Source organism: Rutidosis leptorrhynchoides, chromosome 11 (assembly GCF_046630445.1).
Source record: "Rutidosis leptorrhynchoides isolate AG116_Rl617_1_P2 chromosome 11, CSIRO_AGI_Rlap_v1, whole genome shotgun sequence".
Lineage (NCBI taxonomy): Eukaryota > Viridiplantae > Streptophyta > Magnoliopsida > Asterales > Asteraceae > Rutidosis > Rutidosis leptorrhynchoides.
This window is the reverse complement of record NC_092343.1, coordinates 337,525,430-337,597,518: the sequence shown is the minus strand read 5'-3', so window position 1 is coordinate 337,597,518 and position 72,089 is coordinate 337,525,430. Positions and strand designations below refer to the sequence as shown.

Genomic DNA, 72,089 nt, shown 5'->3' with positions numbered 1-72,089 from the left:
TTCGTACAAATAATTGACAGCATCATTATATCCAAACCAGGCAGCCGCAATCAACGGCATCTTAATTCCGCTAGGGATTGTCATCAAGGCCTTGTTCTTTTTCATCATTATTTTTAAGGCTGTAATGTTTCCGGCTGCTGCTGCTACATAGAAGGCAGTGCTGTCATCTACATTTTTCAGTGCCAAATCTTCGTCTGTCATAATATGCACCAGATATTGCACGACCTCATGTGTTTTTTTGTCACTTGTGGATGCAGAGAGGTGAAGTGCAGTATCCCAATTTTCAGTGATGGCATAACTTACCAACTCTGGTCGCTTATCAAGAACGAATTTAACCAATTTCAAATCACCTTTGACGGATGCTTTGTAAAGAGGGACACCGAATTCGAGGTATTCCAATCTAGGTCCTTTAATATAATTCCAACGCAAATAGTTACTTGTGGAAAATGGTTTATTTAAGCTGTTTTATTTATATTTTAAATGCTAAGGGTAACATTTATTTGAATATTTAATTTAAGTTGAGATTTAAATGATAAATCTTAGCTTTTGGATTAATATAATCAATGACTATGATTAAAATCAGCGGGACAATCACATGTGGTTCTTACGACAATCACATGTGATTGTAACACCTCAACTTAAATTAAGGATTAAAATGATTCTTTTTAAACAATATGAATATGATTGATTAAAAATTAAAAAGTAGACTATTATGAAGAGAAGAAATTACCATCTATTAGATCTGTGTATGGTAGCTTTGTTGGCCGGGAACTCATCTGCACAAAAACACCAGTAATTCGCTACAGCAAGTGACTAATGTGTATATGAATAGAAGGTATTGCTGAAAATATAATAGTGCAAATGGTAGTGCAAATGTGATGGTGCAAATGGTATTGAAATGAGATTTCTTATATATACTAAGTAGTAATGACTAGTAATGAATTATTATTGTAATTTTTTTTTTTTTTTTTTTTTTTTTTTTGCGAACTATAGATATGAATGATAAAGTACGGGGTAATAAGTTTTGGCACCTAACGTCTCTAACGTGAACCTTATTCATTTGATATCCACCACACAAAATTAATTAAGAGATAACGGAGTAGGTAGCAGGAGTAAATTTTCTAGTCAACCCCATTTGTTGTATGCCTATGTTTTTTTGGTTGATTTTTTTTTTTTTTTTTTTTTTGAAAAGCAATAAATTTATTAATATGAAAGGTAGTAACGGAAACTTTATTTTGTTTATAGGATTTCGTCAAGTTTATCTTTGTAATTTTATTTTCCTCGCTTGTAATCATAACCGTTTATCTTCATTGCTTTGATGAAGTAATCGGTTTTTTAATAAAATTCACCTTCGCCTTAAACGGAAACTTGTTTACTTATTACTCCGTACTATCTGTTTACATTGAGTTTATTTTATTTTCTTGAAACATAGGAGTAGTAAACAATCTTGGAAAACCATATTTATGTATCTTTTGTTTAAAGATTGAATAGATCTATGCATAATTCATAAATATGATTTTCAATCATTGATTTAGAAGCCGACGTTATAATTGTAGGATTAATTAATACACAAGATACAACACATAAATATATGACCAAATTTATATGAGTATTCAGAATGACACACTAATTATAATATATGATATATATTTCATTTCATATCATTTCATTTCATTTCTCAACATACGAAACCCCAAAAAATGTGAACAGCACCAACGGGTACTATTCACAATTTTGTCTTCTTCCATTTTTATAAACTACAAGTTTTTACTCACTTTAATTTGTTCCTTTCGCTTCTATTTCCCCCCTCCCCCCCCCCCCCCCCCCCCCCCCCCCCCCCCCTCTTTTGTTTATCATTTCACAATACAGTACACTCTAAAAATTGTCAATAGCACCAACGAGTATTACTCACAACGGGGAAGGCCACGGGTGTGGTTGCTTTTTTTTATTTTTTATTAATTTAAAAATATTATTTTTATCCTCTTCTGATACTTAACCCAATTGTATTTTAACACATCATCACAATACTCCTATCTCACACCATAAACCCACACCACCACTGCTCCACACAAACAACTCACACGTCCTAGTCATCAAAAAGTAACTCACGACCCCAACACACGCCCCTAACCGTTACGAATGGTCACTATGAGTTTTTTACCCACTTTAATTTATTTTTTTCACTTCTATTTTTCCCCCTTTTTATTTATCACATGAAACTCGAACTTTTTTACCCACTTTAATTTGGTTTTTGCTTTTATTTCTCTCTCTCTCTCTCTCTCTCTCTCTCTCTTGTCTATCGAACTTAATAACCGTTTGTCCGCCGCATCGTGTAAGAACTCCAACTAGTTATTATTGAAGTAATAAAGAAAATCAATTAATTATATATATATATATATATATATATATATATATATATATATATATATATATATATATATATATATAGTGGTAGGATCAAGAGGGAAGTAACCAATCGGGGGGAAGCGGGGGAAGCAAAATGTTTTTTTTTTCATTTTTTGAAAAAACTTTGTTCACGAACGTTATAGATTGGATGAAAATATGAACATTTAATAAAGACACTATATGATAAATGTTTTTATTTTGGCGGAAAAACGCTCGAAGAAGTAATATATAACAATTATCGTGTTTTTCGAGCGTATGTTCAGGTTTTAGATATTAGGGTTTATAGGGTTTAGATATTAGGGTTTAGAAATTTAGGATTTAGGGTTTAGATTGAGTTTTTTTTTTTTTTTTTTTTTTTTTTTTTAACACGAACGGTTTAGAGGTTAGGGTTTAGGGTTTAGGGTTTAGGGTTTTGGGTTTATGGAATAAACCCAAAACAACAAACCCTAAACCCTAAACTCTAAATCGGGCTAAATTTTACTTCGCAAAACATGAAGAAAAAAAACGTTTACATTATTCAGGAATAATATTATCTTGAATGTTATTTTTGTCGATCGTTTTTCTGCCTAAATAACAACATTCATCACGAAGTTTTTCTTCTACATATTTTTGTGTGATCTTGATGCCGGAAAACAAAATTCCAAAAAAAACGAAAAAAATTTTTTTTGCTTCCCTCCGATTGGTTACTTCCCCATTGATCCTGCCCCTATATATATATATATATATATATATATATATATATATATATATATATATATTAGTTTTATGAGACTGTGCGTTGCACGACATTTATATAAATTAATACTCCCTCCGTCCCATATTAATAGTCCACCTTTCGTTTTTCGTTCGTCCCAAATTAATAGTCCACTTCCATAAATATTAAAAAGAATAATTGGTTAAAGTACTTATATATCCTTGCTTTATTTAAGTAAGACAAAAGTATAGGTAAAATGTAATGGGTAAAACTAAAAAGTAGGGAAAAAGTAGACAAAAAGTACATGTGACAGTCACTTTTTCTTAAACTGTGTGTTTTTTGTCTGTGGACTATTAAATTGGGACGGAGGGAGTCGTCGATAACGTTAATATTGATAATTATCAACTGTATAATACAATTACAATAAAAAAACTCTTTATTACTGATAAGATTTGTATCGAAAACAAGTATTGAATACTAACGCATAGATTATGAGCTCCTCCATTGAAATCATTTTAACTTCAATTGACAAATAATCAATAAAACACCAAACATGAAATCTCTATTTTATATTATAACACCGATCATTGTTAATATTAAAATAATATTATATTGTAATATAATATACTCCGTAATATTTTAGGTACGGAAATCTGTATATTATTGTAATATAATATACTCCGTAATATTTTAGGTAATAAAATCTGTATATTAAATTAAATTAGAAAATCTAGTAATTCAGTTAATAGATGGACTAAATGATAGACTAACACATGGCAGGAATAAAGGGGGAGTTGACACGTGATAGAAATTAATCAGAAGTTGACACGTAAGATTATTGTCACGCTCTTTATTATATATATATATATATATATATATATATATATATATATATATATATATATATATATATATATATATATATATATATAATCAAGAGGGAAACACTTTTTTGGGAGAAGTGGGGGAAGTAAATTTTTTTGGTTTTTTTCAAAAAAAAAAATTCAGGCATCAAGATCAAATTAAAATATGAACATTTAAAAAAGATACTTTGTAATGAATGTTATTATTTTTGCCGGAAAATGCTCGAAGAAAAAAATGAAAATATGCATCATGTGTAATATTATTCTTCTGAGTTTTTTTCAGGGTTTGGAAATTAGGGTTTAGTAATTAGGGTTTAGAAATTAGGGTTCAAAAATTAGGGTTTAGAAATTATAGTTTAGAAATTAGGGTTTAGATTGAATTTTTAACACGAACGGTTTAGAGTTTAGGTTTAGGGTTTTGGGTTTAGGGACTAAACCTAAAACACTAAACCCTAAACTCTAAATCGGGTTAAATTTTGAAAAAAAAACCTTCATATAAGATGAAAGAAAACAACGTTCCAAAAATATTATTAGGAATAACATTACTCATGATGAATGTTATCAATTATTTCTTCGATCGTTTTTTCGCCTAAATAATAACGTTCATCACAAAATGTCTTTTTTAAATGTTCATATTTTCACCTAAACTTGATGTCTGGAAAAAAACAAAAAAACAAAGAAAAAATTTACTTCCCTCCAAAAAAGTGCTTCCCTCTTGATGATGAAAGAGGGAAGCACTTTTTTGATGGGGAGTGGGGGTAGTAATTTTTTTTCATTTTTTTTCGAATTTTTTTCAGACATCAAGTTTAGGTGAAAATATTAACATTTAAAAAAGACACTTTGTGATGAATCTTAATATTTAGGCGGAAAAATGATCGAAGAAAAAAATGAAAATATGCAACATGTTTAATGTTATTCCTAATAATATTTTTGGAACGTCGTTTTCTTTCATCTTATATGAATTTCTTTTTTCAAAATTTAGCCTGATTTAGAGTTTAGGGTTTAGAGTTTAGGGTTTAGTGTTTTGGGTTTAGTCCCTAAACCCAAAACCCTAAACCCTAAACTATAAACCGTTCGTGTTAAAAATTCAATCTAAACCCTAATTCTAAACTCTAAACCCTAATAGCTAAACCCTAATAGCTAAACTCTAATTTTTGAACCCTAATTTCTAAACCCTAATTACTAAACCATAATTTTTAAACCAAAAAAAAAAACTCAACAAAAAAACATTACACATGTTGCATGTTTTCATTTTTTCATTTTTTTTCTTCGAGCATTTTTCCACCAAAATAATAACATTCATCACAAATTATCTTTTTTAAATGTTCATATTTTCATGTAATCTTGATGTCTGAAAAAAAAGAAAAAAATGAAAAAAAATTACTTCCCCCCAAAAAAGTGCTTCTCTCTTGATTATATATATATATATATATATATATATATATATATATATATATATATATATGATTTTGCTAACAAATGCCCTAAGGGCAATAAATAAGAGCTACTTATTACATTAAATATTCTTATCCTAACCATAATTTTAATAAATGGATATTGTTTTCTCCCTCTTCCATGTTTACCCTTTCTGTTTAATATTTTTATTTTTTTTATTAATAATCCGTAACAAAACGTGCTTATTATTACTCGATGAGTATTTCATATCAAATATATGCATCATTAATTCACTCTTTATCATAATTTTGCCTCATTCATCCTTATTTACTACAGATATGTTAAATGAAAAAAAAACCCAATAAGAATTAAATCAAAAATGTTTGCCTGTTGTGATTGTAGTTGTCGTTAACAACTATTATGGCATATACTTTTGCAAGCAAGACTTATGATTATTAATATACATGAACAAAGAGTATGAGAATGAGTATAAAATTTTGACTATGAAAATATTGGTACATCATACAAGCTTACACTAATGGAGTATTTATATTAAAAAATTTGATCATTCATTTTTGACATTTATACATCCATTTATGACTTTGTGTGAAATGTCCCGTTCTTATTGATTAAAAACGTTCCATATTAATTGATTTCGTTGCGAGATTTTGACCTCTATATGAGACGTTTTTCAAAGACTGCATTCATTTTTAAAACAAACCATAACCTTTATTTCATAGATAAAGGTTTTAAAAAGCTTTACGTAGATTATCAAATAATGATAATCTAAAATATCCTGTTTACACACGACCATTACATAATGGTTTACAATACAAATATGTTACAACAAAATAAGTTTCTTGAATGCAGTTTTTACACAATATCATACAAGCATGGACTCCAAATCTCGTCCTTATTTAAGTATGCGACAGCGGAAGCTCTTAATAATCACCTGAGAATAAACATGCTTAAAACGTCAACAAAAATGTTGGTGATTTATAGGTTTAACCTATATATATCAAATCATAATAATAGACCACAAGATTTCATATTTCAATACACATCCCATACATAGAGATAAAAATCATTCATATGGTGAACACCTGGTAACCGACATTAACAAAATGCATATATAAGAATATCCCCATCATTCCGGGACACCCTTCGGATATGATATAAATTTCGAAGTACTAAAGCATCCGGTTCTTTGGATGGGGTTTGTTAGGCCCAATAGATCTATCTTTAGGATTCGCGTCAATTAGGGTGTCTGTTCCCTAATTCTTAGATTACCAGACTTAATAAAAAGGGGCATATTCGATTTCGATAATTCAACCATAGAATGTAGTTTCACGTACTTGTGTCTATTTTGTAAATCATTTATAAAACCTGCATGTATTCTCATCCCAAAAATATTAGATTTTAAAAGTGGGACTATAACTCACTTTCACAGATTTTTACTTCGTCGGGAAGTAAGACTTGGCCACTGGTTGATTCACGAACCTATAACAATATATACATATATATCAAAGTATGTTCAAAATATATTTACAACACTTTTAATATATTTTGATGTTTTAAGTTTATTAAGTCAGCTGTCCTCGTTAGTAACCTACAACTAGTTGTCCACAGTTAGATGTACAGAAATAAATTGATAAATATTATCTTGAATCAATCCACGACCCAGTGTATACGTATCTCAGTATTGATCACAACTCAAACTATATATATTTTGGAATCAACCTCAACCCTGTATAGCTAACTCCAACATTCACATATAGAGTGTCTATGGTTGTTCCGAAATATATATAGATGTGTCGACATGATAGGTCGAAACATTGTATACGTGTCTATGGTATCTCAAGATTACATAATATACAATACAAGTTGATTAAGTTATGGTTGGAATAGATTTGTAACCAATTTTCACGTAGCTAAAATGAGAAAAATTATCCAATCTTGTTTTACCCATAACTTCTTCATTTTAAATCCGTTTTGAGTGAATCAAATTGCTATGGTTTCATATTGAACTCTATTTTATGAATCTAAACAGAAAAATATAGGTTTATAGTCAGAAAAATAAGTTACAAGTCGTTTTTGTAAAGGTAGTCATTTCAGTCGAAAGAACGACGTCTAGATGACCATTTTAGAAAACATACTTCCACTTTGAGTTTAACCATAATTTTTGGATATAGTTTCATGTTCATAATAAAAATCATTTTCTCAGAATAACAACTTTTAAATCAAAGTTTATCATAGTTTTTAATTAACTAACCCAAAACAGCCCGCGGTGTTACTACGACGGCGTAAATCCGGTTTTACGGTGTTTTTCGTGTTTTCAGGTTTTAAATCATTAAGTTAGCATATCATATAGATATAGAACATGTGTTTAGTTGATTTTAAAATTCAAGTTAGAAGGATTAACTTTTGTTTGCGAAGATAGCTTTATATTTATGAATCGAATGATGTTATGAACATCATTACTACCTTCAGTTCCTTGGATAAACCTACTGGAAAAGAGAAAAATGGATCTAGCTTCAACGGATCCTTGGATGGCTCGAAGTTCTTGAAGCAGAATCATGACACGAAAACAAGTTCAAGTAAGATCATCACTTGAAATAAGATTGTTATAGTTATAGAAATTGAACCAAAGTTTGAATATGATTATTACCTTGTATTAGAATGATAACCTACTGTAAGAAATAAATATTTCTTGAGGTTGGATGATCACCTTACAAGATTGGAAGTGAGCTAGCAAACTTGAAAGTATTCTTGATTTTATGTAACTAGAACTTGTAAAATATATGAAGAACACTTAGAACTTGAAGATAGAACTTGAGAGAGATCAATTAGATGAAGAAAATTGAAGAATGAAAGTGTTTGTAGGTGTTTTTGGTCGTTGGTGTATGGATTAGATATAAAGGATATGTAATTTTGTTTTCATGTAAATAAGTCATGAATGATTACTCATATTTTTGTAATTTTATGAGATATTTCATGCTAGTTGCCAAATGATGGTTCCCACATGTGTTAGGTGACTCACATGGGCTGCTAAGAGCTGATCATTGGAGTGTATATACCAATAGTACATACATCTAAAAGCTGTGTATTGTACGAGTACGAATACGGGTGCATACGAGTAGAATTGTTGATGAAACTGAACGAGGATGTAATTGTAAGCATTTTTGTTAAGTAGAAGTATTTTGATAAGTGTCTTGAAGTCTTTCAAAAGTGTATGAATACATATTAAAACACTACATGTATATACATTTTAACTGAGTCGTTAAGTCATCGTTAGTCGTTACATGTAAATGTTGTTTTGAAACCTTTAGGTTAATGATCTTGTTGAATGTTGTTAACCCATTGTTTATTATAACAAATGAGATGTTAAATTGTTATATTATCATGATATTATGATATATAATATATCTCAGTATGATGTATATACAGTTAAATGTCGTTACAACGATAATCGTTACATATATGTCTCGTTTCGAAATCATTAAGTTAGTAGTCTTATTTTTACATATGTATTTCATTGTTAATACACTTAATAATATATTTACTTATCATTTAACATAATTAACCAAGTGTATCAATATCTTAATATGATTCATATGTACCTAGTAAGACGTTGTTATAACGATAATCGTTATATATATCGTTTTCGAGTTTCTTAAATTAATAGTCTCATTTTTATGTATATAACTCATTGTTAAAATACCTAATGAGATACATACTTATAATAAAAACATGTTAACTATATATATAACCATATATATGTCATCGTATAGTTTTTACAAGTTTTAACGTTCGTGAATCACCGGTCAACTTGGGTGGTCAATTGTCTATATGAAACATATTTCAATTAATCAAGTCTTAACAAGTTTGATTGCTTAACATGTTGAAAACATTTAATCATGTAAATATCAATCTCAATTAACATATATAAACATGGAAAAGTTCGGGTCACTACAGTACCTACCCGTTAAATAAATTTCGTCCCGAAATTTTAAGCTGTTGAAGGTGTTGACGAATCTTTTGGAAATAGATGCGGGTATTTCTTCTTCATCTGATCTTCACGCTCCCAGGTGAACTCGGGTCCTCTACGAGCATTCCATCGAACCTTAACAATTGGTATCTTGTTTTGCTTAAGTCTTTTAACCTCACGATCCATTATTTTGACGGGTTCTTCGATGAATTGAAGTTTTTCGTTGATTTGGATTTCATGTAACGGAATAGTGAGATCTTCTTTAGCAAAACATTTCTTCAAATTCGAGACGTGGAAAGTGTTATGTACAGCTGCGAGTTGTTGAGGTAACTCAAGTCGGTAAGCTACTGGTCCGACACGATCAATAATCTTGAATGGTCCAATATACCTTGGATTTAATTTCCCTCGTTTACCAAATCGAACAACGCCTTTCCAAGGTGCAACTTTAAGCATGACCATCTCTCCAATTTCAAATTCTATATCTTTTCTTTTAATGTCAGCGTAGCTCTTTTGTCGACTTTGGGCGGTTTTCAACCGTTGTTGAATTTGGATGATCTTCTCGGTAGTTTCTTGTATAATCTCCGGACCCGTAATCTGTCTATCCCCCACTTCACTCCAACAAATCGGAGACCTGCACTTTCTACCATAAAGTGCTTCAAACGGCGCCATCTCAATGCTTGAATGGTAGCTGTTGTTGTAGGAAAATTCTGCTAACGGTAGATGTCGATCCCAACTGTTTCCGAAATCAATAACACATGCTCGTAGCACGTCTTCAAGCGTTTGTATCGTCCTTTTGCTCTGCCCATCAGTTTGTGGATGATAGGCAGTACTCATGTCTAGACGAGTTCCTAATGCTTGCTGTAATGTCTGCCAGAATCTTGAAATAAATCTGCCATCCCTATCAGAGATAATAGAGATTGGTATTCCATGTCTGGAGACGACTTCCTTCAAATACAGTCGTGCTAACTTCTCCATCTTGTCATCTTCTCTTATTGACAGGAAGTGTGCTGATTTGGTGAGACGATCAACTATTACCCAAATAGTATCAAAACCACTTGCAGTCCTTGGCAATTTAGTGATGAAATCCATGGTAATGTTTTCCCATTTCCATTCTGGGATTTCGGGTTGTTGAAGTAGACCTGATGGTTTCTGATGCTCAGCTTTGACCTTAGAACACGTCAAACATTCTCCTACGTATTTAGCAACATCGGCTTTCATACCCGGCCACCAAAAATGTTTCTTGAGATCCTTGTACATCTTCCCCGTTCCAGGATGTATTGAGTATCTGGTTTTATGAGCTTCTCTAAGTACCATTTCTCTCATATCTTCAAATTTTGGTACCCAAATCCTTTCAGCCCTATACCGGGTTCCGTCTTCCCGAATATTAAGATGCTTCTCCGATCCTTTGGGTATTTCATCCTTTAAATTTCCCTCTTTTAAAACTCCTTGTTGCGCCTCCTTTATTTGAGTAGTAAGGTTATTATGAATCATTATATTCATAGATTTTACTCGAATGGGTTCTCTGTCCTTCCTGCTCAAGGCATCGGCTACCACATTTGCCTTCCCCGGGTGGTAACGAATCTCAAAGTCGTAATCATTCAACAATTCAATCCACCTACGCTGCCTCATATTCAGTTGTTTCTGATTAAATATGTGTTGAAGACTTTTGTGGTCGGTATATATAATACTTTTGACCCCATATAAGTAGTGCCTCCAAGTCTTTAATGCAAAAACAACCGCGCCTAATTCCAAATCATGCGTCGTATAATTTTGTTCGTGAATCTTCAATTGTCTAGACGCATAAGCAATCACCTTCGTTCGTTGCATTAATACACAACCGAGACCTTGCTTTGATGCGTCACAATAAATCACAAAATCATCATTCCCTTCAGGCAATGACAATATAGGTGCCGTAGTTAGCTTTTTCTTCAATAACTGAAACGCTTTCTCTTGTTCATCATTCCATTCAAATTTCTTCCCTTTATGCGTTAATGCAGTCAAGGGTTTTGCTATTCTGGAAAAGTCTTGGATGAACCTTCTGTAGTAACCAGCTAGTCCTAAAAACTGGCATATGTGTTTCGGAGTTTTCGGGGTTTCCCACTTTTCAACAGTTTCTATCTTTGCCGGATCCACCTTAATACCTTCTTTGTTCACTATGTGACCGAGGAATTGAACTTCTTCCAACCAAAATGCACACTTTGAAAACTTAGCGTACAATTCTTCCTTCCTCAATACTTCTAACACCTTTCTCAAATGTTCACCGTGTTCTTGGTCATTCTTTGAGTAAATAAGTATGTCATCAATGAAAACAATGACAAACTTGTCAAGGTATGGTCCACACACTCGGTTCATAAGGTCCATGAACACAGCTGGTGCATTAGTTAAACCAAACGGCATGACCATAAACTCGTAATGACCGTAACGTGTTCTGAAAGCAGTCTTTGGAATATCATCTTCTTTCACCCGCATTTGATGATACCCGGAACGTAAGTCAATCTTTGAATAAACAGACGAGCCTTGTAGTTGATCAAATAAGTCGTCGATTCTCGGTAGTGGGTAGCGGTTCTTGATGGTAAGTTTGTTCAACTCTCGGTAGTCGATACACAACCTGAATGTACCATCTTTCTTCTTGACAAACAAAACAGGAGCTCCCCACGGTGATGTGCTTGGTCGAATGAAACCACGCTCTAAAAGTTCTTGTAATTGGCTTTGCAGTTCTTTCATCTCGCTGGGTGCGAGTCTGTAAGGAGCACGAGCTATTGGTGCAGCTCCTGGTACAAGATCTATTTGAAATTCAACGGATCGATGTGGGGGTAATCCCGGTAATTCTTTCGGAAATACATCGGGAAATTCTTTTGCAATGGGAACATCATTGATGCTCTTTTCTTCAGTTTGTACTTTCTCGACGTGTGCTAGAACAGCATAGCAATCTTTTCTTATTAGTTTTTGTGCCTTCAAATTACTAATAAGATGTAGCTTCGTGTTGCCCTTTTCTCCGTACACCATTAAGGGTTTTCCTTTTTCTCGTATAATGCGAATTGCATTTTTGTAACAGACGATCTCTGCTTTCACTTCTTTCAACCAGTCCATACCGATTATCACATCAAAACTCCCTAACTCTACTGGTATCAAATCAATCTTAAATGTTTCGCTAACCAGTTTAATTTCTCGATTCCGACATATATTATCTGCTGAAATTAATTTACCATTTGCTAATTCGAGTAAAAATTTACTATCCAAAGGCGTCAATGGACAACTTAATTTAGCACAAAAATCTCTACTCATATAGCTTCTATCCGCACCCGAATCAAATAAAACGTAAGCAGATTTATTGTCAATAAGAAACGTACCCGTAACAAGCTCCGGGTCTTCCTGTGCCTCTGCCGCATTAATATTGAAAACTCTTCCGCGGCCTTGTCCATTCGTGTTCTCCTGGTTCGGGCAATTTCTAATAATGTGGCCCGGTTTTCCACATTTATAACAAACTACATTGGCATAACTTGCTCCGACACTACTTGCTCCGCCATTACTCGTTCCGACACCATTTGTTCCTTTCGTTCTATTAACCCCTGGTCTGTAGACCTCACACTTCGCCGCGCTATGACCATTTCTTTTACACTTGTTGCAAAATTTGGTGCAGAACCCCGAGTGATACTTTTCACACCTTTGGCATAGCTGCTTCTGATTGTTGTTGTTGTTGTTGCGGTTATTATTGTTGTTGGGATGATTGTTGTAGTTGATGTTGTTGTTGTTGTTGTTGTTGTTGTTGTTGGGCCGTTTGTTGTAGTTGCGATTGTTGTTGCGATTGTTGAGATAATTGTTGCGATTATTGTTGTAATTGCTGTTGTTGTTGTATTGGTGATTCTTATCACCGTTTTCCTCCCACTTTCTTTTGACTTGCTTCGCATTGGCCTCTTCAGCAGTCTGTTCTTTAATTCTTTCTTCAATCTGATTCACTAGTTTGTGAGCCATTCTACATGCCTGTTGTATGGAGGCGGGCTCGTGTGAACTTATATCTTCTTGGATTCTTTCCGGTAATCCTTTCACAAACGCGTCGATCTTCTCTTCCTCATCTTCGAATGCTCCCGGACACAATAGGCACAATTCTGTGAATCGTCTTTTGTACGTGGTAATATCAAATCCTTGGGTTCGTAACCCTCTAAGTTCTGTCTTGAGCTTATTTACCTCGGTTCTGGGACGGTACTTCTCGTTCATCAAGTGCTTGAATGCTGACCACGGTAGTGCGTACGCATCATCTTGTCCCACTTGCTCTAGATAGGTATTCCACCATGTTAACGCAGAACCTGTGAAGGTATGCGTAGCGTACTTCACTTTGTCCTCTTCAGTACACTTACTTATGGCAAACACCGATTCGACCTTCTCGGTCCACCGTTTCAATCCGATCGGTCCTTCGGTTCCATCAAATTCCAAAGGTTTGCAGGCAGTGAATTCTTTGTAGGTGCATCCTACACGATTTCCTGTACTGCCAGATCCAAGGTTATTGTTGGTATGTAGCGCAGCCTGTACTGCGGCTATGTTTGAAGCTAGAAAAGTACGGAATTCCTCTTCATTCATATTCACGGTGTGTCGAGTAGTCGGTGCCATTTCCTTCAAAATAGTCAAATGGAACAAGTTAATCATACAGAATATTAAGAGTAGTTAATAGTATTTCGTAGCATAATATGAACTCATTTATAAAAGCTTTTTCTTCATATTAGCGTTTTATAAGTTTAAATTCGGGTAGTACCTACCCGTTAAGTTCATACTTAGTAGCTAATATACAATTCAACTACTACAATTCTATATGAAAAACTGATTATAATAATATTTCGCGTTCAAACTTTTATACAATATTTTACAAACTTACAATACCGCTTATTTTACATAAAGCATGAAATATAGCACACAATAACTTTGATACAAGATAGTTGTGAAGATAATTCTAGCTAGTACACAAGTCGTTCAGCAAAGGCAATAAAGACACGTAATTCATACGTCCAGAAACAAGTCATGCATTCTGGTTTTACTAGGACTACTTCCCATCCTTGGTCATGTGGAACATAACCGTTATGGCCGTTGATAAGATAGCGTGTTGTAACGTCGTCAAAGGGACGAGGGTTACGTAATGTCCAACAGTCCCGTAACAATCTAAAAACCTCATTTCTTACCCCAATTACCGACTCCGTCACTTGTGGGAACGTTTTGTTTAATAGTTGTAGCCCGATGTTCTTGTTCTCACTTTGGTGAGAAGCGAACATTACTAATCCGTAAGCATAACATGCTTCTTTATGTTGCATGTTAGCCGCTTTTTCTAAATCACGAAGTCCTATATTCGGATACATTGAGTCGAAATAATTTCTTAACCCGTTGCGTAAAATAGCATTTGGGTTCCCCGCAATATATGTGTCAAAGTAAACACATCGTAACTTATGGGTTTCCCAATGTGATATCCCCCATCTTTCAAACGAAAGCCTTTTATAAACCAAGGCATTCTTGGAACGTTCTTCAAATGTCTTACAAACTGATCTCGCCTTAAATAGTTGTGCCGAAGAATTCTGACCGACTCTAGACAAGATTTCATCAATCATGTCTCCGGGTAGGTCTCTTAAAATATTGTGTTGTCTATCCATTTTGTGTTTTTATACTGTAAAATAGACAAGAGTTAGATTCATAAAATAAAAAAAAATACTTATTAATACAAGCAATTTTTACATATATCTTAAAGCATAAGCACACTATATTACATATATTACACCACACGAATACAACTATCTTATTCCGACTCGCTTGTTTCTTCTTCTTCGGTTTTGGTTCGTTTTGCAAAGTTTCTAGGGATATATGATGTTCCCCTAATACGAGCCGTCGTTTTCCACATTGGTTTAGAAAAACCTGGTGGTTTAGAGGTTCCCTGGTCATTGTTACAACTTAAGGACTTCGGGGGTTGACGATACATATAAAGTTCATCGGGGTTGGAATTAGATTTCTCTATTTTTATGCCCTTTCCCTTATTATTTTCTTTTGCCTTTTTAAATTCAGTTGGGGTAATTTCTATAACATCATCGGAATTCTCGTCGGAATCCGATTCATCGGAGAATTGGTAATCCTCCCAATATTTTGCTTCCTTGGCGGAAACACCATTGACCATAATTAACCTTGGTCGGTTGGTTGAGGATTTTCTTTTACTTAACCGTTTTATTATTTCCCCCACCGGTTCTATTTCTTCATCCGGTTTCGATTCTTCTTCCGGTTCCGATTCTTCTTCCGGTTCCGACTCTTCTTCCGGTTCCTCTTCGGGAACTTGTGAATCAGTTCACGAATCATTCCAATTTACATTTGACTCTTCATTATTATTAGGTGAGTCAATGGGACTTGTTCTAGAGGTAGACATCTATCACACAATATCAAACATGTTAAGAGATTAATATATCACATAATATATACATGTTAATAATATATCATTTCACCAACGAGCTTCTAGCTCAGTGGTACCCGATGCCTTTGATCCCTGGGCCCACAGTGGGGGAAGCTTGACCAAATAAAGGCGCAGGTTCGATTCTCAGTCTGGGCGCCCCGCATGGAATTATTCTCCCCTCCGGGGGGGGATATGTGAAGTGCTTCGGGGGACTAGCTAGTTGGGGTAAAGATCGTCTTGCCGTCACTGTGGTTCCCGGGAGGAGGTGCTTTTCCGGCACAGGTCCCTTTCGGGGTGGGATTGGTGGGTGCTACGGCACACAGAGTTAGCGTGTCTCTGCCAATATACACGTTTTGACCAAATAATATATAGTTTCCAACAAAAATGTTAAGCAATCATTTTTAAAGAAAACACGGTCGAAGTCCAGACTCACTAATGCATCCTAACAAACTCGATAAGACACACTAATGCAAATTTTCTGGTTCTCTAAGACCAACGCTCTGATACCAACTGAAATGTCCCGTTCTTATTAATTAAAAACGTTCCATATTAATTGATTTCGTTGCGAGGTTTTGACCTCTATATGAGACGTTTTTCAAAGACTGCATTCATTTATAAAACAAACCATAACCTTTATTTCATAGATAAAGGTTTTAAAAAAGCTTTACGTAGATTATCAAATAATGATAATCTAAAATATCCTGTTTACACACGACCATTACATAATGGTTTACAATACAAATATGTTACAACAAAATAAGTTTCTTGAATGCAGTTTTTACACAATATCATACAAGCATGGACTCCAAATCTCGTCCTTATTTAAGTATGCGACAGCGGAAGCTCTTAATAATCACCTGAGAATAAACATGCTTAAAACGTCAACAAAAATGTTGGTGAGTTATAGGTTTAACCTATATATATCAAATCATAATAATAGACCACAAGATTTCATATTTCAATACACATCCCATACATAGAGATAAAAATCATTCATATGGTGAACACCTGGTAATCGACATTAACATGATGCATATATAAGAATATCCCTATCATTCCGGGACACCCTTCGGATATGATATAAATTTCGAAGTACTAAAGCATCCGGTTCTTTGGATGGGGTTTGTTAGGCCCAATAGATCTATCTTTAGGATTCGCGTCAATTAGGGTGTCTGTTCCCTAATTCTTAGATTACCAGACTTAATAAAAAGGGGCATATTCGATTTCGATAATTCAACCATAGAATGTAGTTTCACGTACTTGTGTCTATTTTGTAAATCATTTATAAAACCTGCATGTATTCTCATCCCAAAAATATTAGATTTTAAAAGTGGGACTATAACTCACTTTCACAGATTTTTACTTCGTCGGAAAGTAAGACTTGGCCACTGGTTGATTCACGAACCTATAACAATATATACATATATATCAAAGTATGTTCAAAATATATTTACAACACTTTTAATATATTTTGATGTTTTAAGTTTATTAAGTCAGCTGTCCTCGTTAGTAACCTACAACTAGTTGTCCACAGTTAGATGTACAGAAATAAATTGATAAATATTATCTTGAATCAATCCACGACCCAGTGTATACGTATCTCAGTATTGATCACAACTCAAACTATATATATTTTGGAATCAACCTCAACCATGTATAGCTAACTCCAACATTCACATATAGAGTGTCTATGGTTGTTCCGAAATATATATAGATGTGTCGACATGATAGGTCGAAACATTGTATACGTGTCTATGGTATCTCAAGATTATATAATATAAAATACAAGTTGATTAAGTTATGGTTGGAATAGATTTGTTACCAATTTTCACGTAGCTAAAATGAGAAAAATTATCCAATCTTGTTTTACCCATAACTTCTTCATTTTAAATCCGTTTTGAGTGAATCAAATTGCTATGGTTTCATATTGAACTCTATTTTATGAATCTAAATAGAAAAAGTATAGGTTTATAGTCGGAAAAATAAGTTACAAGTCGTTTTTGTAAAGGTAGTCATTTCAGTCGAAAGAACGACGTCTAGATGACCATTTTAGAAAACATACTTCCAATTTGAGTTTAACCATAATTTTTGGATATAGTTTCATGTTCATAATAAAAATCATTTTCTCAGAATAACAACTTTGAAATCAAAGTTTATCATAGTTTTTAATTAACTAACCCAAAACAGCCCGCGGTGTTACTACGACGGCGTAAATCCGGTTTTACGGTGTTTTTCGTGTTTCCAGGTTTTAAATCATTAAGTTAGCATATCATATAGATATAGAACATGTGTTTAGTTGATTTTAAAATTCAAGTTAGAAGGATTAACTTTTGTTTGCGAACAAGTTTAGAATTAACTAAACTATGTTCTAGTGATTACAAGTTTAAACCTTCGAATAAGATAGCTTTATATGTATGAATCGAATGATGTTATGAACATCATTACTACCTTAAGTTACTTGGATAAACCTACTGGAAAATAGAAATATGGATCTAGCTTCAACGGATCCTTGGATGGCTCGAACTTCTTGAAGCAGAATCATGACACGAAAACAAGTTCAAGTAAGATCATCACTTGAAATAAGATTGTTATAGTTATAGAAATTGAACCAAAGTTTGAATATGATTATTACCTTGTATTAGAATGATAACCTACTGTAAGAAACAAAGATTTCTTGAGGTTGGATGATCACCTTACAAGATTGGAAGTTAGCTAGCAAACTTGAAAGTATTCTTGATTTTATGTAACTAGAACTTGTAAAATATATGAAGAACACTTAGAACTTGAAGATAGAACTTGAGAGAGATCAATTAGATGAAGAAAATTGAAGAATGAAAGTGTTTGTAGGTGTTTTTGGTCGTTGGTGTATGGATTAGATATAAAGGATATGTAATTTTGTTTTCATGTAAATAAGTCATGAATGATTACTCATATTTTTGTAATTTTATGAGATATTTCATGCTAGTTGCCAAATGATGGTTCCCACATGTGTTAGGTGACTCACATGGGCTGCTAAGAGCTGATCATTGGAGTGTATATACCAATAGTACATACATCTAAAAGCTGTGTATTGTACGAGTACGAATACGGGTGCATACGAGTAGAATTGTTGATGAAACTGAACGAGGATGTAATTGTAAGCATTTTTGTTAAGTAGAAGTATTTTGATAAGTGTCTTGAAGTCTTTCAAAAGTGTATGAATACATATTAAAACACTACATGTATATACATTTTAACTGAGTCGTTAAGTCATCGTTAGTCGTTACATGTAAATGTTGTTTTGAAACCTTGAGGTTAATGATCTTGTTGAATGTTGTTAACCCATTGTTTATTATAACAAATGAGATGTTAAATTGTTATATTATCATGATATTATGATATATAATATATCTCAGTATGATGTATATACAGTTAAATGTCGTTACAACGATAATCGTTAAATATATGTCTCGTTTCGAAATCATTAAGTTAGTAGTCTTATTTTTACATATGTATTTCATTGTTAATACACTTAATAATATATTTACTTATCATTTAACATAATTAACCAAGTGTATCAATATCTTAATATGATTCATATGTACCTAGTAAGACGTTGTTATAACGATAATCGTTATATATATCGTTTTCGAGTTTCTTAAATTAATAGTCTCATTTTTATGTATATAACTCATTGTTAAAATACCTAATGAGATACATACTTATAATAAAAACATGTTAACTATATATATAACCATATATATGTCATCGTATAGTTTTTACAAGTTTTAACGTTCGTGAATCACCGGTCAACTTGGGTGGTCAATTGTCTATATGAAACATATTTCAATTAATCAAGTCTTAACAAGTTTGATTGCTTAAAATGTTGGAAACATTTAATCATGTAAATATCAATCTCAATTAATATATATAAACATGGAAAAGTTCGGGTCACTACAGTACCTACCCGTTAAATAAATTTCGTCCCGAAATTTTAAGCTGTTGAAGGTGTTGACGAATCTTCTGGAAATAGATGCGGGTATTTCTTCTTCATCTGATCTTCACGCTCCCAGGTGAACTCAGGTCCTCTACGAGCATTCCATCAAACCTTAACAATTGGTATCTTGTTTTGCTTAAGTCTTTTAACCTCACGATCCATTATTTCGACGGGTTCTTCGATGAGTTGAAGTTTTTCGTTGATTTGGATTTCATCTAACGGAATAGTGAGATCTTCTTTAGCAAAACATTTCTTCAAATTCGAGACGTGGAAAGTGTTATGTACAGCTGCGAGTTGTTGAGGTAACTCAAGTCGGTAAGCTACTGGTCCGACACGATCAATAATCTTGAATGGTCCAATATACCTTGGATTTAATTTCTCTCGTTTACCAAATCGAACAACGCCTTTCCAAGGTGCAACTTTAAGCATGACCATCTCTCCAATTTCAAATTCTATATCTTTTCTTTTAATGTCAGCGTAGCTCTTTTGTCGACTTTGGGCGGTTTTCAACCGTTGTTGAATTTGGATGATCTTCTCGGTAGTTTCTTGTATAATCTCCGGACCCGTAATCTGTCTATCCCCCACTTCACTCCAAAAAATCGGAGACCTGCACTTTCTACCACATGTGCAAATAAGATTATTTGTATACCCTTTGCTTAATGAAAACACATGTCCGGACATTATTTTCTTAATGAAAACACATGTGCAAATAAGATTATTTGTATACCCTTTGCTTATCAAGTAATCACTTAATCGGTTATATCACATATGTCCCGATTGTTTCAACCCATATAAAGATCTTTGTAATTTAATCGAATACATTTCTTTGGGTTTTGTATTGGATGTTTCTAATACCTTAAATAGTTCAATATATATATATATATATATATATATATATATATATATATATATATATATATATATATATATATATATATATATATATATATATATATATATCAAGTGATCCAAACAGATAAGCAGTAACAACATCCATGAGATGCATTTCTAAATTTTTAGAAACTGTCAGGTTGACTAAGTATCTAAAAGTAATTGCATCCATTACAGGAGGATAAGTTCTCTCATAATTCATTTCTGGTCTTTGAGAGAAATATTGAGTTACAAGTCTAGCTTTACCATGTAACTTCATTTTTCTCATTTCTTTGTTGAATAAAAATTCATTTGTATCCCAGACATTTCACATCTTTAGGAGTGTTAACGATTGATCCGAAAACTTTTCTTTTATTGAGCGATTCTAATTCAGCTCTTGTTATTTCTTTTCGTTGGGCCCAAACATGTCTATTTTGACATTCAATAACAGATTTTGGTACCAGTTCACCATTCTTTAATCATGATGTCATTGTAACATTATATGAATAATTCTCATCAATATTTGTCATCCGTTTCGGTACCATAATATTGCATAGTTTATTACAATTTCTGTATTGACATCATCAATATCCTCTGTATTAGGAGTATTGATTTGTGGTTCTTGAACACTTTCTTTTACCTTATTATCAGCTAATTTTCTTTTTCGAGGATTTTTACCTTTTAAACCAATTGGTCTCTCGCGTTCCATACATGCCAAAGACTCCTGAGTGACATTATTGTCAGCTTTTGGAATTTCAATTCGAGCTGGAGCATTTACTGCTGGTATATGATTTGATCACTTTTTTTGTGGCTGTAAATGCATCGGGTCATTTATTTGCAAGTTCTTACATATGCACTATTTTTTGAACTTCTATCTTGCATTCTTTTGTGCGAGAATCAAGATACCTTAATTAATGTTCACAACAAGAAACATAATTTTCTTAACTTCTCATTTCTCCCCTAATCTAGGGAACAATGTTTCATTAAAATGACAATCAGCAAAACGTGCTGTAAAAATATCACCCGTCATGGGTTCAATATATCTTATAATTAAAGATGTATCCAACATATATTCCCAGCCTCTTTTGAGGGCCCATCTTTGTACGTTGTGGTGGTGCAATTGGAACATATACTGCACAACCAAATGTTCTAAGGTGAGAAATATTTGGCTCTTAGCCAAAAGCAAGTTGTTGGGGAGAATATTTTTGACTTGCACTTGGTCTAATTCGAAATAATGTCGCAGCATGTAAATTTGCATGATCCCATATAAATATTAGGAGTTTTGTACTCATTTTTAATGGTCTAGCAATTAGGTGCAAGCGTTTAATTATTGATTCAGCTAAACCAATTTTTGTATGCACATGAGCAACAAGATGTTCAACAACAATTCCTATAGACATTTAATAATCATTAAATTCTTGAGATGTTAACTCACCAGCATTATCAAGTCTCACCATTTTAATGGTGTAATCAAGAAAATGTGCTCTCTATTTAAGAATTTATGCAAGAAGCTTTGCAAATGCCATATTACAGCTTGATAACAGATAAAAATGAGACCATCAGCTAGATGAGTCTATTAGAACCATTAAATATCGAAATGGTCCACATGATGGATTAATTGGTCCATATATATCATCTTGAATTCTTTCAAGAAATATTGGTGATTTTTTCTCAATTTACTTTTCATTAATCACCACATGTACTTTTCAGTAATAACCATAAGTGTTTTTCATTAATCACCATTTGTGTTTTTTAATTAATCACCATATGTGCTTTTTGTACATTTATATATGTATAATGTAAACCAGAACTAAGTCTTGGTATTTTTCAACCACATGATTCTTGTCGGTGATACTTAGATATTTCTCATTTTCTGTTATCACTTACTGATAATCATATCCATTTTGGAATATGTCAGAGTAGCTTAACAAAATTCTCTTTGACTTGGGAGAAAATAAGGGATTATTTATCAAAAAATTTGTACCATTTAGTAACATGAATTTTGCCTTTTCCATTCCTTTTATCAAATTTGCAGGACTTGATATGGTATGTATAATACCTTCAGTTGGTTTCAAATCAATGAAATATTTCTTAGATTTGAGTATAGTGTGTGTGATACCATTGTCTGCAATACACATGTCTCCACCTTTGATTAGCGAGATTCATACTAAAACTTCAAATAAGATGAGTAAATAATGAGTAAATATTTCAGCAAGATAATCAAATTATATTACATGTAAACATATTACTATCAGACAATACATATAAGATAACACCTAATAAACATATATGTTATGATCTAAAATCATTTATTTAGGAGTGACACATAATAAGGTAGAAGATTCAGATCATTTAAGTTTCAAGGTAGATAAGGGTTTATTTAATCAAGATTTTTCAAAAGATTCACTCTCGTTTTCTTTTCTTTTGTGAATTTTTTTAGAGCTAAACAAGATGTTCATGTATTAAAGAAATACTAGACTGATGATTCATGTTACCATGTCATTAATAAGAATCTCTAGAATTCTTATAAGAGTGTCTACTAACATCTTCAAATTTATTTGTCCATAGATCACGATTATTTCTGGATAATTAATATCATATCTATCTTTGAGCTCTTTCCATAATACACTTGGATCTTTGATCATATAATATGCAGATTTTAAGTATTCGTCAATATATTATTTCTTTCTTTTGTTCAGAGCAATGGTTATTTTCATTTAAGGTTTCTAAAATATCCATTGATTCAAAATGTTTTTTCACATTAACAACCCATGGCAAGTAGTTACTTCCACTAGATTCTAAAGGAGCAAATTTAAGATTTTTCAACTTCGACATTTTCTTATTTTCAGAAAAATGAATAACAACATAAATCATAATCATAATTATAATCATAATCAGTTTTTTTCATAGACAAATAACAACATGAAATTAGAACCAATTTATATTCATAAGTAGCAAACAACAGAATAATGACAGACTTACACATAATAAAACTCAAAGGGAATTGTAGAATAAATAAACTTCATCCGATGGTATACTAAAAACAAGGATGATGCTTAGCATGACCAATATACTAGGGAAAATCATCCTCTGGTGAATCATCTTTACAAAATTTTGAGAGTAGTAATCCGAGAAAATGAAGATTGATTTGTGAAAATGTGAAAACGATGATGTTTAATTTATATTTGAAAAATATAGTCGTTGTAACATCGTCAATTGACATTAACAACCGTTACGTATATATGACCGTTGTAACGTCGGTAATTGACGTCAACGACTGTTATGTTTCTTTTGTATTAAAAATGATTTTGGGAAACGATTTTTTATTTTATCTTTTATAAATGTATTTAGTATATAAAATATAGTATAAGTATATATACGTTTAGTATAAATATATTTAGTATAAATGTATTTAGTATATCAAATACGAGAATTAGCATAAGAATAATGATAAACGTAAAGAATAAATGTTTATATGCATAAAATAAATAATGATTAATGTAAGTAATCATAAATAAATGTTAGATAACATAAATATAAATGTTAGTGAAGTTAATAAAAGTTAGATAACAGAAATATAATGTTCGTAAACATAAATGATACTTAGGTGACAGTGTCGACCATATATCATTAAGGCGGTCTAACCGACCATATACTACTTAGCTGGCAGAGCCAAAGATATAATAAGAACAACACAAGTGCACTAAGAACTTAAAATTTAGTAGTCCAAAATGTTATTAGTTCAATATCCGATATGTTCGAGTCTAACATTACTAGCAGTCCAAGTAGTCTAATATTATTAATAATCCAATTTATATATTATTAGTAGTTAAGTCCACTATTATTAGTAGTTTTAGTAGTCACTTATTTCTTTTAAGTATATATGATAATATTGTTTATGATGATAATAATATTTAGTTTACTAATAAGTATTTCAAGATATCATTAAGGTTGAGTTGTGGGCGCTTGGATTACCTTGATTATACGAAGCTCTTCGTGCTGATAACGTGTTGTGATTGTAGTTGTCGTTAACAACTATTATGGCATATAATTTTGCAAGCAAGACTTATGTTTATTAATATACATGAACAAAGAGTATGAAAATAAGTATAAAATTTTGATTATGAATATATTGGTACATCATACAAGCTTACACTAATGGAGTATTTATACTAAAAAATTGATCATCCATTTTTGACATTTATACATCCATTTATGACTTTGTGTATGTTTATACATCCAATTATAGCTTTGTGTATATTTATATTATATTATAACATTGCCAACAACAATAAAGATACGCACAAATTATGAGGAAAACGATAATGTTCAAAAGAGAGATTTCTCTACTAACATTTTCTTAGATAATATTGGATTAATATCTTCACTATCCAAATCTGTTTTCTTTTTTTTTATTATAAACTTGTGTAGACGTATCGTTTAATTCATCACCTTATCTTTCCTTGTATGTGCTAATCTTGTGACCATAACCCCTACAACGTCCACAACGCCTTTTTTTGGCAATTCATTTCCACTTTTCATCCTCTTTTGTTTGGGTCGTCCTTGATTTTTGATTTGATAGGGCATTGAACCAAGTTAATCATATCATCTATAACCCCACCACTACAAGAAGCATTCGAATTGACAAGAATAACTTCTTGAGGTAATGAACGTATTTCATCACCATGAGTGTCCTTGCGACTCCATCGTGGATTCCAATACGTAGAAGGAACTTCAAAGCAACCCTTATGGATAACTACACTTAATATATGGCGACAAATAATCCCTACAAATTCAAAATTGCATGTGCACTTAGCTACCTTACCATCATAAACCACATTATGCATCTGTGTCGCTTTCTCATGCTTGACGCTAAAGTTGATAGTTTTTTCATCATGGCCCGGATGTTAACTTCGCTCAACTGAATATTGCATTGCGAGTTGTTCTAGAAACATTTTAAAAGCAAAGGGAGTTAAAAACCGGTAACATTGTTCTTCTAATGGTGAAAGTGACTGATATGGTAAAACCACACCTAATTTTATTGTAATATAATAACGAATTTGTTCACAGAGAGCGTGTGATTAAGATTTTGAAAAATGTTAATTATTCTAAAGATTATGTTGTAAAAGTGGGGTTTTGATTAAAACTAATCGCGAAATATAAAATAAAAGTGAAACCAAATGGACGAAGAAGTGTTCATTTTAAAGCTTAACAATTGACTAGGATTGCTCTTAACAATTAAATCGGTTATTGAATAGTTAAAAGTAATCATTTACTTCAATTTCACAATATCAATGAACTAGACCTAATGAATTTTGTAAACTCGCATAAACATCATTCATAGTTCCATTTACGTTGTTTAATCAATTAGACTCTTCATTGGTTAAATTCACATAAAACCTAGTTCATAAAGATCACTCAAGATAAACTACACTTCTATGTTGTCACAATACCATCCAACCACCATCTACACTCACATGTAAATGTCAAGATCATAAAATGTTGAAGTACAAGTTATTAAACGCCAGTTAACTCACATTAACTAGTAAACAACTTGTGTAGTTGAATTAAAGTCAATAGACAGGCATAATAGTGGATTTATGGATGAACAAACTCAATCAAATAATATAACTTGAATAACATCAAAATATAGAGCAGTACATCATCAAAAGTCTTACAATAAAGTGAACACTAAGAGATTTAGCTATTCATGTTCATAGACAAAGCATTCAAACAAAAGATAACAAAATAATCCATAATATTTTCACAAAGATTAAAGAAACTAGTGTACCAATGATCAAAACTTATTCCAATCTTCAATCCTAGATGTATTCTCCTCTTGATTCGGTAAAGATAGGCTTTTGTGTAACATCCTCAGATTGGGCATAGATGTAAAATGACCTTTTTACCCTTAGACATAATTGTGTGGTTAATTATGCTTTTATTTTAATTAAATGTTTAGTGTTATTTTATAAAATGGTTAAGACTAGTTTGTGACAAGGGTCACATAACATTTTAATTAAATGTTTAGTGTTGTGGATTGTTCTTATTTCTTTATTGTTATTGTTGGGCTGGGTGGCGGGAATTAGTGAGACCATAATTTTCCCAACAACTGGTATCAGAACGTCACGTTTGACTAGGGGGGTCTCGGTTATAGGAATCGGAGTATGCTCTGTGGTTGCCACGGGAGTGGATCATCCACATCAGAAATGAGTTCTATTGATCGTATAGGGTATCTGATAGACATATTTTTTCTGATTCGGAGTAAGTGGTGTCAAGAATTTGTAGTGGACTTGGTTGCTGGATTTTCCAATTTAACGGATCATGTGCTCCTCTCCACTACATCTGCCGGCCAGTTGAAACGTGGGAAAAATCAGAGAAAGTGTTGTTGTAAGATACGGATACGATGTCGAAGTTCAGTCCAATGAGATTTGATGCAGAGAAATTTGATGGGAGGATCAATTTTGGCTTATGGCAGGTTCAAGTCAAGGTTATGTTGATTCAGTCCAGGTTACACAAGGCATTGAAAGGTAAACCCACCTTTGTTTCTGGCAGTGATTCTAGCAATGATTCTAGCAGTAAGTTCGATGAAGAAGAATGGGATGATATGGATTTGAGGGCAGCAAGTGCGATTCGTTTGTGTCTTGCAAAGAACGTGCTTGCAAATGTGCACGGGTTATCAACGGCTAAGGAGCTTTGGGTTAAACTAGAGCAGTTGTACTAGAGAAAGGGCATCTCAAATCAGTTGTGTTCATTCCAATGAGGTTTGATGTAGAGAAATTTAATGGGAAGATGAATTTTGGCTTATGGCAGGTTCAAGTCAAGGATGTGTTGATTCAATCCGGGTTACACAAGGCATTGAAAGGTAAACCCACCTTTGTTTCTGGAAGTGGTTCTAGAAGTAAGTTCGATGAAGAAGATTGGGATGATATGGCTTTGAGGGCAGCAAGTGCGATTCGTTTGTGTCTTGCAAAGAACGTGGTTGTAAATGTGCATGGGTTATCAACGGCTAAGGAGCTTTGGGTTAAGCTAGAGCAGTTGTACCAGGGAAAGGGCATCTCAAATCGGTTGTGTCCTAAAGAACAATTCCATACTTTGCATATGGATGGGGGTTCAAAGATTTCAGATCATCTAGGTATTCTTAATGGTATTATTTCAGAACTTGATGCTATTGGAGTTAAAGTGGATGATGAAGACAAAGCTTTGAGGTTGATATTATCTTTATCATCGTCCTATGAGCACATGAAACCTATTTTGATTTACGGGAAGGAAACTTTAAAGTTTGAAAACGTTACTAACAAACTCCTATTCGAGGAGAAAAGATTGAAAGGTAATGGGGTCTCGTCATCAGAAAGTACAGTACTTGTACGGTACTGTTGTGTTCAGATAGGAAGAAGAGAAACTCTGGAAAGAATCTGGTATGCTGGAAGTGCGAAAAGACTGGACATGTAAGGGTTAATTTTTCCGGTGGAGTTAATCCGGCAAATGGCTCCAAAGACGCTAACATTGTCTCCGTTATTACGGAGAGTGATGAATTCTTCTGAAGTCACATCATTCTCATGGTGTGTCCGCGCCACCATGGAAAGGGATGTTGGTTAGCGGTTTCACAAATTGCACATGGGCATTGGTTTGGCGTTGATGCAGGTAGTGTGGTGGAAACAGATGTTGTAGCTGATGAAACTTTCAAGAAAAGCCAAACAGGAAGTTGCACCATAATAGTTCAGCTGGGTATACAACATGTGCCGATGTGAAATTCTTGGAATGTGATATTCTAAGCGCTATACTCTTTATGGCGAAGTATGATAATTCTGTTAAGAGTTATGATTGTTTGTGAAGACAATGATTGTCGGGTCTTGACAATGTTCGATGAAGATGCAAATTTTATCTCTTGGGTTAGAGATAATGTCAGCGGCATGAAGATGAGGATCTTGAAGTTGTCGTCGAGGAAGCGTTTACGTGGTTATCCTTGCAATGTTGAAGCATGGTTATCTTCTTCTATCCAAAAGGTGGAGATTTGTTGGTTATAGTTTTGGTTAGAAGAAATGAAAATGATTGCTTAGTATTTGTGAAGGATGTTATCCCACATAGGTGGGAGGAAGAAGTTGGGGGTGAGTGACTTGGTTATAAAAGGAGGGCTAAGTCTCAGTTACAAATCGCACCAAATCAATACATTTTAAGTATTTGATTATTTCTTTCTTTCATACTCTTGTTTGAGAGTTGTATTTAGTTAAATACTTTGGAGAGTGTAGTTGGCTTAAGAGAGCCGTCTATATCATTGTAATAATTTGTGATATAGTGTATTTCTCTCTTTGTGGGTCAATGTTTTTTCTCCTGTTTTGAAGTTTTCACGTTAAATCTTGTGTTGTGAATTGTTCATATTTCTTTACTGTTATTGTTGGGCTAGGTGGTGGGAATTAGTAAGACCATTATTTTCCTACATACTTGTTGTGGGAATGTTTTGTGTTCATTGTTTAGGCAGCTCAGGATGTTGAGTTGGCTGACACTAAAAACCTGCCAAGAAGCTATTAAAGTGTTCATGTATTTTCAATTACGACATACAGTTAATATTTGTAAATAGCTTTATGGTATGCTTCTTATTTTCCTGTCTTTGAAAAGTTGTTAACCTTAAAGTTTTGGACCATACCTATAAAATAAATCAAACACCAAAATTGATAGATCCATCATTCTTATGTATTAATGAGTTGTACATTACAACTCATCAATGAATATAAATTATGGATCTATCAATTTTGGTTGTGGATTAATCATTAGCCAAAATACATTGGTTTTATTTGAAGGAAACAATATTTCTTACTTGTTGACTTTGTTTGTAGCTTCGGGTGTACTTGAGAACTTCTGCGCTGGATCAAATGGTGCAAGCTGCAAGCTCATCAATAGGATTGCGAACTATTAAGCGTGTGCTTGAGGTTTCTACTCATATTTGTTTTATATTTAGAAAATGTGATTTTACTTTTGTTTTAAGATTATATTTGGAAGTGAATTGAGGTTGATTTGTTAGAACAATTTGGTGCTGCATAACTTGAAGCTTTAGAGAAACGTCTATTATATATTGATAGGCTTTTTTCTATTCATTATTAACAAGTATACTTGATATGAAGAGTGTTTATGATGCACTCCCTCATTTAAAAAAAAGTCATAATCACATTTTACTTTTTATTTTGTTTTTATCCCTTTTTTGTTTTGCATGCATAATTATTGGTATAAAATTTTTGTACATTATTAATTTTATTTATCTATTAGTGGACAATTAATTTGAAACAAACTAAAGATAAAGAGATCAATTTTTACCGTAGGTTATTAGGCCATTGTGTGGGATTTGTTAGGTACATTGTAAAGCATATACATGATTCCATTACATTACACAATTTAATACGTAATAAATAAAAATAAAAATTCAAGATAACATTAAAGGTGGGTGTTTATTTTGTTCAATTCACCTATATCTTCATGAACACTCACTAATACAACAAGATTTCATCAGCAGGCTTAATTTATTTGCTATGCAGACACACATGCCTCATACAGAGGCTCACAACAGAATTAGAATCTTTCAAGTTTTTCAGCATAAAACAACCATTTTTCCAGTATATGGACTAATCATTTGTCAATGTAATCAAATGATGATGTTTCTATATATCTCATCTACTGACACATATTCATTGATTTAAATGTAACTAGAGCTACGCAGGATTAGGAGCATAAAGAAATATTTGTATCACTCGAATAATACATAATCATCCAACATACAAAGTACATCATGAAATGTAACCATTTAGAATGGGACAAAAACAACATATGGTTAGACCTGAGGATTTTTATAGTACAAAACCGCTTTCTTGGGTTTAAAGAGGTGCCTAGAACCGTATTCCCATTGAATTATAGATTTTACCAACAAATTTTGCATCATGAATGATCGGAAGAATGGAATGAAAGCAATTACACCGATAAGAATTGGAATCCATAACGTACCATTCTGGTATAGGATGAAAAGGCTGGCACTGAAAGCAATCAACATGGATATCATAGATAAGGAGAGACATAATAGACCTTTTATTAACTTTCCCCTGGGAAAACATTTTAAGAAATCGAGCTCAGAGTAATTAGATGAGAAGAAGAGAGATACGAACATGTAGAGAATTGATGTAGTAGATGAGAGTAGAGATATGGCATCTGCCACAACAAAAATCTTGTAGACTATACTTGAATGAAAGATAGGGATACCGTCGTCTTGATTGTATCCACCAGGGATTGTATAAGCTGCGGTGAATCCAATTGTGGCAATAAGCGTTGCAACCAACATGGATTGCCCAGCTATATATGTCATCCATTTTTCATCTTCTTTAACTAAGCCTTTGTGTTCTCTGGCGAATAGCTCATGTGGTGTTAGATTGTCTGCATTCTTCCCTTGCCTGTAAGAAGGAGGAACCATTCTCTCTACCTCCTACAAGACACACAAACTAGAAGAGTTAGATATTAGTTTATGGTTGTACACCTAAACAATAAAAGAAAAATAATCCACGAATCATTGAAGCGTGTAAAGAAATATACATACCCGAAACCATAATGTTTCTCGTTGCATTTGCAAACCAACCCCTGATGCATTCTGGATTTGCTTTTGTTTCGAGCTCATCCCTGCTAGATGCAACAGATTGTTACCATGTTTATCTTTAAAACGAATTATGAAATCCTTCATCGAACCTATCTCATACAACAAGTTGTAGATATCCTCATTGCGATTCTTTACAGCAATGTGAAATATAGTTTGATATTCATCATCTACTTGCCAAACCAGATCAGGATATTGACGAATGAGCTCAACTATAAAGTTAGTGTTTCCCATTTTTGCCGCAATAAAAGGTATCCGAGAAGAAAATGTCGTTGTGGTACTATTATCGGCTTCTTCACTTATATATTTAATATTCTTTGAAATGACTTCTTTCAGAGCTAACTCAGTATCCCCTTGTGGAGTCTTGATTAAATTATCGGTTTCTTTATGCATTTTTTCAATATGTTTAAATATTAGCTTCTGTAGTATCACGGCTTGATATTCCTTACTGGCGAGTGACTTGTTGTCTTTGTCGATTGAAGTGTGGCCGCCTCTAATAATGCTATGGGTTTCATCGTGCATTTGAGCGAGGTGTTTATAAATAAGGCTTGCTAGCCTCAGAGCTTGATATCCCTTTTCAGAGACTGGTGTATAGTCTTTCGTTTGCCCAATATCGTTGGTTTCAACATTCATCTTGACAACATATTCAGATATGAGTAGAAGTAGTCGTGTAACTTGATCGGACCATCCACGATCAGCCGGCATGTTCTGTCTCTGAATCCGATCAGATGGACCTCTGAGTATATCGTCAATTTCATCTTTTTTCTTTTTTGCAATAGGTTTCCAAATGGTTCGTAACAATAATAGTGCACTATTTTCCTTTTCATGAGCTCCCTTCTTCAAACCAAGGAACACAAGAACTGACCAACAACCATTACCAAATAAAGGAAAGAAAAGGCCAAATTGATGATATTGAATAGGAATGAGTATAATAATACTGGGCAAAGTTGCATTTTATTGAGGTCTACGTAATTAATGCAAAATTAGAAAATGGGTCAACTTGACGAATCCCTTTTATATTAATGACGTAAATATGTTGTCTATTCTTGAAAGGATATCTATGTTAAATGTGTACCCGAATTGATGATTCCCTGGATGAAGGTATTTTTTCTTACAGAAAACTTCTCAGGCTTACTAGCCAAAATTCTCAGCGCATTCCCATTAGCAGCAACTTCTGGGTACTTTTCCGCTATATCTTGTGCAATATCTGAAAAGATTTGAAGAAACACTCTTACAAAAAACACAATCAAGAATGCGGAAGAAAAAATAAATAACAAGGCTTAAAAATACTAAGCAGGTAACGAAGAAGGATTAATTATTAGAATATGTATTTGGAGTAGCCTGCCCAAATGTATGTATGGGTTTAAGGTTCGTTCGAGTTTAATTAGGTTTAGGGTTTCATTGTCTTCTATATATAGTTGATTAACAATACGATACACCTCACGGGGTTTTCTATTATTCTATCATGGTATCAGAGCTCATGTGTGCGGTTTGTTCTACAAAGAGATCGAGTCAGGCCGCTGTCGTGCCTCCATCTCTACAACCGTTCCACGCCTCGATGTGAGGGGGCGTGTTGGGAAGTTATCTCACATCGGTCATGGGACAAAACACATGTATACATATAAGTCTAAGGGGAAGTTTCTCTATCACCAATTGGTTTTAGAAAAAGGATGGACTCTTGAACTTATATTAATAAGTTTGATACTGTACCCAGCTCTGGCCCGTACACACTAGCTTCAACATTATCACAATTGCTTCGTAGGAGTATGTTACACGAAGGTAAATATCAAGTACTAATAACGAGGTCCATGAAATACAGAGCAAGAACAGTGGTCTTGAAGTTCTACAACCTCGGTCAATTACAAGTCAAGCTAGCCAAACTGTTTCTAGCTCGGCTGCATTCGTTTACAACAAAGAAAAGGGACAACACCACTTTCCTCTGCAGAAATACATTTGAGGAAATGTCAACCATTATTCCAAATACATTGGGAATGAGCGGGCGGCATGGAAAGCTGGTCCAACCCGCTTACAAATGGAATGGAATGCAAGGCATGATCCTCATTCAACATTCAATCTCAATCCTAAAACACATGTCATATCAACTCACTCAGTGGTGTAAAGCAATCCTTTGATTGCTACCTTCGGGGAATCGACAGCGAAGAAACCAAAAACCTTAACCACCCCAATCTTATACTCTCGTGACTTGGATATCCATATATCATCATCTTAGCATTAAAGGATCGCCGGTTATTGTACAAACAAAGTTCATAGAAATAAAAATGTTTTTAAATCATTTTCAAATCTCCTAAACCCAAATCCCTAAAAAAACCAAGAAAATCTGGAATTACTGATAAAGTTGGATTGTTCTGAAGAATGTTGTTTCAAATAGATATACCATTGCACAAATTTACTTAAATGTGAATTGAATCTTTTTATATTATGAAATTTAAGTATTGCATAGTTTGTTTATGTTTTACACCTCTACCGAAAAATAATTTTCTATGTTTGTTTATACCTAGATAAACATCTCAAGATTTGGGCCCATGAGTTCCTCTCTATGAGGCCTCGGGTTCAAATCTCAAGAAGCATATCTTGAGTTGGTGTTAAAATATATGGTCTGTATTCTTAGTGTTGAATAATATTTGTGTTATTTTGTTTTATACTTGTTGCTAAATGAATAAATGATAGGTTAAGTGTAAGGAGTCAAGGACTTGAAGATTACATGGAGAAGAAGGGTTGACGTTTTTTTGTTATGTCTTGAAGGATAGAGACCTTGTGCAAGAGTTGATTCTGATTCTTCAAGGGTTAAGATGGAAACCTCTGAAGGGTTTATTTTGTATACGCGATCAATCATTGAGGGCTAAAAGGGAGTATCGGTGTAAATATAAAAGAACATTTACCCTCACGGTGAATTCTATGACAAATATAGATTATAGATCTAACTCTCGTTCATCTCCTTCATAAAAAAAATAGGGTTTATTATCGTGTATTTTATATACATCAAATTGATGAATATAGTCTAACAACGTGTTGTATAATTTTCTGGTTCTTATTCTTTAGTATTCTTGTAAGAACATCACAGATTTTGTTACGGTTAGAAACAGTATGTTCTTGATTATGTTTTTGGATGACAAAATGATTATGTTTTGGATGACAAAAAACATTGAAATCATCCTGTGTTAGTGCTTTTTATCCGTTTTCATCACTCCCAAGCAAAAACTACACAAACAGTCCTTAAAGTGAGTTTTTTTTTTTTTTTCTTCCTAATTTCATCATTTGCCCTAACAAATATTAACTCTCTCGTTAAGTTACTCAACCATTTAAAAAGAAGTTATTTTAGGTTGTTATTAGTTCCGAAAGACACATTGAACAAAATTTGACCCATTTAAGCTGTATAAGTTGTTTGCTAATCTTATGAGATATGATATGTACACAATCCATTTTTGTTATGTACACAACCATCATACTTTACAGTGTTGTATTGTATTGTACAATACTGTAAAACATGATGGTTGTATACATAACAAAAATGAGTTGTGTACATATCACTCCCCCTTATCTTATACGTTTGCTTTCTCAAATTATTATATCAAAATATACAACCTGACGTTATATATTTGAAGTTGCCAGTCAACCTCTAGTATTAAAAACTCCAGCTGACTTGAATCAATATTGTCTAATTCATATATCAAAATTTACAATTCTGAATCCCACTTATATGAACTATATGACCAACTAAAAAATGTTGTTGTTGGTAAAATAGATTTGAAACATACTTTTGATTGTTGCGGAGAATTCAGAAATTGCAAACAATTTCTTTAGTTGCTGTAATCGGAATCAAGTTGTTCAAAGCCTCACCGTAAATGTCAGAAAAATCTTATTAGAAGCTAATCAATTACTATTCCAAGAATACCTCGTCAAGTACCAAAAATATGAAACAAGTGAGAAGCAAAGACTCGCAAAGCGATAGTCAAAATGGAACCGTCTGGAAATGAGACTAATTTAGCCACTAACTATCTACTGCCACCGCCACCGACTAGGCATGGCAATGGATGTCCGATCCATCAAATATCCATTCGATCCGATACATTTAAATGTATATGGATGATCTAATAAGTGGATATGGATATGGATGTTGTGAAAAAGTGTGGATCGAGTATGGATGATAATTTATGTAACATCTTCAAACCGGGCCTAGCCGTAAGATTACTATTTTACACCTTAGTGTGCTTACGTGGCTTTAATTATGCTTTTATTATAATATAATGTTTATTATTATTGAGCTATGTGGTTAGGACCAGTTTGTGAAAAGGGTCACAAAACAGGTTTGTTTATTTAATTTGGACACCGTTAGGGTCGCCTAATAATATACGATAGATATCAGATGATAAATACCTGTGTATTGTGAGCTATGGGTTTTTAACCCTTAAGTGATATGGGTGGGAGTTATCTTCTCATTTTCTAGACTCATCCCCAATTTACTCCCGTATGTTCATTTCCTCACCTCCCAAACCCTAATCACAAAATTTGTTCTTGAGCTCGAATTAATTACATCATCTTTTCCTTATTGTCTACTGATTCTATTGAGGTAAGAATCATGTGTTTTTATGCTTAAATCTTTGTTAAAATTGGGTTTTTGTGTGAGTTTGATAAAAGTGTGAAATTGGGTCAAAACCTTTGATTTGATGTTGTTTTAATGTTAAAATTGTGGATTATAGTCTAAACTATGTTGTGAACAAGTTGTGGTTAGTTTTGATGTCAAAAACGAGCTCTAGATCAAGAATTGGATGTTTTAGCTTGAGTCTCGTAACTTTGTTCAACTTCTGCATCAGATGAACACAGTCGCCCGAGGGTCTCCTGACAGTCGACCGACTGTCTAACACACTCGACCGTGTGAGTACTTGACCGACCGTGTGAGTTGTTGAACTTTCCCGACCGTGTGACTGGACTCTCCCGACCGATTGTGTCTAGACAGTCGGTCACCTGTCTATGACAACCGACCGATTGTCTTTGGTAGTGAAATTTTTTACCAAGTACCTATTTCTAGCCGTTATGCTGCCCGTGTGTCTAATTTTGATTGGAACCCTATTCTAACTTGGTTTGTATTGTTCTCAGGTGATAAGAACCAAGAAGAAGCTCATAAAGATAATTGTTGACGGTAATCGGTGAGTGGGACTATCTGGGACCGATAGTATTGATTAGCATGTTATTCTATGATTGCCTTTATTGTTGTTGATTAACATGCTACCTACTGTTATTGATTATGGCCTTGTGATAACTCCTTGTTATGTGATGCCATGAGTGTTTTTGAGCCCAGTGCGTCCCTATCGGGTGGTTCAGATAGGAGAGACCAACCTGTGGGTTAATTTCTTCATGCGGTAGACAGTGTCCATTTTTGCATATGTTTGATTGATACGTTCGTCGCATGTGGATGATTTATGCACTCATGGGTGCGCGAGGAATTTCCGGTAAACCCCCAAATCAACTGGCAGTAAAGTGTTCGGCCGGACCACCTATGTCTATGTATATTGCACTTAGGTAATGAATGTGCTAGTTATCATGATTATTGTAACTGTTGTGAATTATTATTGCCTATCGTTAGTTGCACTAACTTAGCTTCCTGCTAATTCCCTCCATCTTCCCCCTACATGTTGTTAGCTTTTGATTATGTTACTTTTTAGGGAGAATACGGGCGTCAAGATGTTATGTTTGACAAGACTTAACTCTGATGTCTTCTTACTTCGTTTTAAAACTGGTTGTGACCAGAGTTAGTTTAGGATAACATATGCTTTTGAATTGTGTCCTTTTATAAATGTTAACCCGGATATATCTTATCCCGTTAAGTCTATATTTTGATATAGTAGTAAGTGACACCGATGGTGATGATTTAACTTTTAGTTGCAAGTTACATTGAGTTTGAATACTTAAATAAATATTTACTTTATTTAGTAGATCAAGTGATTACGAAGACAATGCAACAAAAATTAAAGAAAAAGGACTTAAAACGAAGAAAATAGAGCGATAACGGTGAAAGTCAAGTTACGATCCTGGTGACCAAAGTTATGACCAAGGAAGAACTGGCTCCTTGAACGGGCCCTATGTCATGTGAGCGGGCCCATTGAATGGTCTGCCCTAAACGGGGCCCATGAACGACTAACCCATGAACGAGCCTAGTAAACGTGGGCCTTGAACGAGCCCTATGAACGGGCCAATAGCCATCTGAACAGATAACGGGTGGCCCACCAACACTTTGCCTATTTAAAGGCCAATCCATTTCACATTCCAACACACTTCCCTCACATCACACTTACACATACTTACTCTCTCTCTCTAACTGAGTTACCATTGATTCCTTCTCATCTCTAGATTAGAACGCACTTAGAGGCGAACCTTGAAGATTGTAAGAGGAGCAGGGTACGTCTAGGGAATATCAACATTTGTAACAGTCAAGACTCCATTTGTATACGGTGAACACTTTCCTTAAATTAGTAGTTATGTTATATATATATATATATATATATATATATATATATATATATATATATATATATATATATATATATATATATATATATAGGATCCAGTGAGAACATTTTTAGTGTGAGAACTCTAGGAACTCCAAATACACTTCAAATACACTGAAATTCGAGCAAAAAAGGTGCGCGGGCGAGCAAAAAAAGGAAATTCGAGCAAAAATCTAGAACACGGACAAACAAAAAATCATAGTCGAGCAAAAAAAAAAAAATTTTTTTTTTTTGAATTTCAAAAATGTAGAACACATTTTTGTTCGACTACCCGTGTGTTCTACATTTTTTTGTTCGACTATCAAGAATGTAGAACACATTTTTGTTCGCCCGCCTTGTTTTCTGCTCGCAAGCCTTTTTTTTGTTCGAATTTCAAAATGTATAACACATTTTTGTTCGACTACCCGTATGTTCTACGTTTTTTTGTTCGAATATCAAAAATGTAGAACACATTTTTGTTCGCCCGCCTTGTTTTTGCTCGCCCGCATTTTTTTTCGTCCTTCCCCTTTTTTGCTCGAATTCCCCTTTTTTTGCTCGCCCGCCACTTTTTTTGCTCGAATATCCCTTTTTTGTTCGAATTTCAGTGTATTTTTGAGTTGTCAGGGTTCTCACACCCAAAAAATTCTCATTTGATCCCTACTATATATATATATATATGTGTGTGTGTGTGTGTGTGTGTGTGTGTGTGTTACTCATATTTTCTTTAAATATTACGTAGTATATAATTTACATATAATTAAAAAGATATTAGTGGTGAGAAATGAAAAAAAATTGTAGACGTTAAGTTACAAACACCATTTTAAAATTTATCAACACCACGGACTCTTAAACTTCAAAGAATTTTTAAAATTTGTCAACACCACGAGCTCTTAAATAATTCTTATATTTTTCCTATTTTTTAGTATCTCTATTTACATATCACTGCAAATTATATTTTTTACATTTTTTTACACACCCGTGCAACGCACGGACTTAAAAAAACCTATATATATATATATATATATATATATATATATATATATATATATATATATATATATATATATATATATATATATATATATATATATATAAGGTAAATCCACCAAAATTTCTGAACGGATTTATTTTTCTATTCGCCGCGAGTTAGGTTCCATCGCCATCACCATTCAACTCGAAATAATTTTACGAACTAAACGCAATAAATTGTATTCGACACGGAGCTTCGATCCACTACTAACGAAATTTTTTTTCTTATCAATAAATATGAAAGTAATTTGAATTTACAGTTTACTTACTTAAAATATTTATGAGCATACAAATATAACTGTTATAATAATAATTATACATGACGAGTCCCCCAAATACCCTTATTTTGCTGAAATGACCCGCAACCTTTCTATAATTAAACTCGTGGTTTACACCTTTTATTCAAAAAATAATTGTAAATAATAATTGTAAAATATTTCACCACCGTTCAACGTACGAGCTCTAAAACCAACACCACGGACTCTTAAACTCAAAAGAATAATTAAAAAGATATTAATGGTGAGAAATATAAAAAATTGTAGACGTTATGTTACTAACACCACTTTTAAAATTCGTCAACACCACGGCTCTTAAACTCAAAAGAATTTTTAAAATTTTTCAACACCGCGGGCTCTTAAATAATTCTTATATTTTTTCTATCTTTTTAATATCGTTATTTACATACCAAGATGAACTGCAAATTACATTTTTTACGGTTTTTTAAACATCCGTACAACGCACGAGCTCAAAAACCTAAAATATATATATATATATATATATATATATATATATATATATATATATATATATATATATATTATTTTTAATTCAGTAGCTAAACTATAATAGAAAAACCCATTTATTTAAAGAATGGTCATAACAAAATCTTACGTAAGGTTATATTTCTTTTTTATCGATAGATTTCTTTTTTGAGGTGAAAACACAAACAAGAACAATTTGAGTAGCCCGCCCCAATTCGACCCGGGTCTCGATCCAATCCGACCCGGGTCATGAACAAACCGGCCCGTTCGAACCACATTAATTCTGACTCATTTCGACTCAAACCCACTTGATCGTTGACCCAACCCGACCCAATCCAGCCCGTTTGCCAGGCCTAGTTTAAATGCTTACCAAAGATATTATTCTCGACGCATTTCTCGAAAAGCGTGTTACGACTTGACTTCCAAATATCATCAGACAAACAAGTATTTTCGTACAAATAATTGACAGCATCATTATATCCAAACCAGGCAGCCGCAATCAACGGCATCTTAATTCCGCTAGGGATTGTCATCAAGGCCTTGTTCTTTTTCATCATTATTTTTAAGGCTGTAATGTTTCCGGCTGCTGCTGCTACATAGAAGGCAGTGCTGTCATCTACATTTTTCAGTGCCAAATCTTCGTCTGTCATAATATGCACCAGATATTGCACGACCTCATGTGTTTTTTTGTCACTTGTGGATGCAGAGAGGTGAAGTGCAGTATCCCAATTTTCAGTGATGGCATAACTTACCAACTCTGGTCGCTTATCAAGAACGAATTTAACCAATTTCAAATCACCTTTGACGGATGCTTTGTAAAGAGGGACACCGAATTCGAGGTATTCCAATCTAGGTCCTTTAATATAATTCCAACGCAAATAGTTACTTGTGGAAAATGGTTTATTTAAGCTGTTTTATTTATATTTTAAATGCTAAGGGTAACATTTATTTGAATATTTAATTTAAGTTGAGATTTAAATGATAAATCTTAGCTTTTGGATTAATATAATCAATGACTATGATTAAAATCAGCGGGACAATCACATGTGGTTCTTACGACAATCACATGTGATTGTAACACCTCAACTTAAATTAAGGATTAAAATGATTCTTTTTAAACAATATGAATATGATTGATTAAAAATTAAAAAGTAGACTATTATGAAGAGAAGAAATTACCATCTATTAGATCTGTGTATGGTAGCTTTGTTGGCCGGGAACTCATCTGCACAAAAACACCAGTAATTCGCTACAGCAAGTGACTAATGTGTATATGAATAGAAGGTATTGCTGAAAATATAATAGTGCAAATGGTAGTGCAAATGTGATGGTGCAAATGGTATTGAAATGAGATTTCTTATATATACTAAGTAGTAATGACTAGTAATGAATTATTATTGTAATTTTTTTTTTTTTTTTTTTTTTTTTTTGCGAACTATAGATATGAATGATAAAGTACGGGGTAATAAGTTTTGGCACCTAACGTCTCTAACGTGAACCTTATTCATTTGATATCCACCACACAAAATTAATTAAGAGATAACGGAGTAGGTAGCAGGAGTAAATTTTCTAGTCAACCCCATTTGTTGTATGCCTATGTTTTTTTGGTTGATTTTTTTTTTTTTTTTTTTTTGAAAAGCAATAAATTTATTAATATGAAAGGTAGTAACGGAAACTTTATTTTGTTTATAGGATTTCGTCAAGTTTATCTTTGTAATTTTATTTTCCTCGCTTGTAATCATAACCGTTTATCTTCATTGCTTTGATGAAGTAATCGGTTTTTTAATAAAATTCACCTTCGCCTTAAACGGAAACTTGTTTACTTATTACTCCGTACTATCTGTTTACATTGAGTTTATTTTATTTTCTTGAAACATAGGAGTAGTAAACAATCTTGGAAAACCATATTTATGTATCTTTTGTTTAAAGATTGAATAGATCTATGCATAATTCATAAATATGATTTTCAATCATTGATTTAGAAGCCGACGTTATAATTGTAGGATTAATTAATACACAAGATACAACACATAAATATATGACCAAATTTATATGAGTATTCAGAATGACACACTAATTATAATATATGATATATATTTCATTTCATATCATTTCATTTCATTTCTCAACATACGAAACCCCAAAAAATGTGAACAGCACCAACGGGTACTATTCACAATTTTGTCTTCTTCCATTTTTATAAACTACAAGTTTTTACTCACTTTAATTTGTTCCTTTCGCTTCTATTTCCCCCCCCCCTCCCCCCCCCCCCTCCCCCCCCCCCCCCTTTTGTTTATCATTTCACAATACAGTACACTCTAAAAATTGTCAATAGCACCAACGAGTATTACTCACAACTTTGCCTTCTTCCATTCTTAGATGGCTTGTAACAGGAAGGGGCTCATGTCGTGGGTGCCTATGTGGCAGCCGGCCACGCCCTGGGCGATCAAGTAGCGGCGCGTGGAGAGGGGCGGGGGAGAGGGGCAGCGGCTGTTTGCGTGGGCTGGCAACGGGGAAGGCCACGGGTGTGGTTGCTTTTTTTTATTTTTTATTAATTTAAAAATATTATTTTTATCCTCTTCTGATACTTAACCCAATTGTATTTTAACACATCATCACAATACTCCTATCTCACACCATAAACCCACACCACCACTGCTCCACACAAACAACTCACACGTCCTAGTCATCAAAAAGTAACTCACGACCCCAACACACGCCCCTAACCGTTACGAATGGTCACTATGAGTTTTTTACCCACTTTAATTTATTTTTTTCACTTCTATTTTTCCCCCTTTTTATTTATCACATGAAACTCGAACTTTTTTACCCACTTTAATTTGGTTTTTGCTTTTATTTCTCTCTCTCTCTCTCTCTCTCTCTCTCTCTCTCTCTCTCTCTCTTGTCTATCGAACTTAATAACCGTTTGTCCGCCGCATCGTGTAAGAACTCCAACTAGTTATTATTGAAGTAATAAAGAAAATCAATTATATATATATATATATATATATATATATATATATATATATATATATATATATATATATATATATATATATATAGTGGTAGGATCAAGAGGGAAGTAACCAATCGGGGAGAAACGGGGGAAGCAAAATGTTTTTTTTTTCATTTTTTGAAAAAACTTTGTTCACGAACGTTATAGATTGGATGAAAATATGAACATTTAATAAAGACACTATATGATAAATGTTTTTATTTTGGCGGAAAAACGCTCGAAGAAGTAATATATAACAATTATCGTGTTTTTCGAGCGTATGTTCAGGTTTTAGATATTAGGGTTTATAGGGTTTAGATATTAGGGTTTAGAAATTTAGGATTTAGGGTTTAGATTGAGTTTTTTTTTTTTTTTTTTTTTTTTTTTTTTTTTTTAACACGAACGGTTTAGAGGTTAGGGTTTAGGGTTTAGGGTTTAGGGTTTAGGGTTTTGGGTTTATGGAATAAACCCAAAACAACAAACCCTAAACCCTAAACTCTAAATCGGGCTAAATTTTACTTCGCAAAACATGAAGAAAAAAAACGTTTACATTATTCAGGAATAATATTATCTTGAATGTTATTTTTGTCGATCGTTTTTCTGCCTAAATAACAACATTCATCACGAAGTTTTTCTTCTACATATTTTTGTGTGATCTTGATGCCGGAAAACAAAATTCCAAAAAAAACGAAAAAATTTTTTTTTGCTTCCCTCCGATTGGTTACTTCCCCATTGATCCTGCCCCTATATATATATATATATATATATATATATATATATATATATATATATATATATATATATATATATATATATATATATATATATATATATTAGTTTTATGAGACTGTGCGTTGCACGACATTTATATAAATTAATACTCCCTCCGTCCCATATTAATAGTCCACCTTTCGTTTTTCGTTCGTCCCAAATTAATAGTCCACTTCCATAAATATTAAAAAGAATAATTGGTTAAAGTACTTATATATCCTTGCTTTATTTAAGTAAGACAAAAGTATAGGTAAAATGTAATGGGTAAAACTAAAAAGTAGGGAAAAAGTAGACAAAAAGTACATGTGACAGTCACTTTTTCTTAAACTGTGTGTTTTTTGTCTGTGGACTATTAAATTGGGACGGAGGGAGTCGTCGATAACGTTAATATTGATAATTATCAACTGTATAATACAATTACAATAAAAAAACTCTTTATTACTGATAAGATTTGTATCGAAAACAAGTATTGAATACTAACGCATAGATTATGAGCTCCTCCATTGAAATCATTTTAACTTCAATTGACAAATAATCAATAAAACACCAAACATGAAATCTCTATTTTATATTATAACACCGATCATTGTTAATATTAAAATAATATTATATTGTAATATAATATACTCCGTAATATTTTAGGTACGGAAATCTGTATATTATTGTAATATAATATACTCCGTAATATTTTAGGTAATAAAATCTGTATATTAAATTAAATTAGAAAATCTAGTAATTCAGTTAATAGATGGACTAAATGATAGACTAACACATGGCAGGAATAAAGGGGGAGTTGACACGTGATAGAAATTAATCAGAAGTTGACACGTAAGATTATTGTCACGCTCTTTATTATATATATATATATATATATATAATCAAGAGGGAAACACTTTTTTGGGAGAAGTGGGGGAAGTAAATTTTTTTGGTTTTTTTCAAAAAAAAAATTCAGGCATCAAGATCACATTAAAATATGAACATTTAAAAAAGATACTTTGTAATGAATGTTATTATTTTTGCCGGAAAATGCTCGAAGAAAAAAATGAAAATATGCATCATGTGTAATATTATTCTTCTGAGTTTTTTTCAGGGTTTAGAAATTAGGGTTTAGTAATTAGGGTTTAGAAATTATGGTTCAAAAATTAGGGTTTAGAAATTATAGTTTAGAAATTAGGGTTTAGATTGAATTTTTAACACGAACGGTTTAGAGTTTAGGTTTAGGGTTTTGGGTTTAGGGACTAAACCTAAAACACTAAACCCTAAACTCTAAATCGGGTTAAATTTTGAAAAAAAACCTTCATATAAGATGAAAGAAAACAACGTTCCAAAAATATTATTAGGAATAACATTACTCATGATGAATGTTATCAATTATTTCTTCGATCGTTTTTTCGCCTAAATAATAACGTTCATCACAAAATGTCTTTTTTAAATGTTCATATTTTCACCTAAACTTGATGTCTGGAAAAAAACAAAAAAACAAAGAAAAAATTTACTTCCCTCCAAAAAAGTGCTTCCCTCTTGATGATGAAAGAGGGAAGCACTTTTTTGATGGGGAGTGGGGGTAGTAATTTTTTTTCATTTTTTTTCGAATTTTTTTCAGACATCAAGTTTAGGTGAAAATATTAACATTTAAAAAAGACACTTTGTGATGAATCTTAATATTTAGGCGAAAAAATGATCGAAGAAAAAAATGAAAATATGCAACATGTTTAATGTTATTCCTAATAATATTTTTGGAACGTCGTTTTCTTTCATCTTATATGAATTTCTTTTTTCAAAATTTAGCCTGATTTAGAGTTTAGGGTTTAGAGTTTAGGGTTTAGTGTTTTGGGTTTAGTCCCTAAACCCAAAACTCTAAACCCTAAACTATAAACCGTTCGTGTTAAAAATTCAATCTAAACCCTAATTCTAAACTCTAAACCCTAATAGCTAAACCCTAATAGCTAAACTCTAATTTTTGAACCCTAATTTCTAAACCCTAATTACTAAACCATAATTTTTAAACCAAAAAAAAAAAAACTCAACAAAAAAACATTACACATGTTGCATGTTTTCATTTTTTTTCTTCGAGCATTTTTTCACCAAAATAATAACATTCATCACAAATTATCTTTTTTAAATGTTCATATTTTCATGTGATCTTGATGTCTGAAAAAAAAGAAAAAAATGAAAAAAAATTACTTCCCCCCAAAAAAGTGCTTCCCTCTTGATTATATATATATATATATATATATATATATATATATATATATATATATATATATATATATATGATTTTGCTAACAAATGCCCTAAGGGCAATAAATAAGAGCTACTTATTACATTAAATATTCTTATCCTAACCATAATTTTAATAAATGGATATTGTTTTCTCCCTCTTCCATGTTTACCCTTTCTGTTTAATATTTTTATTTTTTTTATTAATAATCCGTAACAAAACGTGCTTATTATTACTCGATGAGTATTTCATATCAAATATATGCATCATTAATTCACTCTTTATCATAATTTTGCCTCATTCATCCTTATTTACTACAGATATGTTAAATGAAAAAAAGCCCAATAAGAATTAAATCAAAAATGTTTGCCTGTTGTGATTGTAGTTGTCGTTAACAACTATTATGGCATATACTTTTGCAAGCAAGACTTATGATTATTAATATACATGAACAAAGAGTATGAGAATGAGTATAAAATTTTGACTATGAAAATATTGGTACATCATACAAGCTTACACTAATGGAGTATTTATATTAAAAAATTTGATCATTCATTTTTGACATTTATACATCCATTTATGACTTTGTGTGAAATGTCCCGTTCTTATTGATTAAAAATGTTCCATATTAATTGATTTCGTTGCGAGGTTTTGACCTCTATATGAGACGTTTTTCAAAGACTGCATTCATTTTTAAAACAAACCATAACCTTTATTTCATAGATAAAGGTTTTAAAAAAGCTTTACGTAGATTATCAAATAATGATAATCTAAAATATCCTGTTTACACACGACCATTACATAATGGTTTACAATACAAATATGTTACAACAAAATAAGTTTCTTGAATGCAGTTTTTACACAATATCATACAAGCATGGACTCCAAATCTCGTCCTTATTTAAGTATGCGACAGCGGAAGCTCTTAATAATCACCTGAGAATAAACATGCTTAAAACGTCAACAAAAATATTGGTGATTTATAGGTTTAACCTATATATATCAAATCATAATAATAGACCACAAGATTTCATATTTCAATACACATCCCATACATAGAGATAAAAATCATTCATATGGTGAACACCTGGTAACCGACATTAACAAGATGCATATATAAGAATATCCCCATCATTCCGGGACACCCTTCGGATATGATATAAATTTCGAAGTACTAAAGCATCCGGTTCTTTGGATGGGGTTTGTTAGGCCCAATAGATCTATCTTTAGGATTCGCGTCAATTAGGGTGTCTGTTCCCTAATTCTTAGATTACCAGACTTAATAAAAAGGGGCATATTCGATTTCGATAATTCAACCATAGAATGTAGTTTCACGTACTTGTGTCTATTTTGTAAATCATTTATAAAACCTGCATGTATTCTCATCCCAAAAATATTAGATTTTAAAAGTGGGACTATAACTCACTTTCACAGATTTTTACTTCGTCGGGAAGTAAGACTTGGCCACTGGTTGATTCACGAACCTATAACAATATATACATATATATCAAAGTATGTTCAAAATATATTTACAACACTTTTAATATATTTTGATGTTTTAAGTTTATTAAGTCAGCTGTCCTCGTTAGTAACCTACAACTAGTTGTCCACAGTTAGATGTACAGAAATAAATTGATAAATATTATCTTGAATCAATCCACGACCCAGTGTATACGTATCTCAGTATTGATCACAACTCAAACTATATATATTTTGGAATCAACCTCAACCCTGTATAGCTAACTCCAACATTCACATATAGAGTGTCTATGGTTGTTCCGAAATATATATAGATGTGTCGACATGATAGGTCGAAACATTGTATACGTGTCTATGGTATCTCAAGATTACATAATATACAATACAAGTTGATTAAGTTATGGTTGGAATAGATTTGTAACCAATTTTCACGTAGCTAAAATGAGAAAAATTATCCAATCTTGTTTTACCCATAACTTCTTCATTTTAAATCCGTTTTGAGTGAATCAAATTGCTATGGTTTCATATTGAACTCTATTTTATGAATCTAAACAGAAAAAGTATAGGTTTATAGTCAGAAAAATAAGTTACAAGTCGTTTTTGTAAAGGTAGTCATTTCAGTCGAAAGAACGACGTCTAGATGACCATTTTAGAAAACATACTTCCACTTTGAGTTTAACCATAATTTTTGGATATAGTTTCATGTTCATAATAAAAATCATTTTCTCAGAATAACAACTTTTAAATCAAAGTTTATCATAGTTTTTAATTAACTAACCCAAAACAGCCCGCGGTGTTACTACGACGGCGTAAATCCGGTTTTACGGTGTTTTTCGTGTTTCCAGGTTTTAAATCATTAAGTTAGCATATCATATAGATATAGAACATGTGTTTAGTTGATTTTAAAATTCAAGTTAGAAGGATTAACTTTTGTTTGCGAAGATAGCTTTATATTTATGAATCGAATGATGTTATGAACATCATTACTACCTTCAGTTCCTTGGATAAACCTACTGGAAAAGAGAAAAATGGATCTAGCTTCAACGGATCCTTGGATGGCTCGAAGTTCTTGAAGCAGAATCATGACACGAAAACAAGTTCAAGTAAGATCATCACTTGAAATAAGATTGTTATAGTTATAGAAATTGAACCAAAGTTTGAATATGATTATTACCTTGTATTAGAATGATAACCTACTGTAAGAAACAAATATTTCTTGAGGTTGGATGATCACCTTACAAGATTGGAAGTGAGCTAGCAAACTTGAAAGTATTCTTGATTTTATGTAACTAGAACTTGTAAAATATATGAAGAACACTTAGAACTTGAAGATAGAACTTGAGAGAGATCAATTAGATGAAGAAAATTGAAGAATGAAAGTGTTTGTAGGTGTTTTTGGTCGTTGGTGTATGGATTAGATATAAAGGATATGTAATTTTGTTTTCATGTAAATAAGTCATGAATGATTACTCATATTTTTGTAATTTTATGAGATATTTTATGCTAGTTGCCAAATGATGGTTCCCACATGTGTTAGGTGACTCACATGGGCTGCTAAGAGCTGATCATTGGAGTGTATATACCAATAGTACATACATCTAAAAGCTGTGTATTGTACGAGTACGAATACGGGTGCATACGAGTAGAATTGTTGATGAAACTGAACGAGGATGTAATTGTAAGCATTTTTGTTAAGTAGAAGTATTTTGATAAGTGTCTTGAAGTCTTTCAAAAGTGTATGAATACATATTAAAACACTACATGTATATACATTTTAACTGAGTCGTTAAGTCATCGTTAGTCGTTACATGTAAATGTTGTTTTGAAACCTTTAGGTTAATGATCTTGTTGAATGTTGTTAACCCATTGTTTATTATAACAAATGAGATGTTAAATTGTTATATTATCATGATATTATGATATATAATATATCTCAGTATGATGTATATACAGTTAAATGTCGTTACAACGATAATCGTTACATATATGTCTCGTTTCGAAATCATTAAGTTAGTAGTCTTATTTTTACATATGTATTTCATTGTTAATACACTTAATAATATATTTACTTATCATTTAACATAATTAACCAAGTGTATCAATATCTTAATATGATTCATATGTACCTAGTAAGACGTTGTTATAACGATAATCGTTATATATATCGTTTTCGAGTTTCTTAAATTAATAGTCTCATTTTTATGTATATAACTCATTGTTAAAATACCTAATGAGATACATACTTATAATAAAAACATGTTAACTATATATATAACCATATATATGTCATCGTATAGTTTTTACAAGTTTTAACGTTCGTGAATCACCGGTCAACTTGGGTGGTCAATTGTCTATATGAAACATATTTCAATTAATCAAGTCTTAACAAGTTTGATTGCTTAACATGTTGAAAACATTTAATCATGTAAATATCAATCTCAATTAATATATATAAACATGGAAAAGTTCGGGTCACTACAGTACCTACCCGTTAAATAAATTTCGTCCCGAAATTTTAAGCTGTTGAAGGTGTTGACGAATCTTTTGGAAATAGATGTGGGTATTTCTTCTTCATCTGATCTTCACGCTCCCAGGTGAACTCGGGTCCTCTACGAGCATTCCATCGAACCTTAACAATTGGTATCTTGTTTTGCTTAAGTCTTTTAACCTCACGATCCATTATTTTGACGGGTTCTTCGATGAATTGAAGTTTTTCGTTGATTTGGATTTCATCTAACGGAATAGTGAGATCTTCTTTAGCAAAACATTTCTTCAAATTCGAGACGTGGAAAGTGTTATGTACAGCTGCGAGTTTTTGAGGTAACTCAAGTCGGTAAGCTACTGGTCCGACACGATCAATAATCTTGAATGGTCCAATATACCTTGGATTTAATTTCCCTCGTTTACCAAATCGAACAACGCCTTTCCAAGGTGCAACTTTAAGCATGACCATCTCTCCAATTTCAAATTCTATATCTTTTCTTTTAATGTCAGCGTAGCTCTTTTGTCGACTTTGGGCGGTTTTCAACCGTTGTTGAATTTGGATGATCTTCTCGGTAGTTTCTTGTATAATCTCCGGACCCGTAATCTGTCTATCCCCCACTTCACTCCAACAAATCGGAGACCTGCACTTTCTACCATAAAGTGCTTCAAACGGCGCCATCTCAATGCTTGAATGGTAGCTGTTGTTGTAGGAAAATTCTGCTAACGGTAGATGTCGATCCCAACTGTTTCCGAAATCAATAACACATGCTCGTAGCACGTCTTCAAGCGTTTGTATCGTCCTTTTGCTCTGCCCATCAGTTTGTGGATGATAGGCAGTACTCATGTCTAGACGAGTTCCTAATGCTTGCTGTAATGTCTGCCAGAATCTTGAAATAAATCTGCCATCCCTATCAGAGATAATAGAGATTGGTATTCCATGTCTGGAGACGACTTCCTTCAAATACAGTCGTGCTAACTTCTCCATCTTGTCATCTTCTCTTATTGACAGGAAGTGTGCTGATTTGGTGAGACGATCAACTATTACCCAAATAGTATCAAAACCACTTGCAGTCCTTGGCAATTTAGTGATGAAATCCATGGTAATGTTTTCCCATTTCCATTCTGGGATTTCGGGTTGTTGAAGTAGACCTGATGGTTTCTGATGCTCAGCTTTGACCTTAGAACACGTCAAACATTCTCCTACGTATTTAGCAACATCGGCTTTCATACCCGGCCACCAAAAATGTTTCTTGAGATCCTTGTACATCTTCCCCGTTCCAGGATGTATTGAGTATCTGGTTTTATGAGCTTCTCTAAGTACCATTTCTCTCATATCTTCAAATTTTGGTACCCAAATCCTTTCAGCCCTATACCGGGTTCCGTCTTCCCGAATATTAAGATGCTTCTCCGATCCTTTGGGTATTTCATCCTTTAAATTTCCCTCTTTTAAAACTCCTTGTTGCGCCTCCTTTATTTGAGTAGTAAGGTTATTATGAATCATTATATTCATAGATTTTACTCGAATGGGTTCTCTGTCCTTCCTGCTCAAGGCATCGGCTACCACATTTGCCTTCCCCGGGTGGTAACGAATCTCAAAGTTGTAATCATTCAACAATTCAATCCACCTACGCTGCCTCATATTCAGTTGTTTCTGATTAAATATGTGTTGAAGACTTTTGTGGTCGGTATATATAATACTTTTGACCCCATATAAGTAGTGCCTCCAAGTCTTTAATGCAAAAACAACCGCGCCTAATTCCAAATCATGCGTCGTATAATTTTGTTCGTGAATCTTCAATTGTCTAGACGCATAAGCAATCACCTTCGTTCGTTGCATTAATACACAACCGAGACCTTGCTTTGATGCGTCACAATAAATCACAAAATCATCATTCCCTTCAGGCAATGACAATATAGGTGCCGTAGTTAGCTTTTTCTTCAATAACTGAAACGCTTTCTCTTGTTCATCATTCCATTCAAATTTCTTCCCTTTATGCGTTAATGCAGTCAAGGGTTTTGCTATTCTGGAAAAGTCTTGGATGAACCTTCTGTAGTAACCAGCTAGTCCTAAAAACTGGCATATGTGTTTCGGAGTTTTCGGGGTTTCCCACTTTTCAACAGTTTCTATCTTTGCCGGATCCACCTTAATACCTTCTTTGTTCACTATGTGACCGAGGAATTGAACTTCTTCCAACCAAAATGCACACTTTGAAAACTTAGCGTACAATTCTTCCTTCCTCAATACTTCTAACACATTTCTCAAATGTTCACCGTGTTCTTGGTCATTCTTTGAGTAAATAAGTATGTCATCAATGAAAACAATGACAAACTTGTCAAGGTATGGTCCACACACTCGGTTCATAAGGTCCATGAACACAGCTGGTGCATTAGTTAAACCAAACGGCATGACCATAAACTCGTAATGACCATAACGTGTTCTGAAAGCAGTCTTTGGAATATCATCTTCTTTCACCCGCATTTGATGATACCCGGAACGTAAGTCAATCTTTGAATAAACAGACGAGCCTTGTAGTTGATCAAATAAGTCGTCGATTCTCGGTAGTGGGTAGCGGTTCTTGATGGTAAGTTTGTTCAACTCTCGGTAGTCGATACACAACCTGAATGTACCATCTTTCTTCTTGACAAACAAAACAGGAGCTCCCCACGGTGATGTGCTTGGTCGAATGAAACCACGCTCTAAAAGTTCTTGTAATTGGCTTTGCAGTTCTTTCATCTCGCTGGGTGCGAGTCTGTAAGGAGCACGAGCTATTGGTGCAGCTCCTGGTACAAGATCTATTTGAAATTCAACGGATCGATGTGGGGGTAATCCCGGTAATTCTTTCGGAAATACATCGGGAAATTCTTTTGCAATGGGAACATCATTGATGCTCTTTTCTTCAGTTTGTACTTTCTCGACGTGTGCTAGAACAGCATAGCAATCTTTTCTTATTAGTTTTTGTGCCTTCAAATTACTAATAAGATGTAGCTTCGTGTTGCCCTTTTCTCCGTACACCATTAAGGGTTTTCCTTTTTCTCGTATAATGCGAATTGCATTTTTGTAACAGACGATCTCTGCTTTCACTTCTTTCAACCAGTCCATACCGATTATCACATCAAAACTCCCTAACTCTACTGGTATCAAATCAATCTTAAATGTTTCGCTAACCAGTTTAATTTCTCGATTCCGACATATATTATCTGCTGAAATTAATTTACCATTTGCTAATTCGAGTAAAAATTTACTATCCAAAGGCGTCAATGGACAACTTAATTTAGCACAAAAATCTCTACTCATATAGCTTCTATCCGCACCCGAATCAAATAAAACGTAAGCAGATTTATTGTCAATAAGAAACGTACCCGTAACAAGCTCCGGGTCTTCCTGTGCCTCTGCCGCATTAATATTGAAAACTCTTCCGCGGCCTTGTCCATTCGTGTTCTCCTGGTTCGGGAAATTTCTAATAATGTGGCCCGGTTTTCCACATTTATAACAAACTACATTGGCATAACTTGCTCCGACACTACTTGCTCCGCCATTACTCGTTCCGACACCATTTGTTCCTTTCGTTCTATTAACCCCTGGTCTGTAGACCTCACACTTCGCCGCGCTATGACCATTTCTTTTACACTTGTTGCAAAATTTGGTGCAGAACCCCGAGTGATACTTTTCACACCTTTGGCATAGCTGCTTCTGATTGTTGTTGTTGTTGTTGCGGTTATTATTGTTGTTGGGATGATTGTTGTAGTTGATGTTGTTGTTGTTGTTGTTGTTGTTGTTGGGCCGTTTGTTGTAGTTGCGATTGATGTTGCGATTGTTGAGATAATTGTTGCGATTATTGTTGTAATTGCTGTTGTTGTTGTATTGGTGATTCTTATCACCGTTTTCCTCCCACTTTCTTTTGACTTGCTTCGCATTGGCCTCTTCAGCAGTCTGTTCTTTAATTCTTTCTTCAATCTGGTTCACTAGTTTGTGAGCCATTCTACATGCCTGTTGTATGGAGGCGGGCTCGTGTGAACTTATATCTTCTTGGATTCTTTCCGGTAATCCTTTCACAAACGCGTCGATCTTCTCTTCCTCATCTTCGAATGCTCCCGGACACAATAGGCACAATTCTGTGAATCGTCTTTTGTACGTGGTAATATCAAATCCTTGGGTTCGTAACCCTCTAAGTTCTGTCTTGAGCTTATTTACCTCGGTTCTGGGACGGTACTTCTCGTTCATCAAGTGCTTGAATGCTGACCACGGTAGTGCGTACGCATCATCTTGTCCCACTTGCTCTAGATAGGTATTCCACCATGTTAACGCAGAACCTGTGAAGGTATGCGTAGCGTACTTCACTTTGTCCTCTTCAGTACACTTACTTATGGCAAACACCGATTCGACCTTCTCGGTCCACCGTTTCAATCCGATCGGTCCTTCGGTTCCATCAAATTCCAAAGGTTTGCAGGCAGTGAATTCTTTGTAGGTGCATCCTACACGATTTCCTGTACTGCCAGATCCAAGGTTATTGTTGGTATGTAGCGCAGCCTGTACTGCGGCTATGTTTGAAGCTAGAAAAGTACGGAATTCCTCTTCATTCATATTCACGGTGTGTCGAGTAGTCGGTGCCATTTCCTTCAAAATAGTCAAATGGAACAAGTTAATCATACAGAATATTAAGAGTAGTTAATAGTATTTCGTAGCATAATATGAACTCATTTATAAAAGCTTTTTCTTCATATTAGCGTTTTATAAGTTTAAATTCGGGTAGTACCTACCCGTTAAGTTCATACTTAGTAGCTAATATACAATTCAACTACTACAATTCTATATGAAAAACTGATTATAATAATATTTCGCGTTCAAACTTTTATACAATATTTTACAAACTTACAATACCGCTTATTTTACATAAAGCATGAAATATAGCACACAATAACTTTGATACAAGATAGTTGTGAAGATAATTCTAGCTAGTACACAAGTCGTTCAGCAAAGGCAATAAAGACACGTAATTCATACGTCCAGAAACAAGTCATGCATTCTGGTTTTACTAGGACTACTTCCCATCCTTGGTCATGTGGAACATAACCGTTATGGCCGTTGATAAGATAGCGTGTTGTAACGTCGTCAAAGGGACGAGGGTTACGTAATGTCCAACAGTCCCGTAACAATCTAAAAACCTCATTTCTTACCCCAATTACCGACTCCGTCACTTGTGGGAACGTTTTGTTTAATAGTTGTAGCCCGATGTTCTTGTTCTCACTTTGGTGAGAAGCGAACATTACTAATCCGTAAGCATAACATGCTTCTTTATGTTGCATGTTAGCCGCTTTTTCTAAATCACGAAGTCCTATATTCGGATACATTGAGTCGAAATAATTTCTTAACCCGTTGCGTAAAATAGCATTTGGGTTCCCCGCAATATATGTGTCAAAGTAAACACATCGTAACTTATGGGTTTCCCAATGTGATATCCCCCATCTTTCAAACGAAAGCCTTTTATAAACCAAGGCATTCTTGGAACGTTCTTCAAATGTCTTACAAACTGATCTCGCCTTAAATAGTTGTGCCGAAGAATTCTGACCGACTCTAGACAAGATTTCATCAATCATGTCTCCGGGTAGGTCTCTTAAAATATTGTGTTGTCTATCCATTTTGTGTTTTTATACTGTAAAATAGACAAGAGTTAGATTCATAAAATAAAAAAAATACTTATTAATACAAGCAATTTTTACATATATCTTAAAGCATAAGCACACTATATTACATATATTACACCACACGAATACAACTATCTTATTCCGACTCGCTTGTTTCTTCTTCTTCGGTTTTGGTTCGTTTTGCAAAGTTTCTAGGGATATATGATGTTCCCCTAATACGAGCCGTCGTTTTTCACATTGGTTTAGAAAAACCTGGTGGTTTAGAGGTTCCCGGGTCATTGTTACAACTTAAGGACTTCGGGGGTTGACGATACATATAAAGTTCATCGGGGTTGGAATTAGATTTCTCTATTTTTATGCCCTTTCCCTTATTATTTTCTTTTGCCTTTTTAAATTCAGTTGGGGTAATTTCTATAACATCATCGGAATTCTCGTCGGAATCCGATTCATCGGAGAATTGGTAATCCTCCCAATATTTTGCTTCCTTGGCGGAAACACCATTGACCATAATTAACCTTGGTCGGTTGGTTGAGGATTTTCTTTTACTTAACCGTTTTATTATTTCCCCCAAAGGTTCTATTTCTTCATCCGGTTTCGATTCTTCTTCCGGTTCCGATTCTTCTTCCGGTTCCGACTCTTCTTCCGGTTCCTCTTCGGGAACTTGTGAATCAGTTCACGAATCATTCCAATTTACATTTGACTCTTCATTATTATTAGGTGAGTCAATGGGACTTGTTCTAGAGGTAGACATCTATCACACAATATCAAACATGTTAAGAGATTAATATATCACATAATATATACATGTTAATAATATATAGTTTCCAACAAAAATGTTAAGCAATCATTTTTAAAGAAAACACGGTCGAAGTCCAGACTCACTAATGCATCCTAACAAACTCGATAAGACACACTAATGCAAATTTTCTGGTTCTCTAAGACCAACTCTCTGATACCAACTGAAATGTCCCGTTCTTATTGATTAAAAACGTTCCATATTAATTGATTTCGTTGCGAGGTTTTGACCTCTATATGAGACGTTTTTCAAAGACTGCATTCATTTATAAAACAAACCATAACCTTTATTTCATAGATAAAGGTTTTAAAAAAGCTTTACGTAGATTATCAAATAATGATAATCTAAAATATCCTGTTTACACACGACCATTACATAATGGTTTACAATACAAATATGTTACAACAAAATAAGTTTCTTGAATGCAGTTTTTACACAATATCATACAAGCATGGACTCCAAATCTCGTCCTTATTTAAGTATGCGACAGCGGAAGCTCTTAATAATCACCTGAGAATAAACATGCTTAAAACGTCAACAAAAATGTTGGTGAGTTATAGGTTTAACCTATATATATCAAATCATAATAATAGACCACAAGATTTCATATTTCAATACACATCCCATACATAGAGATAAAAATCATTCATATGGTGAACACCTGGTAATCGACATTAACAAGATGCATATATAAGAATATCCCCATCATTCCGGGACACCCTTCGGATATGATATAAATTTCGAAGTACTAAAGCATCCGGTTCTTTGGATGGGGTATGTTAGGCCCAATAGATCTATCTTTAGGATTCGCGTCAATTAGGGTGTCTGTTCCCTAATTCTTAGATTACCAGACTTAATAAAAAGGGGCATATTCGATTTCGATAATTCAACCATAGAATGTAGTTTCACGTACTTGTGTCTATTTTGTAAATCATTTATAAAACCTGCATGTATTCTCATCCCAAAAATATTAGATTTTAAAAGTGGGACTATAACTCACTTTCACAGATTTTTACTTCGTCGGGAAGTAAGACTTGGCCACTGGTTGATTCACGAACCTATAACAATATATACATATATATCAAAGTATGTTCAAAATATATTTACAACACTTTTAATATATTTTGATGTTTTAAGTTTATTAAGTCAGCTGTCCTCGTTAGTAACCTACAACTAGTTGTCCACAGTTAGATGTACAGAAATAAATTGATAAATATTATCTTGAATCAATCCACGACCCAGTGTATACGTATCTCAGTATTGATCACAACTCAAACTATATATATTTTGGAATCAACCTCAACCATGTATAGCTAACTCCAACATTCACATATAGAGTGTCTATGGTTGTTCCGAAATATATATAGATGTGTCGACATGATAGGTCGAAACATTGTATACGTGTCTATGGTATCTCAAGATTATATAATATAAAATACAAGTTGATTAAGTTATGGTTGGAATAGATTTGTTACCAATTTTCACGTAGCTAAAATGAGAAAAATTATCCAATCTTGTTTTACCCATAACTTCTTCATTTTAAATCCGTTTTGAGTGAATCAAATTGCTATGGTTTCATATTGAACTCTATTTTATGAATCTAAATATAAAAAGTATAGGTTTATAGTCGGAAAAATAAGTTACAAGTCGTTTTTGTAAAGGTAGTCATTTCAGTCGAAAGAACGACGTCTAGATGACCATTTTAGAAAACATACTTCCAATTTGAGTTTAACCATAATTTTTGGATATAGTTTCATGTTCATAATAAAAATCATTTTCTCAGAATAACAACTTTTAAATCAAAGTTTATCATAGTTTTTAATTAACTAACCCAAAACAGCCCGCGGTGTTACTACGACGGCGTAAATCCGGTTTTACGGTGTTTTTCGTGTTTCCAGGTTTTAAATCATTAAGTTAGCATATCATATAGATATAGAACATGTGTTTAGTTGATTTTAAAATTCAATTTAGAAGGATTAACTTTTTTTTGCGAACAAGTTTAGAATTAACTAAACTATGTTCTAGTGATTACAAGTTTAAACCTTCGAATAAGATAGCTTTATATGTATGAATCGAATGATGTTATGAACATCATTACTACCTTAAGTTCCTTGGATAAACCTACTGGAAAATAGAAATATGGATCTAGCTTCAACGGATCCTTGGATGGCTCGAACTTCTTGAAGCAGAATCATGACACGAAAACAAGTTCAAGTAAGATCATCACTTGAAATAAGATTGTTATAGTTATAGAAATTGAACCAAAGTTTGAATATGATTATTACCTTGTATTAGAATGATAACCTACTGTAAGAAACAAAGATTTCTTGAGGTTGGATGATCACCTTACAAGATTGGAAGTGAGCTAGCAAACTTGAAAGTATTCTTGATTTTATGTAACTAGAACTTGTAAAATATATGAAGAACACTTAGAACTTGAAGATATAACTTGAGAGAGATCAATTAGATGAAGAAAATTGAAGAATGAAAGTGTTTGTAGGTGTTTTTGGTCGTTGGTGTATGGATTAGATATAAAGGATATGTAATTTTGTTTTCATGTAAATAAGTCATGAATGATTACTCATATTTTTGTAATTTTATGAGATATTTCATGCTAGTTGCCAAATGATGGTTCCCACATGTGTTAGGTGACTCACATGGGCTGCTAAGAGCTGATCATTGGAGTGTATATACCAATAGTACATACATCTAAAAGCTGTGTATTGTACGAGTACGAATACGGGTGCATACGAGTAGAATTGTTGATGAAACTGAACGAGGATGTAATTGTAAGCATTTTTGTTAAGTATAAGTATTTTGATAAGTGTCTTGAAGTCTTTCAAAAGTGTATGAATACATATTAAAACACTACATGTATATACATTTTAACTGAGTCGTTAAGTCATCGTTAGTCGTTACATGTAAATGTTGTTTTGAAACCTTGAGGTTAATGATCTTGTTGAATGTTGTTAACCCATTGTTTATTATAACAAATGAGATGTTAAATTGTTATATTATCATGATATTATGATATATAATATATCTCAGTATGATGTATATACAGTTAAATGTCGTTACAACGATAATCGTTAAATATATGTCTCGTTTCGAAATCATTAAGTTAGTAGTCTTATTTTTACATATGTATTTCATTGTTAATACACTTAATAATATATTTACTTATCATTTAACATAATTAACCAAGTGTATCAATATCTTAATATGATTCATATGTACCTAGTAAGACGTTGTTATAACGATAATCGTTATATATATCGTTTTCGAGTTTCTTAAATTAATAGTCTCATTTTTATGTATATAACTCATTGTTAAAATACCTAATGAGATACATACTTATAATAAAAACATGTTAACTATATATATAACCATATATATGTCATCGTATAGTTTTTACAAGTTTTAACGTTCGTGAATCACCGGTCAACTTGGGTGGTCAATTGTCTATATGAAACATATTTCAATTAATCAAGTCTTAACAAGTTTGATTGCTTAAAATGTTGGAAACATTTAATCATGTAAATATCAATCTCAATTAATATATATAAACATGGAAAAGTTCGGGTCACTACAGTACCTACCCGTTAAATAAATTTCGTCCCGAAATTTTAAGCTGTTGAAGGTGTTGACGAATCTTCTGGAAATAGATGTGGGTATTTCTTCTTCATCTGATCTTCACGCTCCCAGGTGAACTCGGGTCCTCTACGAGCATTCCATCAAACCTTAACAATTGGTATCTTGTTTTGCTTAAGTCTTTTAACCTCACGATCCATTATTTCGACGGGTTCTTCGATGAATTGAAGTTTTTCGTTGATTTGGATTTCATCTAACGGAATAGTGAGATCTTCTTTAGCAAAACATTTCTTCAAATTCGAGACGTGGAAAGTGTTATGTACAGCTGCGAGTTGTTGAGGTAACTCAAGTCGGTAAGCTAATGGTCCGACACGATCAATAATCTTGAATGGTCCAATATACCTTGGATTTAATTTCCCTCGTTTACCAAATCGAACAACGCCTTTCCAAGGTGCAACTTTAAGCATGACCATCTCTCCAATTTCAAATTCTATATCTTTTCTTTTAATGTCAGCGTAGCTCTTTTGTCGACTTTGGGCGGTTTTCAACCGTTGTTGAATTTGGATGATCTTCTCGGTAGTTTCTTGTATAATCTCCGGACCCGTAATCTGTCTATCCCCCACTTCACTCCAAAAAATCGGAGACCTGCACTTTCTACCACATGTGCAAATAAGATTATTTGTATACCCTTTGCTTAATGAAAACACATGTCCGGACATTATTTTCTTAATGAAAACACATGTGCAAATAAGATTATTTGTATACCCTTTGCTTATCAAGTAATCACTTAATCGGTTATATCACATATGTCCCGATTGTTTCAACCCATATAAAGATCTTTGTAATTTAATCGAATACATTTCTTTGGGTTTTGTATTGGATGTTTCTAATACCTTAAATAGTTCAATATATATATATATATATATATATATATATATATATATATATATATATATATCAAGTGATCCAAACAGATAAGCAGTAACAACATCCATGAGATGCATTTCTAAATTTTTAGAAACTGTCAGGTTGACTAAGTATCTAAAAGTAATTGCATCCATTACAGGAGGATAAGTTCTCTCATAATTCATTTCTGGTCTTTGAGAGAAATATTGAGTTACAAGTCTAGCTTTACCATGTAACTTCATTTTTCTCATTTCTTTGTTGAATAAAAATTCATTTGTATCCCAGACATTTCACATCTTTAGGAGTGTTAACGATTGATCCGAAAACTTTTCTTTTATTGAGCGATTCTAATTCAGCTCTTGTTATTTCTTTTCGTTGGGCCCAAACATGTCTATTTTGACATTCAATAACAGATTTTGGTACCAGTTCACCATTCTTTAATCATGATGTCATTGTAACATTATATGAATAATTCTCATCAATATTTGTCATCCGTTTCGGTACCATAATATTGCATAGTTTATTACAATTTCTGTATTGACATCATCAATATCCTCTGTATTAGGAGTATTGATTTGTGGTTCTTCTTGAACACTTTCTTTTACCTTATTATCAGCTAATTTTCTTTTTCGAGGATTTTTACCTTTTAAACCAATTGGTCTCTCGCGTTCCATACATGCCAAAGACTCCTGAGTGACATTATTGTCAGCTTTTGGAATTTCAATTCGAGCTGGAGCATTTACTGCTGGTATATGATTTGATCACTTTTTTTGTGGCTGTAAATGCATCGGGTCATTTATTTGCAAGTTCTTACATATGCACTATTTTTTGAACTTCTATCTTGCATTCTTTTGTGCGAGAATCAAGATACCTTAATTAATGTTCACAACAAGAAACATAATTTTCTTAACTTCTCATTTCTCCCCTAATCTAGGGAACAATGTTTCATTAAAATGACAATCAGCAAAACGTGCTGTAAAAACATCACCCGTCATGGGTTCAATATATCTTATAATTAAAGATGTATCCAACATATATTCCCAGCCTCTTTTGAGGGCCCATCTTTGTACGTTGTGGTGGTGCAATTGGAACATATACTGCACAACCAAATGTTCTAAGGTGAGAAATATTTGGCTCTTAGCCAAAAGCAAGTTGTTGGGGAGAATATTTTTGACTTGCACTTGGTCTAATTCGAAATAATGTCGCAGCATGTAAATTTGCATGATCCCATATAAATATTAGGAGTTTTGTACTCATTTTTAATGGTCTAGCAATTAGGTGCAAGCGTTTAATTATTGATTCAGCTAAACCAATTTTTGTATGCACATGAGCAACAGGATGTTCAACAACAATTCCTATAGACATTTAATAATCATTAAATTCTTGAGATGTTAACTCACCAGCATTATCAAGTCTCACCATTTTAATGGTGTAATCAAGAAAATGTGCTCTCTATTTAAGAATTTATGCAAGAAGCTTTGCAAATGCCATATTACAGCTTGATAACAGATAAAAATGAGACCATCAGCTAGATGAGTCTATTAGAACCATTAAATATCGAAATGGTCCACATGATGGATTAATTGGTCCATATATATCATCTTGAATTCTTTCAAGAAATATTGGTGATTTTTTCTCAATTTACTTTTCATTAATCACCACATGTACTTTTCAGTAATAACCATAAGTGTTTTTCATTAATCACCATTTGTGTTTTTTAATTAATCACCATATGTGCTTTTTGTACATTTATATATGTATAATGTAAACCAGAACTAAGTCTTGGTATTTTTCAACCACATGATTCTTGTCGGTGATACTTAGATATTTCTCATTTTCTGTTATCACTTACTGATAATCATATCCATTTTGGAATATGTCAGAGTAGCTTAACAAAATTCTCTTTGACTTGGGAGAAAATAAGGGATTATTTATCAAAAAATTTGTACCATTTAGTAACATGAATTTTGCCTTTTCCATTCCTTTTATCAAATTTGCAGGACTTGATATGGTATGTATAATACCTTCAGTTGGTTTCAAATCAATGAAATATTTCTTAGATTTGAGTATAGTGTGTGTGATACCATTGTCTGCAATACACATGTCTCCACCTTTGATTAGCGAGATTCATACTAAAACTTCAAATAAGATGAGTAAATAATGAGTAAATATTTCAGCAAGATAATCAAATTATATTACATGTAAACATATTACTATCAGACAATACATATAAGATAACACCTAATAAACATATATGTTATGATCTAAAATCATTTATTTAGGAGTGACACATAATAAGGTAGAAGATTCAGATCATTTAAGTTTCAAGGTAGATAAGGGTTTATTTAATCAAGATTTTTCAAAAGATTCACTCTCGTTTTCTTTTCTTTTGTGAATTTTTTTAGAGCTAAACAAGATGTTCATGTATTAAAGAAATACTAGACTGATGATTCATGTTACCATGTCATTAATAAGAATCTCTAGAATTCTTATAAGAGTATCTACTAACATCTTCAAATTTATTTGTCCATAGATCACGATTATTTCTGGATAATTAATATCATATCTATCTTTGAGCTCTTTCCATAATACACTTGGATCTTTGATCATATAATATGCAGATTTTAAGTATTCGTCAATATATTATTTCTTTCTTTTGTTCAGAGCAATGGTTATTTTCATTTAAGGTTTCTAAAATATCCATTGATTCAAAATGTTTTTTCACATTAACAACCCATGGCAAGTAGTTACTTCCACTAGATTCTAAAGGAGCAAATTTAAGATTTTTCAACTTCGACATTTTCTTATTTTCAGAAAAATGAATAACAACATAAATCATAATCATAATTATAATCATAATCAGTTTTTTTCATAGACAAATAACAACATGAAATTAGAACCAATTTATATTCATAAGTAGCAAACAACAGAATAATGACAGACTTACACATAATAAAACTCAAAGGGAATTGTAGAATAAATAAACTTCATCCGATGGTATACTAAAAACAAGGATGATGCTTAGCATGACCAATATACTAGGGAAAATCGTCCTCTGGTGAATCATCTTTACAAAATTTTGAGAGTAGTAATCCGAGAAAATGAAGATTGATTTGTGAAAATGTGAAAACGATGATGTTTAATTTATATTTGAAAAATATAGTCGTTGTAACATCGTCAATTGACATTAACAACCGTTACGTATATATGACCGTTGTAACGTCGGTAATTGACGTCAACGACTGTTATGTTTCTTTTGTATTAAAAATGATTTTGGGAAACGATTTTTTATTTTATCTTTTATAAATGTATTTAGTATATAAAATATAGTATAAGTATATATACGTTTAGTATAAATATATTTAGTATAAATGTATTTAGTATATCAAATACGAGAATTAGCATAAGAATAATGATAAACGTAAAGAATAAATGTTTATATGCATAAAATAAATAATGATTAATGTAAGTAATCATAAATAAATGTTAGATAACATAAATATAAATGTTAGTGAAGTTAATAAAAGTTAGATAACAGAAATATAATGTTCGTAAACATAAATGATACTTAGGTGACAGTGTCGACCATATATCATTAAGGCGGTCTAACCGACCATATACTACTTAGCTGGCAGAGCCAAAGATATAATAAGAACAACACAAGTGCACTAAGAACTTAAAATTTAGTAGTCCAAAATGTTATTAGTTCAATATCCGATATGTTCGAGTCTAACATTACTAGCAGTCCAAGTAGTCTAATATTATTAATAATCCAATTTATATATTATTAGTAGTTAAGTCCACTATTATTAGTAGTTTTAGTAGTCACTTATTTCTTTTAAGTATATATGATAATATTGTTTATGATGATAATAATATTTAGTTTACTAATAAGTATTTCAAGATATCATTAAGGTTGAGTTGTGGGCGCTTGGATTACCTTGATTATACGAAGCTCTTCGTGCTGATAACGTGTTGTGATTGTAGTTGTCGTTAACAACTATTATGGCATATAATTTTGCAAGCAAGACTTATGTTTATTAATATACATGAACAAAGAGTATGAAAATAAGTATAAAATTTTGATTATGAATATATTGGTACATCATACAAGCTTACACTAATGGAGTATTTATACTAAAAAATTGATCATCCATTTTTGACATTTATACATCCATTTATGACTTTGTGTATGTTTATACATCCAATTATAGCTTTGTGTATATTTATATTATATTATAACATTGCCAACAACAATAAAGATACGCACAAATTATGAGGAAAACGATAATGTTCAAAAGAGAGATTTCTCTACTAACATTTTCTTAGATAATATTGGATTAATATCTTCACTATCCAAATCTGTTTTCTTTTTTTTTTATTATAAACTTGTGTAGACGTATCGTTTAATTCATCACCTTATCTTTCCTTGTATGTGCTAATCTTGTGACCATAACCCCTACAACGTCCACAGCGCCTTTTTTTGGCAATTCATTTCCACTTTTCATCCTCTTTTGTTTGGGTCGTCCTTGATTTTTGATTTGATAGGGCATTGAACCAAGTTAATCATATCATCTATAACCCCACCACTACAAGAAGCATTCGAATTGACAAGAATAACTTCTTGAGGTAATGAACGTATTTCATCACCATGAGTGTCCTTGCGACTCCATCGTGGATTCCAATACGTAGAAGGAACTTCAAAGCAACCCTTATGGATAACTACACTTAATATATGGCGACAAATAATCCCTACAAATTCAAAATTGCATGTGCACTTAGCTACCTTACCATCATAAACCACATTATGCATCTGTGTCGCTTTCTCATGCTTGACGCTAAAGTTGATAGTTTTTTCATCATGGCCCGGATGTTAACTTCGCTCAACTGAATATTGCATTGCGAGTTGTTCTAGAAACATTTTAAAAGCAAAGGGAGTTAAAAACCGGTAACATTGTTCTTCTAATGGTGAAAGTGACTGATATGGTAAAACCACACCTAATTTTATTGTAATATAATAACGAATTTGTTCACAGAGAGCGTGTGATTAAGATTTTGAAAAATGTTAATTATTCTAAAGATTATGTTGTAAAAGTGGGGTTTTGATTAAAACTAATCGCGAAATATAAAATAAAAGTGAAACCAAATGGACGAAGAAGTGTTCATTTTAAAGCTTAACAATTGACTAGGATTGCTCTTAACAATTAAATCGGTTATTGAATAGTTAAAAGTAATCATTTACTTCAATTTCACAATATCAATGAACTAGACCTAATGAATTTTGTAAACTCGCATAAACATCATTCATAGTTCCATTTACGTTGTTTAATCAATTAGACTCTTCATTGGTTAAATTCACATAAAACCTAGTTCATAAAGATCACTCAAGATAAACTACACTTCTATGTTGTCACAATACCATCCAACCACCATCTACACTCACATGTAAATGTCAAGATCATAAAATGTTGAAGTACAAGTTATTAAACGCCAGTTAACTCACATTAACTAGTAAACAACTTGTGTAGTTGAATTAAAGTCAATAGACAGGCATAATAGTGGATTTATGGATGAACAAACTCAATCAAATAATATAACTTGAATAACATCAAAATATAGAGCAGTACATCATCAAAAGTCTTACAATAAAGTGAACACTAAGAGATTTAGCTATTCATGTTCATAGACAAAGCATTCAAACAAAAGATAACAAAATAATCCATAATATTTTCACAAAGATTAAAGAAACTAGTGTACCAATGATCAAAACTTATTCCAATCTTCAATCCTAGATGTATTCTCCTCTTGATTCGGTAAAGATAGGCTTTTGTGTAACATCCTCAGATTGGGCATAGATGTAAAATGACCTTTTTACCCTTAGACATAATTGTGTGGTTAATTATGCTTTTATTTTAATTAAATGTTTAGTGTTATTTTATAAAATGGTTAAGACTAGTTTGTGACAAGGGTCACATAACATTTTAATTAAATGTTTAGTGTTGTGGATTGTTCTTATTTCTTTATTGTTATTGTTGGGCTGGGTGGCGGGAATTAGTGAGACCATAATTTTCCCAACAACTGGTATCAGAACGTCACGTTTGACTAGGGGGGTCTCGGTTATAGGAATCGGAGTATGCTCTGTGGTTGCCACGGGAGTGGATCATCCACATCAGAAATGAGTTCTATTGATCGTATAGGGTATCTGATAGACATATTTTTTCTGATTCGGAGTAAGTGGTGTCAAGAATTTGTAGTGGACTTGGTTGCTGGATTTTCCAATTTAACGGATCATGTGCTCCTCTCCACTACATCTGCCGGCCAGTTGAAACGTGGGAAAAATCAGAGAAAGTGTTGTTGTAAGATACGGATACGATGTCGAAGTTCAGTCCAATGAGATTTGATGCAGAGAAATTTGATGGGAGGATCAATTTTGGCTTATGGCAGGTTCAAGTCAAGGTTATGTTGATTCAGTCCAGGTTACACAAGGCATTGAAAGGTAAACCCACCTTTGTTTCTGGCAGTGATTCTAGCAATGATTCTAGCAGTAAGTTCGATGAAGAAGAATGGGATGATATGGATTTGAGGGCAGCAAGTGCGATTCGTTTGTGTCTTGCAAAGAACGTGCTTGCAAATGTGCACGGGTTATCAACGGCTAAGGAGCTTTGGGTTAAACTAGAGCAGTTGTACTAGAGAAAGGGCATCTCAAATCAGTTGTGTTCATTCCAATGAGGTTTGATGTAGAGAAATTTAATGGGAAGATGAATTTTGGCTTATGGCAGGTTCAAGTCAAGGATGTGTTGATTCAATCCGAGTTACACAAGGCATTGAAAGGTAAACCCACCTTTGTTTCTGGAAGTGGTTCTAGAAGTAAGTTCGATGAAGAAGATTGGGATGATATGGCTTTGAGGGCAGCAAGTGCGATTCGTTTGTGTCTTGCAAAGAACGTGGTTGTAAATGTGCATGGGTTATCAACGGCTAAGGAGCTTTGGGTTAAGCTAGAGCAGTTGTACCAGGGAAAGGGCATCTCAAATCGGTTGTGTCCTAAAGAACAATTCCATACTTTCCATACTTGACTGATTTCTGTACTGTGTTGTTTTGTGTTAACGGACAGAAACTAACTTGATTTGCCTTATGTTCAGGTGATAAGGATAGAGAAGCTGCTCAGTGATAGATTATCTGAGCTAGTCGCTGGTATTCGGTGAGTGGCCTATCTCTGGATAGAGTATTAAGTAGCTGACACGCTACTTGTTCAGACTCTTTATATTTTGTTTATGTTCAGTATGAATACCATGTGTAGTTAGATATTGCCATGCTAGTTAGGACGATTGCATGACTGATTATCTGTGATCTTATGTGCGCACTGTTAGTTGGACCCCAACCGAGGCGACAAGGTTGGGAACCCTCCGAGGCGGCAAGGTAGGGTTGATGTGAGGTCGACAGTGGTAGCCTGGTCGGGTCATGATGTTACTGATTATTTAGTATAGCATAGAAGGACGCATGTGTTGCGTCTAGATAGTTATGCAGTGGAATCAGTAAAGCGGACTATCGGTAGACTGTAGCCTGATCAGCTAAGTCGTGTGCTCGTACAAGCCGCCGATCCTCATATTGTCAGTTGTTGTTGTATGCTAGTTCAGGACGTCAGCATAGTTGTGACTCCTTACATGTTCAGTTGCTTATGCTTGTTCTGTTAGATAGTATCCATTCACTTAGCAGTTGTGCTAATTCTCCCACATTTCCACCCGTTGCAGGTTTAGGTACTGCTGATTAGGACGAGTGTTACAGACAGGTTGAAGACATGTTTAACTACAAGCTTAACTTGGATTTTTTTGAATTTTGAGATGTTTTATGTAACACCGTTATTTTGGAATGTTGTATAATGATTTACTAACTATGGTTTGTAAATGTTAACCAAGGTTATTTTGGTAATTATATATATTTCCGCTGCGTTTAAAAAAATCAGGGTGTTACAACTTGGTATCAGAGCCTGGTTTAGCAGCAAGTACGTGCGCGTATTTGTTCTTACACCCTGAGTTAAGTCAAACATGTCCGTGGGGTGGGGCTAAGTGAATGTAGGATGTTGTGCATGTTAGTGTTTAGTAAACTAACAGTTATCCACTGAGCTTTTATGAGAGTGTTTTGTAGCACAGATGGCAGATGACAAGGATGCGAATGCTACAAACCGGATCCACCCCGGAACATTCAGTGCTCCAGATGTGGAGGATGAGGTGGTAGTTTACGAGGCTGATTATGTACATGAGCTTGAAGGCAAGCTTAAGGAAGCTCAGGAAAAGATTACCGAGCTTGAGTTAGCTAGACAGTCGAGTAATGAGGATACACCACCGGGTTTTGCCACTGCTCAATCACACACCGTACCACAAATACGCCAGAACCAGTATCAATACCCATTACAGAACCAATTCCCTCACCACATCATGCCACCACAGTTTAACTACCAATATCAAAACCCAATGATGATAAATCAAGTCCATCCACCCATATATCAACAACCATTTCCACAACAGCAATTCCAACAACAATACCAGCCACCAAAAAGATGCACCTTTAAACAATTCAGAGATTGTGGACCATCTCCGTTCTCGGGAAGTTCAGACCCAACCACAACTCTTAACTGGTTAAGGGAGGTTGAAAAGGCATTTGAGGCATGTCACTGTGAGCCTGAGTTAAAGGTGACTTATTCCAGCAGATTGTTAAAAGATAGGGTTATGGTGTGGTGGGATTTGGTGATAGCTAGTGTTCCTCCAGAATAGGTTAGAATGATCACCTGGGAGTAGTTTTATGCGAAGGTATGTGAACAGTATTGTAACGTGTTTGACATGAACAGAATTAAGATGGAATTTTTCGATATGCGGATGACACCTCATATGTCAATTGATGAGGTGATTGAGAAGTACATGGACAAGCTATGATTTGTGCAACAATGGGTGCCAGATGAACAATCCCGAACCCATCATTTTATGAACATGATCCTGCCTGAGTACAAGACCTTTGTGAGGTCAGCACCGACGTTATCTCAGGCTTTCGTGATGGCAAAGATGGTTGAAAGTGATGTTAGACCAGCAAGGGGTATGAATATAGGGAATGTGCTACCGCAGAGTAGTCAGGCTACCAGTCAATCAGGATCTAAGTCAAAGAAATCATTTGGATTTAAACAAAAGAGTAAGAGTAATCAAGCAAGTTCAGGGTCTGGTTCCGGTAAGAGAGAATGGTGTAAAGGTTGTAAATCTTCTCACAGCGGGCAATGTTCTGAGGCGACGAGAAGATGTTTAAGGTGTGGTATGGTAGGTCACGAGTCTCAGGGATGTTCTTTCAGGGAGAATGTGTGCTGGAGTTGTCATTAGCCGGATCACCGTTCAGCTAGTTGTCAGGCGTCAAAGGTCGCAAGTTCCGAGGCAGGGTCAGGGGCGCGTTCGACATCTGTCAGGGGTTCCACAGCCTCAAGTGGACATAAAAGAAAGAACCCGCCGACCGTGGAAGCTAGGGCCTTTTAGATGACAGTTGATACCGCAACTAATAATGATGACGTCATAACCGGTATGTTCTTGATCAACTCAATACCTGCTAGAGTATTGTTTGATTCGGGTGCAAATAGGACGTTTATGTCTATAGATTTCTGTACTAAGTTAGGTTTACCTGCTACTGTGCTGTCTGAGCCTGTTAGAGTAGAGGTAGCTAATGGCAAGACGGTATCAGTCACAACCTATGTATCTGGAGCTAGTATAGAAATTGATGGTAGACCACTTGCTATGTCATGTTTAGTGTTGCCTATCCCTAGTTTTGACGTAGTATTAGGGATGAATTGGATGATCCTACATAAGGCCCACATCAAGTGTGATAAGAAGATTGTGACCTTCCGTTTAACCGATGGAACCCGTATTGTGGCCCTAGGGGAACGAAGTGGGTTCAGTTTTCCGTTGATTTCTATGATGAAGGCGAAGAAGTCACTCTCTAAGGGGTGTGAGTCTTTTTTGGCCTATGTTATCGATGCTAAGAAAGAGAAAAGGTCAATAATCGATATTCCGGTGGTTTCGGAATTTCCAGAGGTATTTCCTGATGAGTTACCGGGGTTGCCGCCAGTAAGAGAAGTAGAGTATAAGATTGAGTTGGTTTCGGGAAAAACTCCAGTAGCTAAAGCTCCTTGTAGGTTAGCTCCTTCTGAAATCAGGGAAATGATGTCTCAAATACAAGAGTTGTTAGATAGAGGGTTTATAAGACCGAGTTCTTCGTCGTGGGGTGCGCCGGTGTTGTTTGTAAAGAAGAAAGATGGTACTCTGAGAATGTGTATAGATTATCGAGAATTGAAAAGAGGATGGTTAAGAATAAGTATCCTTTTCCTAGAATCGATGATCTGTTTAACCAGCTTCAGGGTGCGTCGTATTGTTCAAAAATAGATCTTAGATCCGGGTATCATCAGGTTCGGGTTGCAAAATCAGATGTACCGAATACAGCTTTCAGAATGAGATATGGGCATTACGAGTTCCTGGTTATGCCATTTGGGTTGACAAATGCTCCGGCAGTCTTCATGGATCTGATGAACAGGGTCTGTAAGACGTATTTAGATCAGTTTGTTATCGTGTTTATTGACGATATATTGGTGTATTCAAAGACGGAGGCTGATCATGCGACACATCTTCGATTAGTGTTAGAGTTGTTAAAGAAAGAGCAATTATACGCTAAGTTCTCAAAGTGTGAGTTTTGGCTTCGAGAGGTATAATTTCTAGGTCATGTTATCTGTGAGGCAGGTATTAAAGTGGACCCGTCGAAAATAGAAGCGGTAATGGGTTGGAATTCACCGAAGACGCTGACAGAAGTTAAGAGTTTCTTGGGTCTTGCAGGTTATTATAGCCGATTTTTAAAAGATTTTTCTAAAATAGCGGGTCCGTTGACCAAATTGACCAGAAAAGACATAAGTTTTCGATAGAGTGACCAACAGGAACAGACTTTTCAGACGCTTAAACATTTGTTGTGTCAGGCTCCAGTGTTAGCATTACCAGAGGGTTCAGATGATTTCGTAGTTTATTGTGATCTGTCAATTGACGGGTTGGGGTGTGTACTGATGCAGAGAGATAAAGTTATCATGTACGCTTCTCGTCAGTTAAAGACACACTAACGTAATTATCCAGTTCATGATTTAGAAATGGCTGCAGTAGTATTTGCGTTGAAGTTATGGAGACATTATTTATACTGTACAAAGTGTGCAATATGTACAGATCATAAGAGCCTTCAGTATATTTTCACGCAAAAAGAACTGAATATGCGATAGAGATGGTGGATTGAGCTTATAAAAGACTAAGATTGTGAAATAAAGTATCACTCGGGCAAAGCAAATGTTGTTGTCGATGCTTTAAGTCGTAAGAAAACTGTGGAGATCGTGAAATTTATGAGAACCGAAATCGCTTCAGACCTTATTGAAGAGTTAAGACAAATTCAAGCCCGAGCTTTATTGGAGGAGAACTTAAAGACTAAACTGATGACCAAAATCAAGGACCAATTGACTGACGATCCCCGTAGACTTAAGACGTTTAAGAACCGAATTTGGTTGCATATGCTTGGAGAATTAAGGAAATTGATCTTAAATGAAGCACACAAATCGAGGTTGACTGTCCATCCGGGTAGTACTAAGATGTATAACAACTTGAAACCGATGTATTGGTGGCCAAC

At 33.6% G+C, this 72,089-nt stretch overlaps 2 protein-coding genes across 4 annotated transcripts in view; both read right to left on the bottom strand.

The window, feature by feature from the left end:
* LOC139876494 (uncharacterized) overlaps nucleotides 1–887 on the bottom strand; it is a 10,599-nt gene extending 9,712 nt beyond the window's left edge. For both annotated transcript variants that reach the window (XM_071863818.1, XM_071863819.1), the window contains exons 1-2: nucleotides 731–887; nucleotides 1–407 (exon numbers count right to left, since the gene is read on the bottom strand). The exon at nucleotides 1–407 is cut by the window's left edge and continues 79 nt beyond it. In XM_071863818.1, coding sequence (XP_071719919.1) covers nucleotides 1–407; nucleotides 731–776 — 453 coding nt within the window. In that variant the 5' untranslated portion in view covers nucleotides 777–887. The remainder of the gene's footprint in view (nucleotides 408–730) is intronic.
* Nucleotides 888–30,315: 29,428 nt separating this feature from the next.
* On the bottom strand, nucleotides 30,316–40,860 carry LOC139876515 (uncharacterized). Of its 2 annotated transcripts, XM_071863848.1 has the most exons (6): nucleotides 40,704–40,860; nucleotides 39,895–40,380; nucleotides 32,307–32,438; nucleotides 31,178–32,091; nucleotides 30,753–31,066; nucleotides 30,316–30,623 (listed from the first exon to the last, which is right to left on the bottom strand). In XM_071863848.1, the coding sequence occupies exons 1-6, from the start codon at nucleotides 40,747–40,749 to the stop codon at nucleotides 30,425–30,427; spliced, it is 2,091 nt and encodes a 696-aa protein (XP_071719949.1). In that variant the 5' UTR covers nucleotides 40,750–40,860; the 3' UTR covers nucleotides 30,316–30,424. The 2 variants fall into 2 exon arrangements, with proteins under 2 accessions (XP_071719949.1, XP_071719948.1); XM_071863847.1 differs by having other exon boundaries at nucleotides 30,316–31,066.
* Nucleotides 40,861–72,089: the final 31,229 nt, after the last annotated feature.

Excerpts from the sequence above, each read along its gene's own strand:
- LOC139876515 (XM_071863847.1), bottom strand. The coding sequence starts at position 40,749 with ATGAGTTCCCGGCCAACAAAGCTACCATACACAGATCTAATAGATG. Across the intron at positions 40,381-40,703 it reads ATACACAGATCTAATAGATG|GACCTAGATTGGAATACCTC; the intron begins GTAATTTCTTCT and ends ATTATATTAAAG. Across the intron at positions 32,439-39,894 it reads CGTCGAGAATAATATCTTTG|ATATTGCACAAGATATAGCG; the intron begins GTAAGCATTTAA and ends AAATCTTTTCAG.